At 45.4% G+C, this 51,706-nt stretch overlaps 6 protein-coding genes across 12 annotated transcripts; 2 read left to right on the top strand and 4 right to left on the bottom strand.

Annotated features, from left to right (window-relative positions):
- The first annotated feature begins 2,135 nt into the window (after positions 1–2,135).
- LOC100828720 lies at positions 2,136–4,746 on the top strand. The gene is made up of 3 exons (XM_003576070.4): positions 2,136–2,595; positions 2,690–2,757; positions 4,236–4,746. The coding sequence occupies exons 1-3, from the start codon at positions 2,274–2,276 to the stop codon at positions 4,524–4,526; spliced, it is 681 nt and encodes a 226-aa protein (XP_003576118.1). The 5' UTR covers positions 2,136–2,273; the 3' UTR covers positions 4,527–4,746.
- A 122-nt stretch (positions 4,747–4,868) lies between these two features.
- LOC100829932 (vacuolar protein sorting-associated protein 26A) lies at positions 4,869–12,248 on the bottom strand. Its single transcript, XM_003576073.4, has 11 exons — positions 12,074–12,248; positions 11,343–11,417; positions 11,159–11,233; positions 10,996–11,068; positions 10,392–10,436; positions 9,317–9,428; positions 7,342–7,408; positions 7,059–7,103; positions 6,577–6,632; positions 6,298–6,473; positions 4,869–5,535 (listed from the first exon to the last, which is right to left on the bottom strand). Exons 1-11 carry the CDS (start codon positions 12,074–12,076, stop codon positions 5,348–5,350), a joined length of 915 nt encoding a protein of 304 aa, XP_003576121.1. The 5' UTR covers positions 12,077–12,248; the 3' UTR covers positions 4,869–5,347.
- A 1,499-nt stretch (positions 12,249–13,747) lies between these two features.
- LOC104584864 lies at positions 13,748–29,894 on the bottom strand. 5 transcript variants are annotated; one of them, XM_024455075.1, is made up of 7 exons: positions 29,459–29,894; positions 29,291–29,364; positions 28,290–28,447; positions 27,599–28,201; positions 27,339–27,479; positions 19,887–19,949; positions 13,748–14,172 (listed from the first exon to the last, which is right to left on the bottom strand). In XM_024455075.1, exons 3-7 carry the CDS (start codon positions 28,347–28,349, stop codon positions 14,080–14,082), a joined length of 960 nt encoding a protein of 319 aa, XP_024310843.1. In that variant the 5' UTR covers positions 28,350–28,447; positions 29,291–29,364; positions 29,459–29,894; the 3' UTR covers positions 13,748–14,079. The 5 variants fall into 5 exon arrangements, with proteins under 5 accessions (XP_024310843.1, XP_024310844.1, XP_024310845.1 ...); XM_024455076.1 differs by having other exon boundaries at positions 29,291–29,376; XM_024455077.1 differs by lacking the exon at positions 19,887–19,949 and having other exon boundaries at positions 29,459–29,893.
- A 2,211-nt stretch (positions 29,895–32,105) lies between these two features.
- LOC100832363 lies at positions 32,106–33,346 on the bottom strand. The gene is made up of 2 exons (XM_010238932.3): positions 33,192–33,346; positions 32,106–33,081 (listed from the first exon to the last, which is right to left on the bottom strand). The coding sequence occupies exon 2, from the start codon at positions 32,929–32,931 to the stop codon at positions 32,326–32,328; it is 606 nt and encodes a 201-aa protein (XP_010237234.1). The 5' UTR covers positions 32,932–33,081; positions 33,192–33,346; the 3' UTR covers positions 32,106–32,325.
- Positions 33,347–37,002: 3,656 nt separating this feature from the next.
- Positions 37,003–38,716, top strand: LOC104584395. Of its 2 annotated transcripts, none has more exons than XM_010238934.3 (4): positions 37,003–37,739; positions 37,860–37,881; positions 38,018–38,076; positions 38,351–38,716. In XM_010238934.3, exons 1-4 carry the CDS (start codon positions 37,547–37,549, stop codon positions 38,359–38,361), a joined length of 285 nt encoding a protein of 94 aa, XP_010237236.1. In that variant the 5' UTR covers positions 37,003–37,546; the 3' UTR covers positions 38,362–38,716. The 2 variants fall into 2 exon arrangements, with proteins under 2 accessions (XP_010237236.1, XP_010237235.1); XM_010238933.3 differs by having other exon boundaries at positions 37,014–37,739; positions 38,167–38,460.
- A 4,707-nt stretch (positions 38,717–43,423) lies between these two features.
- LOC100833917 (glutamate formimidoyltransferase) lies at positions 43,424–45,012 on the bottom strand. 2 transcript variants are annotated; one of them, XM_010238935.3, is made up of 3 exons: positions 44,819–45,012; positions 44,181–44,687; positions 43,424–44,075 (listed from the first exon to the last, which is right to left on the bottom strand). In XM_010238935.3, the coding sequence occupies exons 2-3, from the start codon at positions 44,557–44,559 to the stop codon at positions 43,552–43,554; spliced, it is 903 nt and encodes a 300-aa protein (XP_010237237.1). In that variant the 5' UTR covers positions 44,560–44,687; positions 44,819–45,012; the 3' UTR covers positions 43,424–43,551. The 2 variants fall into 2 exon arrangements, with proteins under 2 accessions (XP_010237237.1, XP_003576127.1); XM_003576079.4 differs by having other exon boundaries at positions 44,795–45,008.
- Positions 45,013–51,706: the final 6,694 nt, after the last annotated feature.

Below are 51,706 nucleotides of genomic sequence, written 5' to 3' on the forward strand. Positions count from 1 at the left end.
AGACTGAAATGGCAGAAATTGTAGCTGAATTTGAGAAGAAGCTGCAGGTTATGAAGACAACTGTTGAGAAGAAGAACAAATGGTCCCGATTTACCTAACCCTAGCTAATTCGTCACCATTGTCAGACTACTCCATGACACAACGATTATTCCCACAAATGCAATCCACCTAAATCCGCAACGAAAATCACCAAAAAAACGTCGATCATCCAAATCCCCCAACCCTTCCTCGCAAGCAAGTACCATCGCGAACAAATCAACTGACCCCAAGATGCGAGACAATCAGGAAAGAGATCGACGGATCTTACCAAACCCCGTCGCCGTAGTCGCTCCAGTTTATCGACATTGCCGCCGCCGATCTCCGGCAGCACGCCCGCCGTCGCCCATCCCGTCGCCGTCGCCTACTCTATCGTCTTTTCTGAGAGAGAGAGAGAGAGAGAGAGAGGGGGGGGGGGACGAGAGAGAACGGGGGAGAGGAATGGACTGGTTCGGTCGAACCAGGTCCAAACCCAAATAAACCAGCCTGGTGCCCCATCAGCTCTTACATGTGGGCCAGGAACGTCAGTTTCGCTGTTAACAGAAGCCAAAGGCAATTAGGAGGCTCAGTTGTGGTTTTCGGATAAAAATTCCAGAAGTTGTGGTTAAGTGATAAGATGGACGTAACGGTTGTGGTTTTGTGATATTTTCACCTAGTTATTTTGCTTTCGGTTGCAGGAAAATTTCACCACGATGATGACTAGCTGCTAGCCGAATTAAGCTGCGCCACTAGCTTCTAGTTTGTAGAGGCACATGTGACGCTTCTATGGAAAGTGCCATCATGATGCCTGGAGCCTTTTCTCTCGAACTGTGAAACATGATGCTCCCACGAACCATAGAAACTTCTAGATTGAATTAACAAAAAGATAACGACTTTTGTTGAACTAATCCGTTCCAACAATTAATCTGCGCGCCTATAGCACTTGCAAAGTGCTGCTCATGAGTGCACATCTCAGAGCTGTGCTTGCTCGTCGGTGATGCAACAAAACATATACAAATACACGTCCCTTGTTCCGGAACCGAGAAAGTGCAACGGGATCAATGGAATGAGTACAGTGAGGATCAGGGGGGGCACACATGTCTGACTCAAACATTGCCTGCGTTTTGCTCCCAAATCACGTCACCTTTACGACCACAAGGCACGCAGGCTCTAGCTAGGCTCAGCTGAGCTGACAGCTGAGTGTAGCTTAGCCATGGGCTATGATGATTGACAACACAGTGGATATGTCCTCATGTCCCTTTGGCTTGCAGGTTGCATGCTCCTCTTTCTTGGATCACTCATGATCTGCTCTGTTCTTCATGGGCAAAAGCGCAATCATTTGTATGATCTTAGAGATTACCACACGCTCCTCCTGATCTAGATCCTTTTTACAAGAGAGATCTAGAGAGAGGTATGGACATCAAATGTGTTTGAATTTTGAATTCAGGTTGCTTTATGCAGATTGTCTTGTAAAATTCAGCAGTTAATCCTCGAACCTCACAAGCCAGGAATGATCAAGATCTAGTCACAAATGTACCTGACCAGTAAACAAGGAAATTTAAATCTACAGAAAATGTAACTAACCTAATTAAACCATTGATGGATCAGTCGAGAACTCTTATTTACTTTGCGACTGCAATGCAGTTCTTTTTTTTTCAGGTGACTGCAATGCAGTTCGATCGAGAGATGGTGCAAGTATTGCAAGGGTTTCAGTACATGCTGAAGTCCAATCGATTTTAGCCATCCAATGCTATTTCAAATAACTCTAATCTTTTCAAATCAACAAAAATACAGAAGAAAAAAAGGTGAAAAACAGCAAGACACAAATACTCAACACAAATTATGACGTAGGCCCCAACAAAACTCAGAATGACAGCTAGGCAAAGACCATAGCAAAGTAAGGCATTCAATCAACTAGTTAAAAATAAATAAATCAAAGTATCCGTTGAAAAAAGCTAATGAGAGAAAAAAAAAACTAAAATGATATAGAAGTAGCTAGAGAGATTGCTTCTTCTTTTTTTCCTAAAGGAAAAGAACAACAGGCGCTCGTGCAGGTAATTAAGGTGTGGCCAACGTACCAATCGATCGATCTATACCAACCAGCATGGGCCATGGGCGCAGTGGGGATCCACAAGCCAGCTTAGCTATTAGTTGGCATCGTATCATGGATCACCCCCCTCTCTAGCTCCCTCACTCCCTTTGCTAGCTTCTTCTTCTCTCTAACAGCAACAACAGTACATTAAAGCCAATCATCATCCATGACGGCCAGATCGCTGCCGTCCTTCTGCCTCCACCGGATCATCAGCAGGTCCGAAGGCGCCGTCGTTGCACCGCCGCCGATATGCGCCAAGGAGGCCTCCGCCGCTGATGGCAGGGAGGACAAAGGCGACGATGGCAAGGCCGAGGAGAAAGAGAAGGACAAGGCTAATTGTGGTGCTGCGGTGGGGAGGAAGGTGATGGTGGTGGCCGACGGTGGCGGCGATGAGGCCCGGACGGCGCTGCAGTGGGCGCTTTCGCACTCCGTCCGGCCTTGCGACACCGTGGTCCTCCTCGACGTCGTCCGGAGCACCGGCAAGAACCGTAAGCATTTGTCAGGCCATGATGACGCATTTCAAAGTTAGTGTACATATTGCTAGAAACTGATTTTAAAAAGATCATCTTTTGTTGATATCAGGAGATGATCTTAGAGGGTATCAGCCCTTGGAGGCATTGAGGAGCATTTGTCAGTCTAAAAGACCAGAGGTACCAATACAAAGTATCTGCTCTTCTTCCTACTAGTTCCTGAAATTAGCAAGTGTCATTTTAGGGGGGAAGGAGAAAATATTAGTGCCCTACTTTCTAAAGATGTTCTTTTAAGTTTTTTTTACCAGTAAGAAGTTCTTTTAAGTAGCTACCTATATATGCTCAGTTTCTAGAAATTGTGGTTTAGGGTTTTGAGTTGCCATTTAAGCCACGATACATCTTTCTAATATGAATTAAGGAAGGAAGTTTTGGGTTTGGTTTTGTTTTTCTCCTAGGGTGTATGCATGTGAATAAAAATTGCGGTTGAATCTAGGAAGATTTACAGCCACATTGTGCTCAAAGTACAACACTACTGAGACACACAATCTACAAAAGTACAAGATCAACACAACACTACATGCAAAATCAAGATTAATATTGATCTTTGCATGCTCTGACTGGTTCTTCCACATTCAATATGTACAGTGGTAGTTGATAAAGGTACTCCTTTGATGCCATCTAGAGCTGACTAATAATATGACTGGTCCTGCTTATCGACATAATGGAAAGGCTGGTACAGAAGGTACTATTGAACAGATCATCCTCTGCTTCGTGGTACAAATGGATTCGACTTGAACAGATGCATTTATATTTTCTTCCTATCCATTTTTTGTTATGTGAAAATTGAGTTTGATATCTTCAACAAAAGTTTTAGTAAGCCAAGATGTAACACGAAGATTGTCGGTAGTTCATTATTAGAATAAAAGTACAATCAGGAGAGGGGAGAACTGTTTTTAGAAAGCTAGTAGTCCTTGCAGTGTTCATCAAGATGTCCTAGAAAATTATTCCTTTCTTACTCCTGATCCAATGCCAACAACTGGTAAATGTTCTTTGCCGACAACTCCTTATTAACCAGTTAATTCATGGTTAACTGAAGCTTTCAACCCACTACTGAGATTGTATGTCAAACAGTACCAAAGAAAGAGGGTCCCATATAGCCTGTCATCATCATATCACGAAAGAAGGATGCATAGCAACAAACAGATGCAAGCAAAGGGCACAGCCACCAGATAGATGCATGAGCTTAGCATCATCAAGGGGTGCATGCACTTCCCAGGCAGTGGGATCATGCATGGGCCCTTAACATGGTTCTATTTTTCAAACTGCACTTTTCATTTCTAGTTTGACTTCCACGCCTCTCTGTACCTGCTTCTAGTTAGCTGACAAAGAAGTTAGGCCCTGTTTGTTTGGGCTTCTGCTTCAGCTTTTGGTTCTTTTAACAAACTCAAAAGCACTTTTCATGTTTACACATGAAGCTGAGAAGCATCTCCAGAGGTGCTTTTGTTGCTTGCTAGAAGCATCAAAAGCTGACGCAGAAGCCCAAACAAACAGGCCCTTAATAATTGAGCCAAAGGTCCCCTGATTGAGAACCTTCAGTGTGAAGTCCAATCTACACGATTTGCATGCTGTGTTACCTCATGTTCCTTTTGTTCCATTAGGTACGCGTCGAGCTTTCCCTGGTGGAGGGGAAGGAGCGAGGGCCGACGATAGTGGAGGCAGCAAGAAAGCAGGGCGTGTCGCTCCTCGTCATGGGGCATAAGAAGAGGTCGATGACATGGCGGCTACTGGCAATGTGGATGGCCGGCGGGAAGGACACAGGCGGCGGCACCGTCGAGTATTGTGTTCAGCATGCAGGGTGCATGGCGCTGGCCATCCGGCGGAAGAGCCGGCGAGGAGGAGGGTACCTCATCACCACCAGGCGCCAAAGGGACTTCTGGCTCCTGGCTTGACACTTACTCCTCAAGATCTTTGTGTGACCCATAGGTGTTTACATAGTGGTATAGGCAGGAAACAGGCTGAAGCTTATAGATAGGGGGAATAATGCAACAAGGTTGGTGGTGCATTGTGGTGTCTGTTTGCTTGTTTGTTGCTGGTTTAGAACTGACATGGAAGGAAATATTTGATGGCTTTGCATTTTGCAGTGGGCAATCAGGCAGCTTTGGAGTTGTCAGCTGTGTGCTATCTTTGTATTGCTTTGTTGTGTAGAAGAAAAGTACTTTGGATTGTTTACATCCTACCTGTTCAACAATTAAAGTTCCTAATTGCTAAAAGGTCTTGAAACTCCCAAGGCAAAAGTAAGATCTTCCTCTGAGACATATATCAAAATTAATACAATGACAATTCTATACTCAGAGATGGATAGAGACATACAGAAATTTACTCAGAGAAACTAAGGAAAGGATTCTAAAACGACCTAAATGTTGACATAGAGGAAGTAAAAAATATATTGAACATAAATTAACTAGGAGCTCAAGACTCTGAAGCATGTCAACAAACATGCTCTTTGCTAGATGTCTTGTCAGAAAGAGAACAAACCTACGGATAGTTCACAAGTATCCTACCCTTCCTAATCAAGGTTGTACCATAACAAAGGACAACAGGAAGGGGTAGGAAAAAAACAGTTGTGCAGTTCGAAGTGCAGCCTAAATGGCACTAATAAGCTGCGGCACTCTTCTGGAGTTATATACATGCAAGGATCAATCTAACCTCAGCGCTCACTTGTACAACCGGGAAGCTCAACTGCTCAACATCTTACTGCTCAAGACGGAACCTAGGAAGCTTGGGGGCTGTCTAGAAGACGATAGATTGTGATCTCCTGCTGCTTGAAGTACCTCCTATCTTCCTCGTCCACAAGGACTAGATTTAGGTAGTATTTGACGCTGAATTTGTTGTTTATATTGCGGTAAGTTGGGGTCAGCTCGTATGGTGTCAAGAAGAGCCTAACTGGAATTGACTCTCCTGCAAAAACAATTCAATTAATTATGCAGAAAAACAACTTCCACATCCTCGCAAGCACATCACATGAGCAAGCAGCTAAGCAGTAACCACCAATGCATACTAAGATGCTAACCACCATTGTCAAGCTTTGAACGATAGGTACTCTTTTATGTTAATAGCCCAAATGGTGTATTTTATGTAAAATTGAATGTGCTTCTGGAATAATGAGGATCCCTACAGCAGGTCCTAGTTCAAATGTACACGTGAGCTTGGAGCTTGGAAGCACATGACAGTTGACAAGAAAGCGCTGCTAGTTAATTAGAATGATCTTGCATAGCTCAGTATTTCCTATAAGCTTGGGATTGCTCAACACTAAATTATGTTTAGGTATATTACTAATTTTGAGACGTTGGGGCATTAGAATCAGCCCTATGGCTATAAGGGCATAAAAATTAGCTTTTGAAAATTTCAGGTAAAAAACACACAGCCATGAACCCCACTAACTTGTACTCCCTCTGATACATATTAATTGTCTCAAATTTGCCCAAAAATATGGATGTATCTATGCTTAAAAAGCATCAAGATACATGTAATTTTGACAATTAATATGGATCAGAGGGAGTATTTTACAACTATTGCTCGAGTATCATGCACGTCGTTGCTGTTTTACAACTCTGGCTCGAGTATCCAGTGCGTCGTTTAAACCTCATGTCGCAGGACAAACAATGAAAAAGAACTGTGTTTACTAATGCAGAAGAGACCAAGAAAAAAGTCTTAGCATACCTCTGACTGGAGCACCATCCATCAATTCAAATTTTGCAAGGGTCTCAGTTTCAACATATGTATTAGAGCCTGATCCAGTTGATTCCCTACGACGGATCTCCAGTTCCATGTTTTTTATCTTTATTCTGACAAGAAGAAAATATATCTTCCCTATGATGACATCAGTCAGATGGTACCTGAACAAGAATGTGAAAATGAGACCAATGTTGTGGATTTTTAGATTGAGCAACATATAATAACATATAGCCAGATAGCTAGGGCATATGACTGAGATCTTACTTGCTTTTGCTGTATTCAAACTCGATATGTAAGCAATCCTCAATTCCTACTTCCATCTGAAAAGGGACATTGAATAGCATAAATGACACAAGCAAATATGCATTCATCTATCTTTATTCAGATCATTCCCACTTTAATAACATCTGAAAGTAAAGATTTAGCTTATTAAAATGACAGGAAAATCAATTATTCAACTGTCATGTTCAGGCATATTACATTTAGGTATGTCACTATCAAAGGTAGATCATGTCACAGGAGAGGGCCCCAAGTGAGGCCAATCCCAGCATCTACTTAACCATGAGTTCATGGTGATTTGGATCAGAATCCAGCGGATGTGAGGTGGGGCCAGAAGATCATGCCATATGCCCATATCCCATAATATTTGCTTCACCAATTAATACATGGAAAGATTTATTCAAATGTATCATGCAAGTACCAAATGAGAAGCTTTTAACATCATTAGTTCGCTAATAACATCTCACCTTAATGCTGTTATTGATTGTAGGGGCAGGAGTGTAGTTCCTTACCTGCAAAAAAAAAAGTAAGATATATGATCTAAAAGGAGGACTTCTGCAATGCTGCTGCTACAAAAAGTGTTATGTTTATGCATTGGAATTCATTCAAGAAAAGGAAATCAGAATGGAGCATACACAAAGCCTGCCAAAAAACTGGTGGAGCTGATCCACATCATCATGTTTGCACTCTACACCCTCCACGTAGGTAGTACAAAAATAAGGGTGGTTGTACGGTGAATTCAAGACTTACACAGAAATCCCGGTATTCCACAATATTGCCAACATAGTTTCGACCAATTGTCACCTTCAAAATGTACCTGCATGCACATCCAAGGCACATATATATCTTTAGAGGTACTTAAGTAAAGCTTCTCTCCAAAGCACTTAAATGTTACAGAAAGCATATGTAGTTCAAATATCATTCCGGCGCAAACATGGAAACCATTTTGATTTAAGCACAAAATCAACATTATAAATCCCCCAAAACAAGGAAATACACACCAGATGAAACAAGTATTTGTGATCACAGAATGCCCACCTTGCCAGTTCAACATACCAATATCAGATGTTACAGCATGCTTACCAAATGTATACATGTAAAATGTAGGAAACCATGAAAAAACGTGGCTCGTATTACTTTAACTAAAGATAATTATGGCCCCCTTCTTTTGAGCTTCTGGGCCAGCTTATAGGTTCCAGGAAGCTGAATCTGAAAAGAAGGGAAAATTTCTCACGGGCTGCCACAAGAAGCCCATCTAAAATCATGTGTAAAACCAGCTGCCGGGAGAAACTGGTCTCGACCAGCTTCCCGAGCTTCTCCACACGAGCGAATCGGCCTTAACCCCAACGCGAACCGTTATTACACTGATAATGCCACCGCCGAGCTCACGCGGAAAATCCCCGAACCCGCCTGACCCCTCGCACTCGTCCTCCTCCGCTCCTCGTCGCTTAACCCTAGGGCACGCCTCTCCACTGCAGCCGCCGCTCCTCCCCCGTCCCACCTCTCTCGGGTGGCCACCCCACGGCCGGCCGCCTTCCCCGGATCTCCGTCGGCTTCCTCACGGCCGGCCGCCTTCCCCGGATCTCCGTCGGCTTCCTCACGGCCGGCCGCCTTCCCCGGATCCGCCGCCGCATCCTGCCGATCTGTCCGGCTCCTCCCTGCTTCTGCCGCCGATTCCAGCGCCTCCTGCCGTCCCGTGGTCCATGCCCGCTGTTGCAGGTCACCGAACTCCACCGCCCAGCACCTCACACGGAGCTCCTCCGTCCAGTTCGCCCGTGTGAAATTCGCCTGCGAGCAACTTCAATCGTCAGAGGGTGCAGCTTGGGCCCCCCAACCTTGCCATTGATTCTTCTGATTGCGTAGGTAGGCTGCTGTAATTTGGCCACATTCAGCTCCCACCATATCTTATAAAACTAGTAGCTTGTCTGATGTGGGACCTGATCTTCACACGTGAACTATTGTTATGTGCATCAGAATTGTACCGCCTAGAGCAAGTTTGTTCATGCATATGCTTGAAAGCAGTTGGATTTGGTTTTCTGTATCCATCCATTTGCTGTCTGGTGTATCTTGATTGTGTATAGAGATATTTTTCAGATTTGTTGTGAGGTACAGTACATGTGCTATGTGCATAAACAGAAAGAATGCAATGAACTTCTTTGCACTTTATGTTTTTTTATCATAATTTACCTCTTTATTGTGTTCAGAATTCATCTTCTTGGTCAATTATGTGGTTAAACAGTGGTATTATGAATTAACATGAAGCAATATAAAGTCCAGGGGTGTTATGGACAATTCCCATTCAAACCAGACAATAAGCTGCAGTTTCAGAAACCAAAAAGAAGGGATCAGGATAGCTTCTTGGAGCTTCCTGTGGCAGCAGCTTCCCTCAGAAATTCAGCTGAAGCTGGTTTCTGGAGAAGCTGCAGCCGAAAAGAAGGGGGCCTATATTGCACTTTGCACCACTTAAGTTGACTCAAATTGCAGGTAAACTGACATCGTGTTTCCCTGTGCACCACTTAAGTTGACTATGAGAGTGGGTATTGTTTTTGCCGCAACTCAAGAACTAGTGCAAAGTGCAATTCAAAGTCCATTTGCCAGGCGTTATGTGCAATGATGATGTAACACTGGTGTTTTCTGGAAATTTAGTCAGTTCAGGTGGGCAAAACTGCTATTTACTCAAGAAAAAGAGTACGAATACTGCTCTTGTAACATATCATTTGCTTACCTTAGTCTGACGTTTGTTCCGTTGTAAGACTCGTATGGCATTTCAACAGAAGAAAACTCAAATGGATATGTCTTCTTTTCATAGATTTCACCAGGAATTTCCAACTCACGCACTGCAAGAACATAAATGGTGTTTCAGATCATGAAATAGTGTACACAGACATCCATAAGAATAGCTTGAGTTTTCTTCTGTTGGGAAACTAATTTATCAAAATAGCTAATTTAAATCAGTTTCAGATCATGAAATAGATCAAGATAATATGTACACAGAGCCAGCAATAATTATCTTAAGCAGGCATCCATAAGAATAGCTTGATAAATATGCACATATATCAAGATAACTAATTAAAATCAGTTTCAGGAAAACATTTTGGCACTTGATAGGTACTATTTCAAGGTTTCTAGCCAGGTGTTTTGGTCTTGTACCAGCGCAGCTAATTGAAAGATCAAGTCTTGCAACTAGTGAAGTAAACAAACCCTGAGTTGGTGAATATAGAGTAGCTAGATATGGTAGAGTTGATCTTCTTGTGTGTCTTTTTTCTTCCAATGCATAATGATTTATCACTTGAATAAAAGACATGTAATACTAGTTTACTAATCATGTGATCTAATCATCCATGTAAAACCCACCTTCTAGACAAAAGAAATCAATATAGTTCACCCGTTTCTTAAAAATACTTGGCTCAAATCCTGTTAGAAACACAATTTGTATTTATTAAGTCAATTGTACATATTTTCAACACAAAAGAACAAAAATTGTAGTTTTCACTTTTGAGTCAACACCACTTTGGTTTCACAAGATTTACGCCATGCATCACAGCAATTTTGAAGGATATGTTGAGGTGTAAAAAAATGGCATAGTCGCTACAGTTTGCAATGTAAGGAGGATCAATTATGTTGGGAAACTATAACAAGAAGTAAAAGTTTCAGAAGCAAAACATTGATATGATTAATAATAAGCTATCTACTAATAATCCGTGGTTCCAAGAAAACTTCTATACAAGAAAAGGAGTTCCAACATAAGGGGTATTTACATATCATTCACCACTAACTTTTTTCATTCACCACTAACTCACCTAATGAAGTGAAGTCATAGAAGTTTCCTCGGTCAAAATAGAGCTCTGTAAAATATTGATGGTAAATGGTAAATAATAGGACCTAGGAGGCCAAAGTACTAGTACATAGTAGACTAGAAATAATCTAGTAAATTTTCAATGAACAATGTAAGTAACAAAAGAGCATTACTCCAGCAATAAGCATACAGAATATGACCTGGGAGCATAATGCAATAATCCAGCACAGCCAAAAAGTAGATAAAATGTTTATATAAACACAGAGCAGACCTAACTGACAAACAGACCAATTAAACAACAAAATGATCAAGAGCAACACTTGAGAACGTTGTAATATCAACATGTGGGTTCAGAAGGATACACACTGCCGGTTTGTGCAAGAAATCGTCAGAACAAGAATCGACTTAGGGTAACATAGAAAAACAGGATACAACCATAATGAACGACTAGATGTTGATAAAAACAAAGAACAGACTAGCCATATAACCCAAAGCAGCACTGACATATTGAATAAGAGCGTGAAAGTGACAATCCCTAGATGCAAAAGTATAGTATGGTTTAAAAACTTGCATGCAGAAATTTACAGAACTAGGGCAACATGGCATACCAATTTGACCCAGCAATTCGATCTTGACACCCATGTGTTCAATCCTTTTACCTGGGACAGGTGCTATTGACACCTACAGATCATTGCATCGCAGCTCAATACTGTGCTACAGCCAAACAATGTATAAGAAATTAAGAATAAGCATACACAGTCTTAGTAATACCTCTCCAGATATCGTTTCCATGCTCTGGAAAACAGGAACCATCATTGTCTTCCCATTGTCCTTCTTAACTGAAACCTGTGAATTACAACAGACAGGAAGTCAGGAACCGACCATTTGTAAGCTATAAGCAGCGCTCATGGTTGAACACATCTTGCAGTAACATCGAGACATTAAGGAAGTTTACCTGCTTCCTGTTTCTTGCTTCGCCAAATATGATCGAGATGTCGCAGGGCGGCTTGAATGCTCCAATGATATAATTCTGAATACACAAGAAGAAATTCATTAACATGTGCTAAAGTCACTGAAATCAGATGTAGCATATCCATATTGGAAGATACAGATACTACAATCAAGCGAAAATTTGGTTGCTCGTACCAGTACGCACAATAAGTAAAGTAGCATATATGCAATAACCGTCAGAGTTCCCATATTCAGGCATGTAAGTCAAACTTTGTGGAACCAAACTCATTTCACTCGCGATTCAGATGGTCAGACCACAGCTGCATCCAGGATCACGTTACTCATCCCGAGTGAAATGGACAAGGTCATCTGCCGCACAAGTTGCCCCAAGATCATACTCGGGGTTGAATTAGGATCAAATTTAGCAAATAACGAGGCGGGAAAGCCTATTTAAAAGCGTCGCAGTGCCACTCGGCAATCACGCGTTGTTCGTCAGACAAATTCAGTTGACTGTAACCGCTGAAGCAGAGCATGACGCGCCTCAATCTAATTGAATTACTGGAGTACCAGCCAATAAACACTTGATTCGATAACCATACGGGCGTATGGCTCCGCCTGCGCCGCCGGGGTCAAGCCCGGGCGAGCGGCGCCGCGGGAAAGCTCGCCGCTCTCAGAGTCCGAGCGGGCGGGTGCGCTTAGGTAGAGAAGGGACACGGAGAGGGTGGTGCTACTAACCATGGCGGGATGGCCGACCGGCGACGGAGAAGGCGGCGGCCGGCGACGGAGATCGAGATCCGATGTGGCGGAGAGATCGCAGGCTGCGTCGGTTCCCCTTCTCTGATCTCGGCAGAGGAGTCTAGCTTGAGCTGACAAGTGGGCCCTCCGTGTTCTGATCCGGGCTTGAAGAAACAGTACAGCTCTGCAGCCAGCTGGGCTGTGGTCTGTCTGACGTGGCCATGGATATAGGTGGCCATGCCGACCCGGCTAGAGGTAAACGGGCCCGGCCTGGGCACGGACTGATGAAGCCCGGCAATAGAGGGGCCGGGCCGGCCGGAAATGGGCCTGCCCGTTAAGATCCGGCGGGGCCAGCAAGGGCTCTCGTGCCAAATGTCAAAAAAAAACTTGGATTTGGGCTCAAACCGTGGAATTGATGGATCAAAACTAGTTGATATGACGGCCCAAATGTAAAAATAAGTTGTCTTTGACTAGATTTTTTAGAGTTGATGGGCCATATCTAAAAAAAAGCTAATCGGGCCGTGCGGCCCAACGAGCCTAGGGTTGAGGCCCCTGGCGCGGCACAGGCGAAACCTCGGGCCGGCGCGGCTTGGTTAAATATGTGCCGAGCCGGGCACAAACGGCCCATGTCCGCCGGGCTTCTAGGTTTTTCAAAAAAGCCCGACCCGATGCCATCTATAGCCACGGAGTGCAGTCGAACTTCAACACACACTTGGCTGCATCAGAAGTAGTTGATCATTGACTTTATCTAATTGGTTATGGATTTGATCATTTCAATTCGAACTCCTTTGCAATTGATCCTTTTTTTTTGTGGATTGCAATTGATCGTTGATTGGCTCTAACTAGTGTACAATTCATGCTACTCCGTATATATAAAATAAATATTACACTGTCAAAACAAAAGTACAAGTACAAATCCTATATCTTCTCAAGAGCATTTGCATGCGAGTGACTATCCTTTCTTGATGCCGTCTTCATGTATTGTGTTTGTTATTATGTCCTCTGTTGTTTTGTTGTCGGACTTGTTTCCCCTCAAGGTTTGGGTAGATGATAGAAAAGCCGGCACTTAAAATCGTTTTTTATACTTCCTCCGTTACACAAAACAGGTCATGCATATAGATCCGTGCATTTTGACCAAAACAATTCTTGTTTGGTTTAAAATTAAATGGGCCAAAACAGTTATTAGCCGGGTGCGGTAACCAAGAGAAAAATGAGATATAATATGAAATGAATGAGAAAAATTATATAATATGTTTTGTGGAGCTGAGGAAGTAAGTTGCCTTGATCTCGACATTTTTCAAACAAATTTATGATCGCATATATCCAAGAAGGGGGCGGCTAGGGAGTGCGCGCGCACGATCTGGCGTACGCGGTGCGTTCCGACCAGGTGCCGCCCGCCACCCCCAAAAAGGAAAGACCGCACGGCCCACCCCACGATCCCGAAAAGAGACCAGGTCCCGCGCGCGCTTTCCCCCCTCGCTACCGTGCGCTGCCGCGCATGCCCGTAACCGAACCAGGGTTAACTGCACCAATTTTAAAGCTGACCAGGGTTTCAACAGAAAGAGGCACGTTCTTCTTCCTTTCTCCTTTCCCCATCGCCGCCACGAACCCTGCAAGCTTTGAGATCTACTTTTTGGGGCAACAATGGCAGCAAAATAAAAGCAACAACCAACAGATCAAGCAGAAGGCAGAAGTTACTTCGTACGACATATCAGGTTAGTCAGAGAGATCCAGAAATTACAACCAGAATCTACTATTAAACCATGTCTATCATGTAGATCTCGTCAACTGCCATGTACCTGCTAACTTCTAACACAAGTGTACGTTGGTTTTTGGTTTGTACTGACAAAGTTCCAGAAATTACAACCTAGATCTAGCATGACATCAACTGTGTGTAGGTGTACGATTTCAAAGCAAACTTCTGATCTTCATCCAATAGAAAGTCGTAGGGGCAATTAGGAGGTCACAACTTCATTAGAACTCCCATTACAAGTTCTCATCAGAACTTACAGATTTTGAACTCCAGGTAGGCCTTTAGTACAGTCATTGCACATTGATATATACAGCTTCAGATTCTGAACAAAAGGACACTTTACCCCCTGTTAAAAAAAAGAAGATATTAGAAACTAGAGCATAACTTGATGTAACTGTAACATCCCAAAATTTTAAACCCTTTCATATGCATCGCATTCATGAGCATCATGCCACCATTGCATTTTGAATCTTGTTTTGAATTCCAAAAAGGCTTTGAAAAGAGTTTCTTCTATTTTAAACCTTAGCCTTTTTACCCATTTGACTTTTGGTTTTTAAACCCATAAGGTTTTGATCATAAAAGGGATTTATTGCATAACTGAGCTACCCCATGATTTTTGGTATTTAATTGGAGTTGAAAAGTTATTTTATTTAATTAGTTATGAAGCCCTAAAGGCATTTATAGGACAAAGCTAATTTTTATATATTTTATTTGGAACGATTTATAGTCCCAAAAGTTGAAACATGTTACAATATGATTTTACAAATTTTCTGGGATTTATTGGAATTGATTTGGAGTTCAAAATCAAAAGCTACAATTGAAAACAGAAAAAGAAAAGATAAAGAACAAAAAAAAAAGAAACGGCCGGCCCGGCCAAATGGGCCGAACCGGCCAGTTTACCTGGGCGCGCCGCGCCAGCCCAAGCCGGCCTGGCCGCACCGCAGGCCGCCCGCCCGCTCGCCCGCGCACGCGCGCTGAGCCACTGACGCGCGGGGCCCACGCGTCAGGGCCGTCTTCGCCGGACGGCAAGCCCTCGCGCATCACGCGCGTGATGGCCGCGAGCGCCATCGCCGGGATCTCCATACCCGTGCTCCCCGCAGCTTTCCAAGCGTGTCATTATAAATCCATGGCCTCCCTCTCTCTTTTCCCCCTTCTCCCCGTCCCTATTTGCGCCCCCAGGCTGCCGGAATTCCTCGCCGGAGAAGCCCACGGCCGCCGCTGCCTTTTGGTCGCCGCCGGTGACAGGGTGAGTCATCGACTAGAATCCTAGGCGCTCTTTCTTCCCGTCGTCGTTGCGCACTTTTTGACGCGCCCCGTCCTCCGTTTTGTGCATTGTAGCTTCGCCTACGTCGTCTCCGCCGCCGCCGACCGTCCGGGGAGCTAGGCGTCGTCCTCGTCGTTCCCGAGGGGAATCGTCGCCCCCATCCCCTTCGTCTCGTCACAGGCGCCTCGCCGGCCCTCTCCTGGAGCCCAGAGACGCCGGAACCACCCGCGCCGCCACTTCCCGTGACGCCGCCACCGCCAAGCCTCGCCGGAAACCTAAACCGCCGCCGGAGTTGAGGTAGGCCGCCTCCCGTCCGTCCGATCTCCCTTAAGTCAGATCTCATGGCCCACGTTTTAATCCATCCTGAAGTGGTACCGGCCAATCACAACACGCCACGTGGCACTGCTTTTAGAATAAACTTTTTTCCCCGGCCAAATTTAAATGACAATCTTGCAGAAAACCCCCTAGAATTTCAAATGCTCATATCTTTTAATCCGTTTGGCCAAACTTGATTTCTACACCTTTATGGAAAGCTCTCGGCCTGTAGAATCTTTTGGCATAGTTTAATTGTAAATTTGAGTATTCTAAACCCATTCAAATTATAGAAAGGTTTTTAATGCCATTTAATTCTTATATTTTGTTTTAAAAATCTTTTTTGCATGCAACCGACTCTTAAAATTATGTTTTGATGTCCTCTATCCAGTAGGACCAGAGGAGTATTATTTTAAATTATTTTATTGTTGGTTTCTTACAAAACCATGTTTTATGCTTTTAAAACCCTCATTTTATAATCTTGCTTTTAACTAGTGTAACAAACTTTTATTGCTAAATCCTTTTGGATCAGAGATTAAAACGTGTGAGTTATGTAAAACTGAAATCCCTTTTGTTAAATAAAGACCTACCAACTCATGTCACATGTTGCATTGCATCATGACATAATTTTCCTTGTATTGCTTTGTGTGTTCTTATGTATGTTTGTTTGCTTTGTTTAGTTTATCCGGAGAGCAACGTGTGTTTGGTGAAGAGTGTAACTCAAACTACTGTGACAAAGTCAAGTTCACTTTGATCATTATACTATTATTGTTGTTTTTAAATGCCTATGCATTAGTGTTACTTTTTAGAATGCATCGATAGGATTATTACTCGTACTTATGCTAGCTATGACTTGACCTATTAGTGATAGGATTAACTTTGCCATTACCCTTCCACCAATTGCCATTGTAAGTAGTTGATTTGCTATGCTATGTTAGTATACGTGGGAGGGAATCTCAATTACCATGTAACTGATAATGTGGGACATTTTGGAAACCTGGCAAAAACAACTTTAACGAATCATCCTGGGTGGGCGGCTTTGAGTTTTTGAGATGTTATGCAACGTCAGGTCCATTTCTATGGGTCCCTCTGAGTCGTCTCCCCGTGGATTCGGGGAGGGATCGTCCATGGACGTCTCCCCGTGGATTCGGGGAGCGCTTGCGTCGCAAATGTGGAATGCCACCTGGGGTATCAGAGACTGGACTAATTTCCTGTTTAGTAGCTTCCAGTACAACCACATGCTAATATGGGCTCTGGATTGATGGAGTAAGACATATGATCCTGGATCCGAGGGATTGTGCAGATGTAGCCGTGTAGGTGGGAACGTAGGTCCCTCAGGTGGTTTGGGTGATTATGGTCTGAAAATTCTTGTAGTCGACACCGTTGCTACTCTACCCTGATGACAACAAGGGATTAACCCTTCGGTTTCTTGTGGGTAAAGTGTACAACCTCTCGAGAGTGTCAAACTGAGTACTTAGCCGTGTCCCCGGTTACGGACAATTATGAACAACTAGATTTTGGAGCTATAAGGAAGGTCTCACACATTCTAATTTTCTAATAAAATGAATGGTTTAAACTTGGGTTAGGAGCATCGATGTGTCTACTCGATGTCCTTAGATTAATAGGAGCATCGGTGTTTTTACCCGGTGTCCATTAGATAACTTTATTGTAACCTTCAATTGTAGTAAGGTAAACTATATTCTGCTACCACGCCAAAAAGCTTAAACCCCACCTTGCCATATATTGCACGTACATTGTTAGGTCTGTTATAATTCCCATGTGAACTTGCCAATACATTCAATGTATTGACCACGTAGTGGCTGCAATTAAATAATGCAGGTGGATCAGACGACGAGTGAGGTTCGTCGTTGTTTGTTTGGGTCACGTGCTTACATTCCAACATGCTCTCACCTTGGAGTAGTTGTGGCTCATTTGCTTCTACCTTTCCGCTGTTTAGTTTTTGAATCTCTATTTTGTTATGCTGACCCAAGAAGGTCATGCAAGGTTGTAAGTACTCTTAAATTCTGGATGAATGCGATGTAATAAAGTACTTTGACCTTTGTATCTCGATATTTCATCTTGAAACTGTGTGTGCTAGTGAGTCGATCCAGGGACTATCACTATAAGCACAGAGATCGAACCCTGTACGGGGGCGGTCGCTTCAGTAACTTTTATTAAACTTGTAGATATGGCTTTGAATCTTCCGCTAGATGGTTTTGACGAAGAACAAGTGGAATTTTGGATGCATGGAAATCAAGTTACCGTGTCACCTACTGAACCAACTGGACCAAGTTTGCAGCAAGAACAGTTAAATATGGCTAATGCAGGTACTGCTAATGCACAACCCAATGGAGCAATTTTGCATGAAGTTCAGTTGAACATGAAAGCAACAGCTAATGCACAACCAAGAGAAGCAAGTTTGGAAGAAGTTCAGTTAAACATGGAAGCAAATGCCACTGCTAGTGGTACTGGTAATGCACAAGCAAGTGGAGCAACTTTGCATAAAGTTCAGTTGAACATGGAGGCTACAACTACTGCACAACCAAGAGAAGCAAGTTTGGAAGAAGTTAATTTAAACATGGAAGCTACTGCTACTGGTACTGCTAATGCACAACCCAGTGGACCAATTTTGCATGAAGTCCAGATGAACATGGAAGCTACTGCTACTGCACAACCGAGTGGTCCAAGTTTGCATGAAGTTCATTTTAACATGGAAGCTACTGCTAGTGCACAACCAAGTGGTCCAACTTTGGATGCAGATGGACCAACACACATCAGTGACAACACAAATTCAGTGGCTCAAACAAACTCATGGAAAACAAACTCAATCAATGAGCCTTCAAGTGATGAGGAAGTGAATTCGACTCCAAGCAGCCAGAAATCCCCACAAACTCCTTTCCCTTCAATGAGTTTTGATTCTTGGCAGGAGGCAAAGTTACATTACAACAAGTACGCCAAACATGTTGGGTTCTCAATAAAATGCAGCACTTCTAGGAAATCAACTTTAGACAATGAGAAGGACAAATATCTCTTCGTGTGCAACAAAAATGGCAGAAACACTGTGAAGCGACCGCCCCCATACAAGGGTTCGATCTCTGTGCTTTAGTGCTAGTCCCTGGATCGACTCACTAGCACACACAGTTTCAAGATGTAATATCATAGAACAAAAGTCTCAATACTACAATGTTTCATCCAGAATATAAGAGGGTACTTACAACTCGCATAACCTCACGGGTTAGCTGGAAATAAAACAACTGTTTAGCAGCGGAAAGCGAAAGATACAAGGGCACATCAACACCACGGTGAGAGCGTGTTGGAATGTAGGCCCGTAACCCAAACAAGTAGAATGTACATCTTACTCGTCGTCGGAGCTTCCTGCATCATTAAACGATGCATCCACTAGGGTCAATACATTGAATGTATTGGCAAGATTCACTAGGAGTTATATCAGAACCTACCAAGTATATGCAGTATTTGGCAAGGTAGAGTTCAGGCTGTTTGCGTGGAAGCAGAACATAAATTACCCTACTACAAAAGAAAGTTATAATAATGTTAACTAATGGACACGGGGTAGACACACCCATGTTCCTATTAACCTAGACTACATTGAAGTGGATTCTTCAAGTGCTCCTACCCTGTTCAAACCATTCATTTTATTTAAAAAATTGGAATGAGTGAGACTTTCCTTATAGCTCCACATCTAGTTGCTCAAATTGTCCGTTGCCGGGGACACGGCTAAGTACTTAGTTTTGACGCTCTCGAGAGTTTGTACACATTCCCCACAAGAAACCGACGTGTTAATCCCTTGCTGTCCTCAGGGTAGAGTAGCAACGGCATCGATTACGAGATTTTCAGAGGTAATTCCCTAAACCACGAGAGAATCACGCTCCCCCTACACAGCTACCTCAGTACAATTCTTCGAGTTTAGGTTCATACAACTTACTCTTGTCTCGCCAGAGCCCATATAGCATTGTGGTTGTACTAGAAGCTTCTAAATAGGAAACTAGTCCAGTCTCAGTTACCCCAGGTGGCATTCCACATTTGCAACGTAGGCGCTCCCCGAATCCACGGGAGAGTCGTTCATGGACGATCCATTCCTGAATCCACAGGAACTCGACTCAGAGGGACCCATAGAAATGGACCTGACGCCGCTAATCCTCAAAATCCTCAAAGCAGCCCACCCAGGATGGTTCATTGAATTAGTTGTTTTGCTTTACATCTAACAAAAACATTTCATATAGCCAAAGGCATAACAATATCATAATGTAGTTATTTCTCCCACGATACTACCATAGCTTAGCATTCAACTACAATCGATGGCAATTTGGTAGCAAGGTAATGGCGAGGGTAAACTATACTACCTGGGATTTATAGTTAGCATAGAGTACGAGTAATAGTCCTATCAATGCATCTCTACCAACAACACTAATGCATAAGTATTTTAAAACAACAATAATAATGGGATATGATCAAAGTGAACTTGCCTTGTCCAAGGTTGTGATAGTTCTCGCACTCTTCGCAACAACAAGGAATACACTCCACACAATCTAAAAATAAAAGAAACATGCACACAATAAACACAACATTCAATGCAAAAATCATGCCATGATGCATATGTTATGATGATGCACACAAAGGTTACTTTTAGTGTAACAAGTTTTGTTTCTGTTTTGAAAAGTTTTCAAATGATTTGGACAGATTATACAATACCAAAGAGGTAATTAATATGCACGAAACAAGGATAGGATTTAAATCAAAGATTGTGTGGTTTTTGCAACATAGAACAAGATTTAAACTTGTAAGCCATTTTTATTCACAAAACAATTTCTTTTCTGGTCCTAATGGATAGAGAACAAGTTTAAATAATTTTACAGCAAGATAACATGCTCAAAACTATTTTGAAACAATTCATTTGAAATTTAAACTCTATTCAACCAATCTGTAATTGCTTCTGACTAAGTTGTTCAAAACTGAAATTAAACAGTGCCAAAATATTCTACACGTTGTGACGATTCCAGAAAGGTGCGGAACACAATTTTTGGACAACGGTTTGAAAGATATGAGGCTTTGAACTTGTAGGGACTTTTCTGCAAAATTGCATTATCCAATTCGGCCGAATTAAAATAAAACAAAAGTTTTGCCACGTGGCAGCGTGGGATAGGCCGGGATCTAGGGTTCCGGCCGGCGGGGTTAGCTCGCCGGACGGCGGCGGCGCGGGCGGGCGGCCGGAGTGGAGCGGCGCGGACGGCGTGGGGCGGGCAGGCGGCGGCGCGGGCAGCGTGCGGGCGCGGGCGGGGGGCGGCGCGGGCAGCGCGGCGCGCGCGGGGCAGCGTGCGGGCGCAGGCAGCACGGGGCAGCGCGGGCTCGCGGGCGCAGGCGGCGGCGCGGGCGCGGCCAGGCGGAGCGGGCGCGGCCAGGCGGAGCGGGAGGCGGAGGCGGCGCGCGGACGGGCGGAGCACGGGCGGCGGGCGGCGGCCGGCGCCGACGAAGACGGCGGACGGAGGCGCGGAGCTCCAAATCGCGGCCGGCTCGCGTCTCAGCGTGCGCAAGGAAGAGAGGAGGAAGACTAGGGGGTCGGCGCGGGCGGAGACTCACCGGAACGGCGGCGAGACGCGATGAACGGCGGTGGCAGAGAGTAACTCCGGCGAGAAATTAATCTCAAACCGAAGCGAAATTGGTCGTGGGGTTTGGGGGAAGTGGTAGAGGAGTTCGAGGGCTTCGATATGACGCGCGGGGTTTCGGATTTGGTGGCTCGTGTGCGAAGAAAACGGAGGTGGAGTCTTGGGCAGTTCGCGGACGTGCGTGGCCGGATTTTTCGGACGGAGGTTGAAGATGACGCGTGGGTCCCACCGGTCAGTAAGAGCGGGCGGCTCGGGCTGGGCCGGTCCGGTCCGGTCCGGTTTGACCGGTTTCCTCCGGTTTTTCCTTTTCTTTTATCTATTTTCTGTTTTTGAACCTAAAAATTGATTCGAAGCTCCAAATCACTCCAAATAAAATACAACAAAATTTGTAAAAACATATTTTCATATGATCTAACTTTTGGAACAAGAATTTCCTCAAAATAAAATATTTAAAAATACATTTGCCTATAAAATGGCTTTTAGGCCCCTTAGGCTATCGAAACAAATTATCTTTCAAAATACTTTCAAAAGCCAATCTATGGGATAGCTTTATATATGCATTAAATCCCTTTTTACCACAATACCCTATTGGGTTAAAATGCAAATACTCAAGAGCAAGATCAAAGCCCAAAATCAAATAAAAGCATTTTTGAAAAAGGGTTTTCTGGGCAAACTTTAGGGTTTTGAAAGTGATCAAATGCAAGGGTGACATGATGCTTATGATATGCAATGCATATGAAGGGTTTTGAAAATTGGGATGTTACACACTGAAAAGTTGGAAGAAGCCCCCTTGGTGAAGAAGGGAAACCGCAGTATAACGATACGAACAGATTGCAAGGCCAGGCTACAAGTAAAAAGGATGGGTGCCAAGTGGGAAGTAACTTTCTTTGAAGAACAGCACACACACACGAGTTGATGAAGAAGTTTTCTCTGGAGAAATTCCTGTGGTCACATAGGAACATATCTAAAGAAGAGAGAGATTTCATTAAGTTGCTCCATGGAGTTAACCTATCTTCTGGAAAAATAATACATTTCATGGCAGAGATATATGGATCACAGAAGAATGTGCCATACAAGACCGCTCATTATCCAATGTGATTCGGGGGGCTCGATCTTGGATGCGATTTCTTTGGGTGGGGTCAGTGGAGCATGCCACTCGGCCACAAAGTCAGCCAGGACATGAGATTTTATGGCCGTTCTCACTGTGAGTTCCAGTGAGAAGGGGGCCAATTCCGTTGCCCATTTGGCGATTCTTCCGGTGGCCTCCTTATTGCCGAAGACTTCCTTGAGTGGGAAGGTAGTTGGCACCATGATGGTGTGGCCCATGAAGTAATGACAGAGTTTTCGAAAGGCCATGAGGAGGGCGTATGCGATCTTCTCGATCTGGGTCTATCGACCCTTTGCTCCTCCCAAGGCTTCGCTCACGTAATATACTGGGCGTTGTGACCCGTCTTCTTCCTTCACGAGAGCTGCGCTTACGGCAACCGGGGTTGCGGCAAGGTACAGGAGCAAAGGCTCCCCCTGTTTTGGGCTCGTGAGAAGCGGAGGGGTCGACAAATAGGTCTTGAGCTCTTCAAAGGCCCTTTGAGCTTCGTCGGTCCACTCAAAGTTGTCGAGGCTTCTCTAGGCTTTGAAAAAAGGAAGACCCTTCTGGGCTGACCGGGCGAGGAATCTCCCTAGGGCCGCCATTCTTCCCGCTAGGCGTTGCACATCTTTGACGGAGCGAGGAGGCTTCATCTCGATGATGGCCCGGATTTTCTCCAGGTTGGCCTCGATCCCTCGTTGAGAGACAAGGAAGCCCAGGAGCTTTCCCCCTCGCACTCCGAACACGCACTTCTCTAGATTGAGCTTTACGCCATTCTTGCGGAGATTGTCGAAGGTTTCTTGCAGGTCCTTGGGATGTGTCTTCGCAACTTGACTTTTGATGACGGCGTCGTCAACGTAGACTTCGGCGTTTCTCCCCAATTTTTCTTTGAGGATGAAGCTAACGAGGCATTGGAAAGTTGCGCCGCCATTCCTCAAACCAAAAGGCATTCTGCGATTGCAGAAGGTGCCGATGGGAGTGATGAAGCTGGTCTTTTCCTCATCTTTCTTGGACATGTGGACTTGGTGATACCCTGAATAGGCGTCCAAGAAGCTCAACCTTTCGCATCCCGCCGTGGAGTCGACAAGTTGGTCGATTCGAGGGAGCGGGTAGTCATCCTTGGGGCACGCCTTGTTCAAGTCGGTAAAGTCGACACACATTCGCCACTTGCCGTTGGCTTTTCTTTACCAAGATCGGCTTGGCTAACCACTCGGGGTGCCAAACTTCTCGAATGAGACTGGCGTTGGAGAGTTTGGTGATTTCTTGCTTGATGACTTCGTTTTGCTCGGTGGAGAGCTTCCGGAGCTTCTGCTTTACGGAGCTTTGTCGGGTCTCACGGCGAGGCGATGTTCCATGACATCGCGCGGGACTCCCCCCATGTCGGAAGGCGACCTAGTGAAGACGTCGGAATTCTTTCGAATCAGGTCGACGAGTTCTTCCTCGAGTTTACTCGGGAGGTCGGCTCCAATCTTTACCGTGACTGTGCCGTCATCTTGGGAGACGCGTACTTCCTTGAGTTCTCCTTTGGGGAGGGGCTTAGAGATGTAGCACTCCGGGTGATTGCCTTCGGATGCTCCCGCGTTAGAAAGCATGTTAATACTCTTGGATGATTCTCCCTTTTCGGCGCACTTGGTCTCATGGCGGTAGAGCGTCTTCCTGTCGGAAGATTGCTCCCCGCGGACCGTTATCACGCCCTTCGGGCCTGGGATCTTCATGCACAAGAAGTTGTGGTGGATGGCGGCGCAAAGACAGTTTAGTGTCGTCCTCCCGAGGATGGTGTTAAAAGAGGCCTCCATATCCACCACGTCGAAGCGCACGAGCTCGGTCCGATGGTTTGTGGCATCTCCGAAGGTCGTGAGGAGCTCGATTTGTCTAAGCGGCTGAATGGATTTCCTCGGCACGAAGCCGGTGAGGGGATAAAGGGATGGCTGTAGCGAGCCGTTCTTGTATCCCCCTTGTGGCTCCATTAGCTTCTTTAACATGCTCAGATATAGGATGTCGGCGGAGCTTCCGCCATCCACAAGAATCTTCTTGAGCTCACAATTGGAGACGATCGCCGTCACAAAGAGGGCGTCGTCATGTCGGAAGCGTATCCCCTTGGCATATTCTTCGGTGAAGGCAATTGGCATGCTTGCCCACTTGGGTGGTGGTGTCGGGGTGAAGGTTCCCACGACGTTGACTTCGCGAGCATACTCCTTGCGTTGCCACTTTGATCCCCGTCCTGTGGCGGAGCCCCCGAGTACCACTCCGACGTGATGTGCGGGTTCCTGGAACGGGAGGTTATCTTCCTTGGATACTGGGTCGGCGACAAGGACATTGGCGAGGCATGGAGCCTCGGTTGTCTTTTCATCCTTGCGCCAGGCTTGCATTCATGCCTGGAACTCTTCACGAGCCGTGATGAGAGTGTTGTACTCTTCGGTGCTGTGGCTTGCTGAGTTGTGGATGAGGCATCTCCCAGTTCCTCCCTTGGCGGGGCGAGGTGGCTTCTTGGGTTGCCAAGTCTTTTGGGATGACGCTTGTCCTTTGACGGCGAAGATCTTCCGGGCTTGGTCGCCGGGGGCCTTTTTCCCCCACCTCCTCTTCTTCTTGGAAGACGAAGTAGGCGCAGGGGGTTTGTCAGACGAGGGAGCTCCTTCAAGAGCGAAGCGTGGTGCGTCTTTTTTGGCGATGTCCCCGTCTTCGCCTCGAGCGTATTCCTGCAAGATTTGATAGAGCTCCTCGGTCGTCTTTGGTGGGTTATGACTTAGGGCCCGATTCACTTCTCCTTGGAGAAGACCTTGCATGCATGCGTCGATCACGGTGGTCGACGGCGGGTTGGCGATTTGGCTTCGCACCTTTGCAAAGCGATGGAAGAAGTTTCGGAGGGATTCCCCCAGCTTTTGTTTCACGGCATATAGCTCGTGAGCCTGCACAGGTTCTTTGAAGTTTCCTTGAAAGTTGGCGATGAAGACCTCTTGGAGGCGCTCCCACGAGTGCACGGAGTTCTTCCGCAGGTTATAAAACCAAGTTTGCGCCATTCGGGTGAGCGCGAGCGGAAAGAGGTTGCACATCTCGACGGGTCCTCCCCCTGCGGCCCGTATTGCGGTGGAGTAGACGTCCAAGAATTGAAGAGGATTCGATTCCCCGTCGTACGGCCCTATTGTAGGCGGCTTGAACCTTGGCGGAAAAGTCGTGTCTTGGATCTCCCGCGTGAGCGGGTTGCAAATTGGCTGATTCTTTTGGTTCCTTCGGTGGCGAGGTCCTCCCTCATCGCTTTCATCGCTAGAGGGGTCGCTCGGAAAATGATCTCGGCGTTTTCTTGGCGGGTCGGAGCGTTGACGGGAATTCCTTTCACCACTGGCACGGGCTCCGGATTCTGCCACTTGCTCGTTCCCATGCACGCTGGGGTCTCGTTCTCCGCGAGGCGCAGCTTGAGGCGGTACCTGGTTGTCACCTGGCTCGGCCCCGACGGGGGGAGCGAGGGGCGCTTGTGGGGTACTCGCAAAGCGAGGTTGATGCTGAGCGTGTGCGACTTGAAGAGTGCCTTGCAGCGGAAGCCCCCAATAGGGATGATACCAAGGAGCTCCATGTACGATCTCGGGGAGCGCCAGTGGAGGCAATCCCTGGTTGGAGGGGTCGTAGGCCGGGACTTCTTGGTTTTCCGGCGCGGATCCTCCTGATGTCACATTGTTTCCTCTTGTAGGTTCCGAGGACAAGGTCACTACAGGTTGTAGAGAAGGTGGCGTGAAGCCCATCGAGCGAGGCATGCCGAGTCCCTTATCCCCTACGGGGGCGGCATCCGTAGGCAGCTCGCCGATCCTTGCCACCATGTTGGTGAGTGTCGAGGGACCGCCTACGACGGTTTCGAGCACCTTGGTTCCTTCCGGGACGGCCGGTAGCGAAGGGGCGACCGCGACTTCCGTCGTGGCGACCATGCTTTCGGCGACGTCCGAATTGGTGAGGATTCCTTCTTGCTCGGGAGCCCCCGAGGCACTTGCTTTCTTCGTTTGCAACCGTGTAGACTTCGCGGCAAGTTGGGGACCCGATGAAGTACGCTTCGTCAGGGCCATTAAATCTTCAATTGCGGCGAGGGCTCCCCACGGTCGGCGCCACTGTTGTTGTTCTCGACAACAATTAGAGTATGGAGTGCCAATGCTCTATGGCACAAGTGCGGGTATAAAAGTAGGGCATGTACGCCGGCCTTATAGCGAAGGTCGCCGTACACTTGGACAAGTTGACACGTCGATATCTTTTGAATAGGTTCGGTCGACCCTGCGGGTGCGACTTAATCCTATGTTAGGAAAGGCTTCGAGGGGGTTGTTAGCCAATGGCTTGGGCCGAGCGGATCTTTCCAAGACACCTTTTAGCGAGAGATTCGTCGGGGCCGCCTCGTACTCGGACCGAACGCGTCTTTCCAAGTATCGAGGTTAGGATACCCTCGGAACTCTAACCCAACCCCTTCTCCTTCGAGCCTGTGCCAACCAAGGTTAGCTCGGAGCCTCGAAACTAGAGTCCCCTAGAAGGCTTCCTCGAGGCCGATCGACTTTCAGTCGAGAGCGGCGCGCGAGAGCGAACCTTAGAGGGCGCACTCTAGCCCTCTCCCCTTGAGTTTATTCAAGTGAGAGTGAACGGTACATGCCCCCATGGGGGGGTATTTATAGCCTACGGATCCATGACAAAAGACCATGGCTACCCTTGAGGGAGAGAGAAAAGTGGGGGTAAAATGGTAAAAGTGGTTCCTTGGTACATAACTTTTGTGTGCACCATGAGGGGGGAAATGAGGGTTTGTCCATGGTCCACCATGGACCAAAAGCCTCATCCCGACACCTTTCTTGCCCCCTACTCTAACTCATTCCACCCTTTGACCATGGCATGAGAGGCTTGACTTGTTGACTTGTTTTCCTTTGCCACGTAGAATTGACTGCGCCACGTGGGCATCTTGACTCATACTTGGGAAATGTTGACTTAGTTGTCGCCATGTAGGATTTACGGCCCGGCCCATATAAGGATTTTATTTTACTACAACAAGTCCTTACTTGACTATTGCAGTCTGGTGGTGTGTGAGTTGCTAAAAAAACTTCAAGTCTCACTGGGTCAACAAAATAAAAACCACTAGATGTAGATGCACTTGCTGTCACATTAGACCGAGTCCTGAACATTGGTTTGAATTGTAAGATATAGAGATGTAAACATCTGTAAAAGTGAAAAACTGAGAAGGCTAAATATATCATACACAAGAAAAAAGAACATACGGGTAATATTCCAAAGGTGCCATCCCTGTTTGTATCTTGAGCAATTGCTGCCTTAACCATTTGGTTAGTCCACACACAAATTCGAGGACCCTCAGCTTCAACATGTATGCCTTTGGTAACCAAAGAATCCACATACTTGAGCTAACAAGAAAGAAAACGAAAGGGATGTATACGTCCCCGGATGTATAAGTTACTGTTAACAAGCAAGAAATAGAAACTTTATGTAAAGAAATAGAAATTAAATAAGCTCAGGCTATTACCATTAACAATGGCATGCATGCCTTAAAACAGTTCTTATTCTTGGCCTTCGCAGTCTGAATAAGGATGTTGATTGTAAAGCGACACCAATCCAACTTGTTGATTTGAGATACATTGACCAGTGATGGATAGCAATTCGGACTAACTCTAACACCAGTTGTTGGAGCAAGAAAACAAACTACGTATAGCATCCAGAGCAAAAGAAAAGGGTCTTCAGCAGTACCCATTTCTGTCAATCGGGTCTCAATATCTGATATTTTCGGTTGTCTACCATCTTCCACTTGCAGCAAGTCAAGAACATATTTAACTGAAACACTGTCATACTGATAAATGACAGGTAAAGCCCCTTTAGGTATCCCAAGCACCTCAAAAACTGTATCCACAATAATGGGAATGATTCCCCTTTCATCTTCAGGAAACTCAAGTGCAGAAGTATCCGGATCGAAGTGATCCATCAGATACTTGCACAATTCTGGGAATAACTTCGAACACTTGATGTCCAGAAAACTTCCAAAACCAACCTTCATTATCTTCTTCCGCTGTTTCCTATCCAAGAGCTTGCACACCTTGATAACCTTCATCGGGGATGCACTATTGAAAAGTGTCTGCAGCACGAAGATACAAATGTAGTTACTACAAGAAGATTAAGATTATGCAAACACCATGGAAAATGAGAAAAGTACAGTTTATAACCTGTTTTTTAGCTTCAACATTGTTTGCGTCCTCAACATCCTCCTGTACTTCATTCTCCATTAATTCTGTGTTTTTTCTTGCAATCGTAATTTCTGCCGCAGTTTTTTCATATTTTTAGCACCTGACTTCAAATCAGATCTTGGAGAACACATTTTATCCTAAAAATGGAAACAAAGAACAATGGCAATGCAACAAAATTAGGAAACTAATTAGGAACAACATTAAGAACATGCAAGAAGCAAACTAGCACACTGCATCATATGCATGATGTAGGAAACTAGCAATATACCAAACTGGATCAAATATCTACTAGAAGGAAATTAAAATAGCCCAGCAGAATATATGAACCTAAACAACAGTACACTTAAGAAGGAAGCTTAAGATGAATTTAAACATCCTTCTGTACATAAAACAGAGTTACATTTACGCCAACCTGAGTTAAACATGGTTACAAATAAAAATGCACATCACATGAATTTGTAACTAGTTTAGTGTTCTGGCATACTCTGGTTACAAATAACTGAACAATAGCCCCAAATTCACACTGCATAGGCCGCAAATTGCTACTGAACTACTCCCTCAATTTCACAAAGGTTGGCGTATTTTGTTTCATTAAGACAAGTCTTTGACCAATAATAACTCTATTAATATGTGTTTTTACATACATGAAATTTATATCAATAGATTCATCTTTAAAAGTTCTTTCTAATAATCATGATTTTGTATCATATATGTTACATATTAATCGTGTAATTCTTGGTCAAAGCCTTGTCTTAACGAAACAAAATACGCCAACTTTTGTGAAATGGAGGGAGTACTAAATAATGAACCATGGGCACGAATTCACACCGCATATGCCACAAATTTCTACTGAACTACTATATAATGAACCATGGGCACAAATCCACAACTCATAGAACAGAACCATACATCAATGACACTTGATCTGGCGATCACCAATGCATGACAATTACAAGGGGGCGCAAGTACAAACAACTAACCTGACGCTATCAGATCCAATGGAACGTGAGGAGGACAGCGCCGGAATCCGGGAAGCAGGAGCACCACCTCGATCCTGCAAACGATTCTACAGCCTCAAAAATGGGAACACATACACATGCACAACGATTTGGGAAGGGATGGGGGTGGAATCGACAGGCAGGACATACCTCACAGCACGCAAGCGTGAGCAACACCGGAAGGGCCGGAATCCATTTCCTAGGTTACGCCGCCGGTAGGGGAGAGGCGACGACGACCACGACGGAGAAATGGATAAGGCAACGGCGATTTTGGGGCAAGGGAGGAAGAAGAAGAGGTCGAGACGAGGGTGGAAGGTGCGGCCGGAGTGAGTCACCGACGAAGCAACGGCGACGACAGCGGCGATTTGGGGGTTCGGCGCTCGGGGAGGAGAAAGCGGTGGCGAAATTGGGGGAGAAGCGACAGCGATTTGGGGGGAAGGGACGAAGAAGAAGAGGTCGAGACGAGGGAGGAAGGTGCGTCCAGACGGCGGCCGGAGTGAGTCGCCGACGATGGCGACGAGAGCGACGATTTGGGGATTCGGCTGTCGGGAGGAGGAGAGAGCGGTGAGAAATTTTGTGGTGTTTCTTTTTTAGACGGCGCGACTCCCGAAATTCAAAATATCGAACATGGGCCCCACCTCAAACAGAAACGGACAAACGCAGCTGTCCAGAGGAGGGGGAACCACACGATGAATCGGACGGACAAAGCGAGCGCGAGAAAACGCGATCCAAGAATGCTACGATCAAGTGGCTCATTCATCACCACATCTGAGGCAGGTTTTCCGGAACCAAAATCCTAGTCAGCGAGGTCCATCGGTGACGTGGTAGGCCGAGTCCACTCTCTTCATGGTACTCATCCCAGCGCATCCCCCCCTTTTCTACTACGACCAAGTCCAGACTTGCTACTCGTCGCTCAGCTGCTGGTCGTCGCGACGAATCCATCGCACAACAAAACGAGGCACGGATCGATCCTCTTCTTCTTCATCGTCGGCTCCTCCTCCCACCCGCGAAGACCATCATCATCCGCCATCCAGGCCAGCCAAACTTTCTCAGCCATGGCGGCGCCAAGGATCAGGAAGCTCGCCACACCGCAGGGGGCTCTCGGCTCCACCATCCTGCAGCAGCTCCAAGGAAACGACGACGAGCCCATCGTGATCCCGTGGGACGAAATCAAGGAGGAGCTGCACGAGCTGCTCCGCCTCCTCGCCTCCACTCTCGCCGGGATCAGGGAGTGGGCCGCCGCCCTCCCCGCCGCGGGCGCGGTCGCGCTGGTCGCGCTGGTCGTGTTCTGCTGCTGCTGCTGCGGGTACTACGCCGCCGTCGGGCGGCACGGGCCGAGAGGGCCCGACGGGGAGGAGGAGGAGGCCCATGGGCCGGATGGGCCCGTGGTCAGGTGCGGCGGCCGTGGCGGCGGCGGGTACAGAGGTGGGATCTTCAGCTTGCATCCCAACAAGCCCTTCGTGTCCTAGCTTAGCTTCATTTTCGGTGCATGTTGTTCAATATGAATGGATTATACTCAGCATCGCAGTGTTCTGAACCCAGCATAAAACTTGTGAATTTGTGTCATGCCGCATCGGTATGTATATAGTTGTTTGGATCGTCTTGAATTTGTAAATCCTTCACTATACGATTGTACATTTCCTCTTCTGAATTTGATGAATTGTTACACCCTTCAAACGTATTTGCGTGCACATCTGAATGATCAGTGCCGTCTAAAGATGGATCATGGATAATACTGTAACATTTAAAGTGTTTCCAGTTGATTTCAGACCGAAATCACTGCAGGTCTAAAGCAACATAAACATGGATGGAGACATGGACAGACGGTCTGAATTCTATGATATCCCTGTCAGATTACAAATGCTCATACTGCCAGTGCCAGCCCTTTCTTTGTGCACAAAACAAGGAGGAATCACGCAAAGCATTTCCCTGATGGAGACTCATTTTCAGTTACATAAAGTTCTGAAACAACAATAATCCATCAAATATTTTCAGTTACATAAGGCTCTGAAACAACTTAGCTATGATTCAAAATTCCTCTAATGGCCGAGTTTAATTTCAGCTCTCATTTCCTCCTGCTTAAACGATACTGAATACTGTTCTAGTACCTGGTTTCGTTTTAATGTAGCCGGGGGGGCATTTCTGGCCTCCTGTTATTCTAAAAACAAATCCCAGGAACAAGGGATCTCTGAACCCATGGTGGCATGTCTGAACCTACAATATTTGCTAATGTATATATACATTTTTTTTTGAAAAGATGTACACATACATTTTGGTCTAGTGGTGAGCAGTAGTGTAGGTCCTTTAGGACACCGATAATTAGCAATAGAAGCTAATGATGGAGGCTCAGATCATGAAGATCTCATAGCCTTTTTCCCTAATGAAACATCACCAGGCCACTAAGTCACTAAAGTACCCAGTTGCACAGGCTAAACAGCCAATTCTAGATTCTTTAACCATATGTCCATATGTCAGTAGTACCTTTCACTGGATAAATGCTGAGCAACTGATTCACAAGGACAAAGTTTGACTTAAGGGCTGAAAATCTCATCACGGCTTATGAATCTCATTCACATCCTTAATTCATAATTGTATTGCAGTTCTGCATCACAGTAGCTAACCTGTAAAAAGTAACCTTTTAAATTCTAATACATGGCAAAATTTATTAGCCAATTATACCCCACTTTGGGATTGATAATCCTAGCACTGACATCATTATTACCATCTACTCAAGTCTGAAACTCTAGATATGAAAAGAAGGGCTATGCACACGTATACATTTTTTCCTGAAACTCCGTTGATCGGAATATGTGCACGCGTGTTATTTCTTCTATAGAATAACATTCAGAAAGAAAGCATGAGAAAATATGCAGCAAAGCTTCCACTGAAGAGAATCACAAAGAAAACTGAGCTCTTGTAAAAAAAAGAAAGGAAAGGTACTACATAATGTCCAGTACAACCTGCCACTCTCTTTCCCATAGAAAGATTTTTAACTTGACCAAACCTCTCTGGTATGCTCATGCTTTGATGCTGAAATTCGCGCACTTGATGGAGCCCCTTGCAATGTCGATCTCGATCATGTTGTCCTCCTCGCTGATCTCCGACAGGATGTCCATGAAGTCTCTTTTGTCAAGCATCAAATCCGGAAGGAAGTCGGCGAGGAGGCCCTGCTCCTTCTTCCAGGCACAATGCTGCTCTTGCCCCACATAGTGCCCATCAACAAGGGAGATCTCAATAAGGCTCTCGTCGTCATTGTCGTCGTCAGACACCGAGGCTTCATCAGTCCATTCTTCGTTCACCGGGCAATCTGAAGACCCTGACAGGCTTCCATCCAAATCCTCTGGTGCGTGCACGTAGACCTCATCTTGTGGCAGAGTGCTCTTCTCTTGATGAACAGCCTCCACCTCCATGGAAGGGATCAGAGGCTTAGTTTTGTGGCTACTGGTTTTGATCTGCTGTCTGAGGTTTGAGAAGAGCAAGGAGACGAAGGTGGAGATAACAAGCACCAGCAGTGCAATGGAGGAGGATGTGGAGAAAGAAGGAGAAGAATACATACTGTAAAGGCTACATGAAATGAGTAGGAGTGTGAGTTGTTGTATGGCCATTTGGGAGCTGGGAAGCATCAAGAGCTTGCTCTCACAATCACAAGGGCAAGAAGGGCTTTAGTGGCCCAAATGATGCAGAGATGCTAAAGCTGGAAGAAGCCATGATGAGACACAGCATGAAAGAAGGATATTGCTGCTGCTGCTGCTCTCTCTCTCTCTATATCAAACCTGCAGAGGGAAAAGCAAAGATTGTGTAGTGTGATTCTCTATCAAATGGATTTTGAGTTGACACAAAGAAGAAGAGAAAAGACAGATGGGAGAGGAGGAGGATGGCTCACCATGTAGCAGAGTACATCTGCAGAAATATTTTATCTGAAACTGATGGATGCAAAGGTAATTGCAGCAGTTAATGCTTAGAAAACTGAAACTTTCTGGTGAACTGTTACCCGTGCATCACCCCCCCCCCCTCCTCCCAATGTCCTTTTGTAGCACTATGTTAAGAGGTAACTGTTGTCTTTGCATCGTGGTCAGAGTTGTTAAGTGCTGCTTCACAGAAATATTTAAGGTGTGGTCCATCCATGGCACGGCTGCCCTGCCCATAGGATGATAACATGCAAGGCAGGGTTCTGGGCTCCAATGAGCTTAGGAACAAGAGGATGACCATGTGCATGCACTGAGTTAATTAAAGTTTACCACATGGGGCCTCACCTAGATAATTATTCTCTTTTCACTCTCTCTTACCTTATCAAAAGCAGCATTTAACTTTGTTCATGAAAGGTGAAACTGGAATGAAACTTCCCCTCTCATTCTGTTGGAGTTAAAGGCGCCCCATGCTCATGATTTGATCATATCCTTCTTTCGTTTATGAAACAATGCTTGAAAGTGTTATGAATACCTCAATAGTTTTGTACTGACTGATTATCACATAATACTGCCCGACAGAACATCTTTTTATTGCGAACGGTCAATCATAGACAAGAGCATGTAGACATTTAATATACTTCTATTCTCTAACAGTTATAGTATTTTGAGTAATAAATTTGTGCGTATGATAAGATCTTAAGAATCACATCAATTGAAACAAGTGGACTATGTTTTCTGTTTAGATAATGGAATCATATGGTGTCAACAAAAAAAGGATTTATATATACGGACTTTGACGTACCTTTTGTTTTTATCTGGTGGTTTTCTTGTTCATGTTGCATCATGCATTTGTAACTAGGCATCATCACAGCAGATGAAACAAGTATGCGGATAAGAAAAATTTGCCAACCCATCATGCATCTGAGTCAATAGATCTACTTTGGAATGCTCCGCCTTAATTACCTCAATCTAATCGTTCATCAAGCCCTAATAGTAGTATTATATCTTGAGTATCAGTGAGCTGCTGGGGCTGAATGATAGAAGACAAGACAAGTATGTAGGATAAAAAAGCACATGATTCACCGACAATGTAACCTTTGAATTCAAACACTCGGCATCCTGTAGTTTCCCAAGGTTACTGCAAAAGCCTATTTGTTTGTTACCAGGATGGACAAAGAGCTACGACAACATAATAAAACAAACGAATAATGCTAATGTACCAACTATTTGAATGTAATTATTTACACACGACGAGATTGACATTTCTGCTACTGTCAGAAACATGTTTTGCTTAGAAAAGGAACACTTTTTTTGAGGTGTTAAACAGAACAGCAGAAAGTGGGAAATCCAGTGTGTATATTTAATTTTAAAAATGTTTATTGAATATGTAGGATTTGAGTAACGAAGGATGCTAATCACGAATTGAATTTTTTACCGTAAAATGCGAATTGAATTTCAGATAGTCCAATTGCACGATGTAGTGGATGCCTATTGATTCTGCCTGTCCACTTTCAGTTCCTACCCTGTGGTGTGGGACTCCTGGAAGCAAGTTCTAATACTCTAGTTGTCCATCAGTTAATTGACTCTTTAGGTAATCACAATCATGACAAGTTTATATTTGACTAATATAGCCTCCACTTGTCCAGGTACATGCATATATTAAGCCTAATAATAGTGCACTCTTGGCTCTCTGATAACTAATAGTTTTCCTTCTTTTTTGACATTTGTATCAATTAAATGAAATTTTCTTTTCAGCATTAGGTGATAATGGGTAGCTGGGAGTATGATGCATCAAAAGCCAACAACCATGAAAGTAAGGTCACACAAACTCTCATTATTACCGATCTTTGTGCAGAAAACGAAAAGACGCCTTCTCTCTCACTAATGCTAGGCATGAACAGAAAGAGACATCAATCATTCTCGGTCCACGAAATCGAGCGAAAGGCGCCAAGCCATGAATCTCGACAAATAGTTCAATCATACCTGCACACATGGCCTAATTTCTGTCTAGCTGATCCTGTCTTCTTCCATTTGTTCTTTCGATCAAGGGTTCTATTTATTTTATTTTGTTTGGAACAATGCGGGTCCAGGAATGAAAGGACAGTGTAAACACATTCTTGAAGTAGACATCTTGATGTTGTCTAGAATCGATTCATCCTTATATCTTGCTCATTCCATCTTTTGGTACTCAAATAATGATGTCTCTTGACTGGATTTATCCTTGTACTACAATTTGTTCCTTTACTTCTAAGATTATGTTGTGTAGGTTTGATTCATGTAATTATCATGAGAACTGCATTTTTCGGTGCTCAGATTGCATTGTTTGTCATCTTGCTATCAGTCTGTCTTTTGGTGCATGCTCAAATCAACGTTGAATTGATTCATCCTTGTGCTATAAGTTCTGTCTTTTGGTGCTCAAATTATGTTGTACGAATTTTCCATCTTAGGTGATACACGGGGCAAGTTCCCGATCTTAACGATTGAATGATAACTAGCCTAGAAAACTCACGATCAATTAGCCCCTAGAACACACACCAAAGGTGATCTGATGAACCCCTCTAGTTCTACACAACCGAAGCAGTTGTGTATCTTACAAATTCTCGGTAGAAAAGCAAGATCAAAGGTGAGGGAAGTCTCTCCTAAGGGAGGTCTTGTTCATCACCATGTGAGGTGACAATATTGGTCTTGGTGGGGGGGCATAGCTCAACTTTAGTCTAAAGCTGGGTCGGGTCTAATATTAATCCCACTAGGATAAGGTAGCAAGGTTAGGTATTTATGGGGGAAAAAAATCTTATGACACCTGGTCTAATTCTTTATCCCTTTAGACCCATGTGGTGAGTTGACAGTTGACACGTGACACCTGTCCCGCACGGATCTCCAAGTCTTTCTTCTTTTCCCATCTGAACCTATATCGAAAATATGACCGTCCTCGTATTTCCTCCGTCTAAATTTGAATGTATCTAGACATTACTTATTGTATATATACATTCAAATTTTGACATACTTGAGACATCTTTTGTTGGATAGAGAGAGTATATATTCTACGGATAGGGTAGACAACTGGGCTGACCGTAAGCCACAATTGAGCATGGATCTTGCGCCGGCAGCGCCCTCAGGACCGGAGGAAAAAAATGAAGAGGGGACCAATGCTTTATGCTTGTGACATCAGATGGATTTAATGAAAGCAGATTTTACCCATATGGATTGAATCGAAAAAGATATGGTTTTTCATGGCATGCTCGTATCTTCCATATATCCTTGATTTTCTGAGGATTTGCTGTGGAGAAGAGGCATTGCCGATTAGATGTTCATTGAGATGAACTGTATGTTCGGAAGTGATGCACCCTGGGAAAAACAGAGGTGTGCACCTTCTGATTTGTTTCTTGGTGTGGCCGGCCGCGCGAGGCCCCTGAGGATGCAGAGTGCGCCGTAAACCTTGTCCTTAAGGTCGAAGAGCTCTTCATTAGAAAACACAGATACTGCAGAAATTTGAGCGTACAGGGGGTTACATACCTTCGGATATCGCGAAATACGTATCAAACGGTATTCTATTTTTTTAAAAAGAAAATTAATTGAGATACATATGGGATACCTGCATGATAGGGTAGGATACGAGGATACCTAATGACCTAAGATCATTTCTAGTAGGTTCTCTAAAACTGGTTCATTGGCAGCATTATCTCGAGACAAAGAAAAAGGCACCTGAAGAAGAAACACTTGGAGATCCGTGCAGGACACACATTATCACATCAGCCTCAAGCTGAAGAACTAGACCATGTCTCATAGGATTTTTCTCGGTATTTATACAAGTGCGGGAAACCTTAAACAAGGTTGAGCCAAAAACTATGTACAAGGCAGATTTTACAGTATCCAATACTCCACTTAGACCAGACATAGTATTAGAGGAGGGCATTTTCGACTTTTCAGATTAGTAATAAAATTTAAGAAAAAAATCACAATTTTGTTTCCTCTCTTTCCCGATTCAGGCAACCGCCGGCCATCCAGCGCCAAGCCGCGGCCTTCCAGCTCGTGCCGCCGCCAGCCTCCGAAGCCCAGCCGCCGCCAGTCTCTAAGCCCAACCGCCGGCCTCCCAGCGCCAAGCCGCGGCCTTCCAGCCCAGGCCGCTGCCGTAGGTGTCCCTGCGGATTCCCGCCGCCCGACTTCCCGCGCGCATCCGCCGCGACCCGCGCTTCCTCGCGTCGCCCCCACCTTATCCCTTTTCCATCGTAGGGACTGGAAGCCCCATCTCTTCGCTCTCCTTGCCAGAGAGAGATAGAGCAGAAGGCCCGCGCATCGACGGCCACGGCGCCTCTCTTCACCCTCGCCAACCATGGTGCTTCTCTTCCCCTCACATCACATGGCGTCTCTCCTCCTCCTCACATGGCACCTCTCCTCCCCTCCGATCGCTGCTGCATGCCCCTTCCTCTGGCCGCCGCCCCCATCCCATTCTCTGGCCGCGGCGGCCGCCGCCCCCTCCTCTCCATCCCTGAAGCAGCCATCACTGGAGATCCCCTCCAGATCAGGTGCTCTCTCCTCCTCCTCACGTCCCTTGATTTCTCGAATCATGCTCTGATTTAGCTGCTCTGCATTTGAGATGCTTCATGTCATGTGGTGCTCTTGGTGGAATGCTTGGAGTTTTGCAGACTTGGCCTTCAGGCGATTCAGGTGAGAGTTAAGTGTGATTACTGCTGTTGTGGGGTTATATTTATTGTGTTTATGCCTCTGTTTCACGAGATCTCTGTCAGTGTGGTGAGAAACGCAAATTTAGATTTAGTGTGTCTCATCTTTTTTGGGATTGCAGGGTAGAGGTTGCTATGGAGCGGGTGGAGCTATATTCAATGCCGACAATCCAGAATGGAGGTTGGTTTTACACTTGATTAGCTTTGGTATACATGCTATGCTGATTGTACATAAACCTTGATCAGCTTCTGATAATTTGGCTATCTTCAGATTTAATATTATCAGGCACCATAAAGAAAAAGGAATGTTTGGTGCAAAAATTACTTCATTGTACAGAAAATGTGTTGATGAGCAGTTGGCAAAGGACTTGCAACTTGTAGATTCAACAGCAGAAACAGCCCCAAATTTTCCTTTTCTTCTTTTTCTGTAACTGGGTTCAATTCTTATTTTGAAGGCTTGATGTAGCAGGACTGCAGTTGAAGCTCTCGGAGTATACAAAAATGATGTCAAATTACAATGGAGTGTTGGCATTTCCATGTTTTTAATACTCCCTCCGTTCCATAATTCTTGTCAAAATATTGAATGTATCTAGACGCTTTTTAAGAAGATATACATCCATTTTTGGACAAATTTGAGACAAGAATTATGAAACGGAGGAAGTATTAACATCATCCAAACTATCATGCAGCTTAGATTTATTACTACATTTTGCATCAGTTTATACACTTCTATCTAAAAGTTTCTAGCATATCATGTTAGTTCGTTAGTCTGCATCATGCATATGATGTTTGCACTAATAGATGTGAATTAACATGTTTCACCAAACTATGTTGCCTTTTCTATAAACGTGAATTTTCGTGTGCAGGCCGTGGCAACGCACGGGTATTGTACTAGTAAAACATTAAATACTTAATTCTTGATAAGCCTAATTAGCATTGTGCTATCTTTGCCTTTGAGCGAAAGTAATTCTCAAGCACATGATCGGTACTCCGTTTGCCTTTTTCTTTCAACATGCATGCAGAAGTTAATTACTACTAGAATTCCGCTTCTGTTGATATGGACTATGAACAACACATGACCTAGAAGAAGATACTGTAACAGTGTACACCAGCTGAAAGAATCCATCAAGAAAAGATGCTAGGCACCTATCTTACGACCATATCTGTTCCGGCCGGCTTAACTAGCTAGCTAGGGTTCCCAACAAGTTATGAGAACTTGATAAGAAAACAAAATTAATGTTACGGTACTTGCACCGTAAGACCAAACTACATACTTCTTTCTCTCGAAAAACACAAAACCTTGTGTTTCAATGCATCGAGAAGAAGAGTTATTTACAAACCATAGAAGGCCAGCCACACCCATGGTGTTACAACACCACACTCGTAAATGCTAAGCGCCTTGGAAATCAAAGCCCCGAGGCCGGAACGCTCGCCAAGTCGCCAATGCCGGCCTTGACCTTGTCAAGTAGAGTACTGGTGATGTCGGATTCCGCATTGTCGAAGGGGTTATATATGTTTCGGTGTTCCTAGATCCATCATGTTGTGAGCATGACTAAAGATGAGACGCGCATCCGCATCGTGGGAGGCGAGGTGAACACTGCCACGAGTCCACAAACTCTTCGCTGACTTTAGGGGGGCGGTGGTCAATCAGATCTACGAGAGAACCTCGTATCATGGGGCCCCAAAGAAGGGATTGTCGGCCAACAATTGGTTTATGGTCTCCTCTGATTGGTCACATAGCACACATCTCGGGATGTGTTGTAGCCTGTGCCTGGTCAATATGTCAGCCATCTAGCATGGGTCTTTATAAGCCAATGACTTTGCACATTTTCCATGAGCAACTTTGACCACCGTTATCTATATAAACATGTAAGCAAGTGATTGTACAATATATGCAATCAAACATTTTTATAATAAATCTAGTAGTACAATTTATATCTAACAAATCTGAATTGTACTCTTATCAATCGGTTGTCAATTACTTCCTCCGTTTCATCACAAGTTTGTCTAAATACTCCGTACCTATGTACCTACACACTAAACATGTATTTAGACAGAGTTGCGACACTTAATATATGACGGAGGGAGTAATTAATTGACCTCAGCTTTCTAGGACATCATATATTTTTAGAATAGAGGAATTTGGGTAGTCATGCATGGCTGGGCAATTCCTTCATAAAAGCACCTTTTGAAGTGTACTATGCTTTTGAAGCTTTGATTTCACTTATGTCATCAGTATGATGGTTAATTGCTCCAAAGTAGCATCAGGCCCACAATGATTAAAGACAGGGACGGAGCAAGGAATTCGACATGAGATGGACGAGCTGGGATTAGGGGGGGGGGGTCTTAGGCGCCCCCCTTGTCTCCGTCCCTGATTAAAGATTCTTTTGCTCTGCATGCAAGCTGCTGTAGAAGATGAAAATTCATGTATCTGGTAATGTGTTGGACGGCCGCACGAATCTTGATGCCGGTGAAGGGTCGATAAAACTCCGATAGGTCCCGGCTCCGGTTAAAATATCGCTTTATCCAGTGCGTTGCTCGAGCATCCCCTTTAATACAATGTATGGAACACCCTCAGACTTAGCAGAAAAGAAAGAACTTCAGTTTTATGATATACTACCAAGGGTGAAAGTAGATAAGGATAACTATCGACCAAATCCGCCGACGTTATAGAATACCAGAAGAAAATTACTATCCGATCATACACATGTATCGGATACTGTGCAACTTATTCGAATACGGTATAGGATATGGTATAGATCGTGCGGATACCGAATTATCCAAAATTATAGTCTGATATCAGTCTGTATTTCCCTTCCCAAGTATGCTAACAATTCGGTCATTATCCGGTTTTACAATGCAATACATGCCACCATGCAATGCAAGCCGAACCCCAAACTCGCTCGGAGATCCTAATTAACCTCCCAAGCAGCTAGACACAACTCTCTACTGAGTGCCGCCCGATCCCTAATTCAGGTCCGACTATGGCGGCCACAGCACATACAATGACAACGCCTGCAGGACGATGGCGGCGAACCGCAGCAGTGGCGGCGCCTGCAACGACGTTTCACGCGGTCACGCCTCCTCACATGTCCGGCCACCGCGCCATTCATGGATCCTCCGGCCACCGCCCTCTTTCTGCTACCGCCGACCACTGCTGAACGAGCTGTCACCCGCGAAATTGGTGAAGTCGTCAAAGCGCGCGGATCCGAGTGCCTCCCAAGCCCACGATAACAAAAAGATGCAAAGCCTAACTCTGTTATGTAAAAGCAAACCAAATAACCAATGACGCAACCTCCGCAGAATCTGATTTCATCTGCCTCTGCTACACTTGCCAAATGCCTACGGTCCAAAACCAACTACAAAAAGAAATTATCTGATGGATTAACGTTTTGTGCTAACTTAATAAAAAATGGACGACATTTTTTATGAATCGGAGGAAGTACTTCACAACCTCCACTTGCCCTTTTCTTTCAAGCTACAAGCTACAGGATGGACGCAGAAAGTTCCGATTGAAATATGATCTAAACAAGGAAGAGCACTTGTCATTTGTTGGTTATTAGAAGCATCCCAAAAGCGTCCGGGTCAATAACTTATTCCATTAAGTTCGCCACCATAGAACTCTACCGTTACGTCTACTTGTTCAACACTATATTTGGATTCTGCTCTTCTAAAAGGAAGTAAATCTGTTAGTACGATGAACACCAGGCAACCTAATAAAAGATAAAGTAATACAGTTGAAACAATCCATCAAGAACTGATCATAGGCACCTATCTTTTCATCAAATGAGACCATTTCTGCTTGGAGCTTAATTAGGGTTCCTAATAAGTTACCAGATCTTAATAAATAACCAAAATAGATGCTGAAGTACTCTTTTGCACCAAAAATTCAAAACTATCAATGTCTCTAAATAAGCAACTTTGACCATTAATTTTGTATAAAAATTTGTGTGCAAGCAAACAATTCTACATAAGTATATTGTTGAACAACTTTTCATGACAAATATAATGGTAGTTCTAGATCTTGTTTCTTGGAAGCAAATGATTCGTCACTTAGTGTCATTCTTAGTTTATCTAAAGCAGAGTATCATTAATTAGGGCCACAATGAATTAATGATTCTTTTCCCATCCCAAATCTCCCCTCAGGCATTCCAAGTGTGTTCTCGAGTAGTCAAAGGTTCTAAGCATCTTGATCAAACATTTCAGCCTGGCTCTACTTGGTACCCCAGACTAGTAGGATGACACTCTCAGATGTATCAGTACACATTGTGCCTTGAGAGCCCACCACAGCAATGTCAAGGTGTCGCCACAGCTCTCAAATCCCAATGCCTCCCGAGCAAACCACAGTCATGCAAAGCCTCTGTACGTAAAAGAAAGAAAGAACGGCCTCCATGAACGGAGAATGCGTTTCATTTCTCTACTTGACAAGAGTCCAAAGTGATCTAATTAAATAACAGTTAAAATGAATGTTCATCTCACAAAATGTAGCACTTGTGCACTTTGCTCACAATATTGATCAGTTCTTTTATACACCAGAAGGTATCACAATATTGCACAAGTGTACTGTGATCCCAAGCATTTACTCAAGACACCTGCTTCAGATTCCATTGCACTAGCTAGAGAGAGTTTTCAGACGGAATGGTTGGAGGGCACTCTATTCAAGAGGTATATATGGTGATAATCTTCTCCTTCCAATAGCACTTGAATAAATCTTACTTTTTGGTTACACAAATGACAATTATTACAAAATTGAATGTTGGAATCTATAAATTACACAATCCATTGGAACATTTTTTTATTATCCATTATGGTAGATGCAAAAGTAAGCTATACCTTGGTGATTTAGGTCACCAAGGTACCTTTCTTTTCAGAAATGCAATGTGTACTTTGAAAAGAAAGGTATACCTTGGTGATTTAGATCAAAAGTAAGCTATACCTTGGTGATTTAGATCCCCGATTCTCCGTTTTCAACACCAACGGATTGCATGGTTGTCTTGGTGGCAGGACGAGAGACGGAGCATCATGCTTCTAGGTATGCTGACCTAGTCAATGAAATTTGTGAGCTGTTGAAGAATGGTAAAAGTTTTTTTTTGTGAAAGGGGAAAGATCTCAGAATAAGGTTAGTCATGTGCTAGCTAGCTTTGACGGGTTGAGCACGGTGGTCTGTAGGTTCTGTTCCACCACGTGTGGTGGATGTAGTACTCCGAGATTGTACTGGGTGTTCATCTTAATATACATCATCTTCGACTTGAAAAAAAAAAGTTTTATTGCATTTGAAATTTTGAGCGATCGATGTTCTATCACCGGTACTTGTTCTTTGAGGTCTTACAGATTATTATGTTTAATTTGAAACCGAGAGATTCTATCCAGATCTAACATTAATAGTTTTTGTTTCTTTGGAGACGACTAAAGTGTCTCGGTCGATAAACATTTACTACCGTACAGTTTATTGTCCGTCTAGCTTTTGGACGTCAAAGTTAGCTCCCTCTAGGTGGATAAACATTTATTACCGTACAGTCTAGCAAAACTTTTAGGCGTTAAAATTAGCCCCCTGCTTTATTCGTTCTTGGGTCCGCCGCTGGACGGTATCATGAACAGTATGATTAAATATAAGATCGATTAGTCAACAATTATGTTTTTAAGGAGAAAATCGTCCTTAAGCCTGATCTTGATCTCGAGCCTTGTGCAAAGAGTAGTACATCTCGATGATCTTGTGCCGGGAGAAATCCGTGAAATATCCTTTCCCAACAGCGAACCCTTCTTCCTCGGCGAGCCGCTCCACCATGCTCTGCACTTCCTCTGCTCCCACCCTCCCCGGATCCAGCAGGTTACACGCCACCTCCGCGGCGCCATTGCCGTGCGCGAGCCCCATGGCCTGGACGGACGGGAGCCCGCCGCCGCGCTCGCTGATGCGGCGCGCCAACCGCCGGACGGCCTCCACGTCGCCGGTGCGCGCCGGCACGTTGTAGTTGTCCACCCACCCCGTCGCCCCCATGACCAGCACGCCCTTGGACGCCGACGGCGTGCCCGGGCCGGCGTCCGGCGCCACGGGAAGCTCGGCGGACAGTGGCACCCCGCGCCATTGACCGTCGCGTGGGGAGTGGAAGTAGCCGAGCTGCCTTCTGATGGCCGCCAGCGTCCGGCCTTCCCGGTGCGCCGCGCCGTACAGGTACGTGGGGACTGCGATGCCATTTTTGCAGCCCACGCAAGAAGAATCTTAGGTTTCGGAAGAAATTGGGGGGAAAAGAAGAAATCCAGAAATCGATTGGATCGGATTGGGGTAACCTTGGAGATTGTCCCCGATGTCGGCGGCGGCGGCGGCGGCGAGGTCGGCGACCAGGCGGAGGGAGGAGGCGGCGGCGTCGAGGGGGTGGAAGCAGACGTGGTCGACGGCGCCGAGGCGCGGGTGCGCGCCGGCGTGGGAGCGGAGATCGATGGCGTCCAGCGCGGCGCCGACCATGCCGACCACGGCGCGACGCAGCGGAGAGGAGGCGTCGGCGACGAGCGTGTAGCCGACCCGGTTGTAGGCGTCGTCGGCGAAGCGGTTGACGAGGACGACGGCCGGGTGGTGCCGCCGCGCGGCCTGCTCCACGGCCCGCAGCGCCGCCGCGCTCCGGCTCTCCGAGACGTAGAGCTTGCAGCACGCCAGCATCGGCCTCAGCATCCTCGTGTGCAGCTTCCAAGAACAAGAGGAAAACTAATTTCCGTAGCACAAGGAAAGGAAAGAAGTCGAGGAGATGAGCTTGTGCCTTGTGGACAGAATTGAAGAGAAGAAGCGTCCGTCGTCTCAGCCTGTGAGCCACACGTACACGCACAAAATTGGATTGGATGCCACCAAACGAATATGAAATTGAACAAAGGAAAGGCTCTCCATCAGCATCAAGGAGCACGAGGAGAACCTGGGGACGCTCGGCGAGGAGAACCTGGCGAAGGTAGCAGCGGCCGTCCTACCTCCATGCGCCGAGCAGGTGGAGAAGGGGGACGAGATGACCAACGGGCAACGGCTGTCGGAGTCCCCGCGGCTGCTGGATACGTCCTGGAAGTAGATCAGGAAATTGAAAAGAGTAAATTAAAAAAAAACCACCGCATTGCATGCTATGTTTCGTACCGGTCCATTTTTTGTAACCGCTCGCTCTTTAGCAACTAAACATGAAACTAACATGAAACTGACAAAGCGGGCCCACCTGTCGGGTCTAGCTGGCGCAGACGTGGCACAGACGTGGAAGGTTTCTCTCGAGCAGCCTGCCTCCCGGTGCTTTGATTTCGTGGTTGTCTTCCCCAACTCCGGCGAGCCCTCAGCTGCAGCCAGCCTTTTCCCGAGCGCCGCCTGAGGCCGCGCCCCGCGTGCCGCGGCCCTCTCCCTCGCACGGCGCCCGCACGCTCACCCGCGCATCGCCCCGAGCGCCGCCCGCGCCCTCCCCCGCGTGCCGCCGCCCTCTCCGCCGCACGTGAGGTCGCGCGCGTCGTCTGCTGTAGCTCCGCACGCACCCGCGAGCCGCCGCCGCTCTGCAGGCCGCCCTTAGCCGTCGGCTCTGCTCCTTGCTCGAGTCCACAGACGCAGCGGCGTAACCTCGCGTTCTCGGTCTCGAGGGGGGGGCATGGCGTCCGGGCACCACCTAGTTCGTTGCGAACGGTTGCTGCGTGGATGCGCTGCTGCACGGCGAAGCTTGCCATGGTGCACGTGCTGTCGAGTACAAGTACGTGCGGACCTGCTCGTTGGCAGCGGCGGCGGCTGCTAGGCCTGGGACGCAGCCCGTGCTGGCTACAGCCACGCTGTCTCTCGCTGCCACGCTGGCACCCAATGTAGACCCACAGGTGGGCCCGCCCCTGTCAGTTTCATGCTTAGTCGCTGGCGAGCGAGCGGTTGAGTAAATCCGGTGGGTTTTAGTAACAAAAACGTAAACCGGTACCAATATGAAACCCGAACCGCAATGTGGTGATTTTTTGTAATTTACTCAATTAAAAATTGGCAGAGGAACAGGGGAATCGGGACAGAGTGAGGAGTAACAAGAACAACAGACAACTAAGGGAGAGCGGTGGGCCGGCTATTTGGGGTTGGAGATCGTGCGTCGTGGTGTCTGGGCTCGGGAGGGGCGGACCGGGGCGGCTAGGATCATGGGAGGGGCCAGATAAATTAGGGTCGGGATTTTATTTGGAAGTAAGATGGGTTGGGCTAATTTTGGTGGGCTAGGCTATATAATCCATCATAGTCTTGAAACAAGTGACGGAGAGAGTATAATAATTCGGTTACTTCGGGTATTTTCGGTTAACCGAGATCCTAAGACCGTTTTTGAACGGTTTTTCGATCTAATCCGCTTCGGTTTTCAGTTTTTTGGTGATCGGTTTCTCGGTTTTCTCTGATATAATGTTGTTTTCTCTGATCGTGCTTGGCTGACCATTTATTTTCGTTCACACCATTTGTGCACGGTTGCCCGTGATATAATGTTCATAGTAATAGTAATCTCTGATCATGCTTGGCGAATCCTATGTTGTTTTCCCAATGTTTGCAACACGTGAATATCATTGTGGAATGCACACCCATGCTACATGGAATTGAGCGCCAAATCGTCGGCGGGTAAAACACCCGAGGGATGGGCCGAATGGCACGATATTATTATGCACATAGCCCCCTGTCTTTTCGTTTTGCTCAATAAGAATCTCTTCTCTCTCTCTCTGACCACACACGCGAAGTTAAACCCGGTGACTTCAAGGACTTTCTTAAGTTGATTCTTTTAGTTCAGTTGGTTTTTTGAGGATAAGTATGGCTTCTAAATTAAATACTCAAGTTAATTCTAATTTTTAGCCCCAAATTCCAATTTTTTGACAGTTTTTATCCTATTTAGTGAGATTTTCGTTTTTTTACCCCATTAACAAAACTTATTACCCCAATTTAGATTTTGGCTGAAATCCCGTTTTTTCCTGACAGTTTGACCCCACACGCAGGCCAACGTGGCGTGCCAACTAGGATGCCCATGTGGAGCTAACCGGTCCACACCCTGAACTGAACCGGTTCAGCCCCAGAACCCTACCGGTCCACCCAGCCAGAACGCCCGCAAGGCTAGATCTCACCCCCACCGTCCCTTCTCCAGTTCTCCTGGTCCTGGCCTGGTCGAGCCAAAAGAGACTCCACTGACCGAGTTTCCTCCCGCACCTGTGTGAGGAAACAGAGGAGAACAAGCAGGTATACGCTCCGTCCAACGTGCACCCGTGGGAAGAAACAGAGGAGAACAAGCAGGTGGTCAAGATGGGTAGGAAGCTGCGGAAGTTGAAGGAGCTTCGCAGGTTGAGGCAGTCTGTTGTGATGATTGTCCGAGTCGTTGGAGTCATGGCTCTAGCAGTAGCAATTGCTGTCGCTGTGTGTGTGTGTGGTTCAAGTGGATGGCCTGCATTATGCTAGTAGCTTGTAAAGCTTTAGAAGGAGGAACGGTGGGCTCTGGCATTGCGGGAGTTGATGGATTGATAGGTGCGGGACACTGGTTTGACTCGGCCAGGAGAAGGAGGAACGGTGGGGCTCTGGCATTGCGGGCGTTGCGGATTGTGGAGAGGTCAGATCGGTTCAGTTCAGTGGGTGGGAGGCACCGGTTCAGTTCACTGGCTGGACCAGTTCGGTCCACTTCGGTCTCCTAGTTGGCACGCCATGTAGGCCTGCAAGTGGGTCCCAACTATAAAAAATAAAGAGATTCCGGCTAAACCGTAAAATGGGGTAATTTCTGGCACAAGTTTTGTTAAATGGGGTAAAAAAATGAAAATCTCACTAAATGGGGTAAAAGCTGTCAAAAAACTGAAACTTGAGGCTAAAAAGTGGAATTCACTCTAAATCCTCGCTCCGACCCATATTACTTATCGAAATATTACATGTATCTAGACGCTTTTTAAACATAGATACATCCATATTTGCGCAAATTTGAGACAAGTAATATGGATCGGAGGGAGTAACCGTCTCATAATGATTTGAAGTAATACAACGGCAAGAATTATGGAACAAAGGGAGTACATGACAACATTTCCATTGGTGTCTTTAGTAGATATTTTGTGCTCATGTTAAAAGGTAGTAGAATCCAAAGAAAAGTAAAGTATTTTGTACTGAAGTTAGTATGCAACATCATCCAAAAGAACAGGGATTATGTACTCACGGTAATTTAGACCCGAGGATACGTGCATTTCAAACTAAATACTTATCACATAGATAAATTGTACCATTTCCATTCGTGCCCTCAATAAGTATTTTGTAGTGATGTTAGTATAATATCGAAAGAAGGGTAAAGTCTATTGTTTATACTTGTAATGTGCATCAATATATTTTTGCAAATACAACGGTGTTTTTTAATGTGGCTGTCGGAAGGGGGAGGGGTACTCTGCCAAAAAAAATATCTTCAAGATTTCCCAAAATTTATGGTGCTGATTAAATACTATAAATAATTCCCTAAGCTGGCATATGCTGGCAAGATAGCTGTGAAAAACGCGTTGCTCTCTTTGATACTAGCATGTGACTACAATTCCCAGCAAAGTTGTTTCCACTTTCATTCCCCTCGCGATTGGCAGGGGCGGACACCTATAGCCTGCCCTTGGTTGCAGCGACACTCACATTACTTGTGGCATAGGGAAATAGCTGGAGGAGGTGATAGGTGTGGAAGCATTGGGGTGGGCAACCATGATGGTGCGAAGCTTCATCAGGATCGAAGGCGATCTGAAAGGATCTGGCGGTGATTGATGGAGATCGTCATGTGGCAAGCTATTTCATCCTACGCCAGATCTGGATCGTCATATGGCAATCGTCTCCTCTTGGATAGGTTCCTGGTATGCACATCTTCTCCCATGTGCTCTCTTACATGTTATTTTGGCCATCGTTGAGGCTTCTCTGTTTTGTCAATATCGACGATCGCTTTGGAGGTAGTCGTGGCCACCGACATACCCTCTAGGCAGATCTGATGAGCGGTGTTGACGGCAATCGAACATGGCGGTGGTAGACCATGACATGGTGCAACCATCTAGTCATCTCGCTATATCTGGAGCTAGCCTTTTTGGCCACCGACGATCGCTTTCAAGGTAGCCGTTTTGGCCGCCAACATATCCTCTAGGTAGATCTGATGGGCGGTGTTGACATCAATTGGACATGGCGATGGTGGACCACAACATGGTCTAGTCATCTGGTCATCTCACTATATGCAGCAACGTGGCGTGTTGATGGTTCGGTTGACAACTTTCGTATTAGATATCCAGGAAGAAAAGGTGGATTTGGCTATTAGCTAGATCTAGCAACGACGGTGTTTTGCATCGTCCTTTTGAACGTGTTGCTATAGAGCATAGATACATGTTGCCTGGCGTGAAAACCCAGACATGGTCCTAATGGGTCGATTTGATGATTATGCGAGTCTTAACGCTTGGTGGAGGCATAAGTTTGATGATTAATTGTGGTTCTCTACCCCCTAATCGCTGCATATAGATGTTGTGCCCCGGAACTCAGGCGGACCAAGAAGTGTCAGAAAGGATTCGTGTAGCTTTCTGATACCTGGGAGAAATTCTGGTTAGCACCCCTTGAAACACAATGGTGCTTATCAGCAAAATTTCCTCTCAACCTAAAACAACGATATATTTAACATTTAGATCTGGACAACAAGGTTTGTAGGTATGCATTGGGTCCTCTCATGGGACTTTCGACGTCCTTATTTCCTAGGACTCAAAGTGATTATCATCACAAATAATATAGAAAAAAATAGAAATGTTTATCTTTGGTCCTTTTATTTTTGGGTGTCATAGATGCCCGACAAACGCCAATAGATGGTACTAATCCTTATCATACACTTAACACAAGTATTAGTCGTTTATTCGATTGATCATAATTACCAAAACCCACTTAGGGGGCCTAGATATGCTTTCAGTTGCGCGGACACATTCTCTTGTTATCCCCCGTTGTATGGTTTGCATGGGACTCTTTGTTGGCTCGTATTGTGCCCATTATTATGAAAACATTATATTTTTTATCATTTTGGTGCCCTGCTTGATTTCAAAGGTACATTTTGTTTTCTAACTTTTACTTACCTATTTATAGCTATTCGTGTTTTCCTACATATTTTACCAATTGGCATGTAGGTTCATCAGAAACTGTTGATTTTTCAACTTCTACTTGATTTTTGACAGTTATTTTGCACGATGAATAAGTGATTGGTGTTCCATGTAATTTCTTTTTCCCATAAATCCAAATTTCGAGATAAGCGCTATGTAACAGAGCGCCACTTGGAGGCCACACATGCACACAAGGCCCACCACGAGCATGGGGTGATTGACCTAGCTGCCTAGAGCCTAGCCGTCTCGCTATGCAGTTGCTTCACGGCGAGGGCGGACAATAACTAATGGCGCCTCTCCTCCTCTTCTCTTCTGTTCCTCCGTCGCAACCGGCGTGTTGCTCTCCCCACAGCGTCGCTTGGGGTACGTTGTTGCGTTGCTGGTAGTAACCTCGCCAGCCAAGCATCCAGAAGCAGACACCTGCAAGACAAGCTTGGGTTTGACTTTCAGTTCAGTACACCTGCATCTCTAACTCTGAGAAACTACAAAGCTTGGCCATCAGACGAATTAGGGTACAGAGAAAATGCCGACTCATATTCAAGTTTTCGCCACTGTTGCATCTTGCTATTCCTGCTGAACCACGATCTTGTACACTGTACACAGATTAGAAGCTAATTAAACTATTTGATTATTTCCTGCATCACATCAACACCATAACATTCCATGGGCTAAAATTAAGCTCTTCCTGAAGGCCCATCTTGCAGGTGATGCACTCAACCCCGTGTGGCATGCAGGCTGTTGTGGTTGAGAGTTGAGACCACTGGCCTTTGGACATTTAGTTCAAGCCTTTTAAGACATGGTTATTAATTTGGCACCAAACCTACTCTGAGCGGCCATCCGTTCATTGCTATGCTGGCGAACACCTTGCTCAAATGAACTTGGGCATTGAACTTCTTCCTGCATTGTTAGTCACCATGCATGGTTTTTTTCTTAAAAGAGGACCATGGACTGAAAGACAAAATCACCATAAGTTCACACATAGTTGATTGGTCAGGCAATTCATCACATTTTGCTGTGATAATGACAACCTTAAAAAGTGATTGCACCTTGACCTGAGCACCCGCATTGTTATATATATGAGGCATGCTTCAGTACACCCCTGCTTCCCAAACTCAAAAAGGGTATTATAGACTTTGGTACACCGCAGGCTAGCTCCCTCCTTGCAACGGCGCAACCGCCTCCCTCCTCCAGTTCACCGACAGCTCCGTCCTCAACCACCGCTCCTCCTCGCAGCTTTGCTCTCCCTCCTCAGCTGCCGCCTCCCTCCTCGTGGTGTGCAGACGCCTTCCTCCTCCAGTGTCTTCGCAGCTTGCTCGATTCTCCATCAAGTTTACTAAAAAAATCGAACTGATTCCTCAAATAGTCGAGTTTCTTTAGGCTGCTCATAAGGGGGAAAACAGTTCAGCAACTTATAAGGCTACAGTAGATAAGTAGATGAGTTCAGCAATAGATTCAGTATGAAGATCTAAATAATACAATGCAATGGTAGAAAATGGCGATGTTGTGACATAATGCTATAAGGTACTGACCAAGCTTTGTTCTTCTCCTCACAGAACTCAAGGAACTAAAGGAAAGTTCTCTTGACTCTCTGAGCAGCAAAGCTGTAACATGCAAACACATAGAAATCAGGAGTTTGCCTTACAAACTTTGATACCATTTTATTGGAGAAACTTTGACAAAATTTGTAAGCCAAACTCCTGATTTGTATACCTTTTCATGTTACAGCATTGGTGCTGAGTGAGTCAAGA

This window comes from Brachypodium distachyon, chromosome 4 (assembly GCF_000005505.3).
Source record: "Brachypodium distachyon strain Bd21 chromosome 4, Brachypodium_distachyon_v3.0, whole genome shotgun sequence".
NCBI classification, from domain to species: Eukaryota; Viridiplantae; Streptophyta; class Magnoliopsida; order Poales; family Poaceae; genus Brachypodium; species Brachypodium distachyon.

What these genes read in the sequence shown, in the direction of transcription:
- LOC100828720 (XM_003576070.4), top strand. Translation starts at nt 2,274, where the DNA reads ATGACGGCCAGATCGCTGCCGTCCTTCTGCCTCCACCGGATCATCAGC. An exon ending in CCGGAGCACCGGCAAGAACC is followed by an intron (nt 2,596 to 2,689) that starts GTAAGCATTTGT and finishes TGTTGATATCAG; the next exon opens with GAGATGATCTTAGAGGGTAT. An exon ending in GTCAGTCTAAAAGACCAGAG is followed by an intron (nt 2,758 to 4,235) that starts GTACCAATACAA and finishes TTGTTCCATTAG; the next exon opens with GTACGCGTCGAGCTTTCCCT.
- LOC100829932 (XM_003576073.4), bottom strand. An exon ending in CGAATTGCTGGGTCAAATTG is followed by an intron (nt 10,437 to 10,995) that starts GTATGCCATGTT and finishes AATATTTTACAG; the next exon opens with AGCTCTATTTTGACCGAGGA. An exon ending in CAATCAATAACAGCATTAAG is followed by an intron (nt 6,633 to 7,058) that starts GTGAGATGTTAT and finishes GTCCCTTTTCAG; the next exon opens with ATGGAAGTAGGAATTGAGGA.
- LOC104584864 (XM_024455075.1), bottom strand. Translation starts at nt 28,349, where the DNA reads ATGGAGAATGAAGTACAGGAGGATGTTGAGGACGCAAACAATGTTGAA. An exon ending in ATGTTGAAGCTAAAAAACAG is followed by an intron (nt 28,202 to 28,289) that starts GTTATAAACTGT and finishes TTCGTGCTGCAG; the next exon opens with ACACTTTTCAATAGTGCATC. An exon ending in GCACCTTTGGAATATTACCC is followed by an intron (nt 19,950 to 27,338) that starts GTATGTTCTTTT and finishes TTTTATTTTTAG; the next exon opens with ATTGTGTGGAGTGTATTCCT.
- LOC100832363 (XM_010238932.3), bottom strand. Translation starts at nt 32,931, where the DNA reads ATGCTTCCCAGCTCCCAAATGGCCATACAACAACTCACACTCCTACTC.
- LOC104584395 (XM_010238933.3), top strand. Translation starts at nt 37,547, where the DNA reads ATGGTGCTTCTCTTCCCCTCACATCACATGGCGTCTCTCCTCCTCCTC. An exon ending in GGAGATCCCCTCCAGATCAG is followed by an intron (nt 37,740 to 37,859) that starts GTGCTCTCTCCT and finishes GGAGTTTTGCAG; the next exon opens with ACTTGGCCTTCAGGCGATTC. An exon ending in GCCGACAATCCAGAATGGAG is followed by an intron (nt 38,077 to 38,166) that starts GTTGGTTTTACA and finishes GGCTATCTTCAG; the next exon opens with ATTTAATATTATCAGGCACC.
- LOC100833917 (XM_010238935.3), bottom strand. Translation starts at nt 44,559, where the DNA reads ATGCTGAGGCCGATGCTGGCGTGCTGCAAGCTCTACGTCTCGGAGAGC. An exon ending in CATCGGGGACAATCTCCAAG is followed by an intron (nt 44,076 to 44,180) that starts GTTACCCCAATC and finishes ATGGCATCGCAG; the next exon opens with TCCCCACGTACCTGTACGGC.